Genomic DNA, 60,948 nt, shown 5'->3' with positions numbered 1-60,948 from the left:
ATAAATGCAAAATACAGCTGCATCCACTATAGGCTATGAATTAATCAATCTTAACTTTTATTAAGATCATAAAAATCTTTAGATTGTATTATTCTGTATTTTCATGTAGAATATGATGGAAAGACAACATCATAAACAACAATAAAGTTTATCTGAATGATCTTCACTGGTTGGATAAACATCAAGTGATAATAAAGATAATAGATGATATAAAGTATTTACATATGTAGTTAAAATAAATGAGTGTTATAACAGCAGGTGTTTCCTGTGTGTCAGAGCAAAACTTCTTCAAAAATCTCCACACTTCACTGAATCTACAAGAAGAGAAACTTCAACACTGCCTGATGAACTTTAATGACTTTATTCATCTTAATTCTCAATAATATTCAAGATATTTACACCCAAAACTTTTTCATGATGTTTTCATTGTAACTAAACTTCTTTTGAATAATTCAATAAATTAAAAATCTTTCATGAACTCTTTATAGTTTCTTTTCTGATCATGAGACTTCATTTGAAATTCAGTTCTGTTAACTACAGTTTACTCTTCTCTTATTCATTCATTTAAAAATGCAAGAAACAGATAAGCAATATATTAATGATAGAGATTTCTGTATATTCACACTGAAATGGTTAATTCTTTCTTTTAGGCTTAAGTCATTAATATTTCACAATTTTATCAGTTTCCCCCAAAATCAATAAGATTAAAATAACAGTTTGTTTGATTATCATGAAGTTTATTCAAATTTATTAAGAATCGAAATAAAAATTACAATAAAATCAAAAGCTGAAATGTTTGCAGTAATTAAATCTCATACTTAAACATTTAATTGTTTTTATAATCTTTATTTATTGCAGGAAATATTAATAAATGCTTTTATGAAAACAAACACACAATAATCTTTGCATTTATTAATTGCATTGAGATTTCTTGATCTTTGTGTTTGTGATCTTTCCAGCAGCAGTCACTTTACATGTGAGATCTTTGTCTTTCTCCCACTCTGATCTCTCGATGGTTAAATAACTGCTCAACTTGAATTTCTCATTCGGCTGCTGTTCAGCAGATCCGGTGAAGACGCCATCAGTAACTGAGTTTCCATTCACAAACCAACTCACATCAGCAAATCCCACAGACATGTCATTGATCAAACACACCAGAGTCACTTTACTGGAGCTCACATCTTCAATGGATGGAGGGAAAATCTTCACAACAGGAGGAGAAACACCTGAATCTACACAACACAAATCATGAAGAAAGATGAAGAAATAAATGCAATTTATCACAGAATAAGAAGTGTTTAAGCTGTTTAACATTTTACTGTATATTTCACAACATTAGAGTCTCTAAAGATTAAAGATCAAGTTTAATTGATAAATTTACTACTATAATCTGAAAACAATATTTAATAACTGCGTTTGAAAGCCTCAAAATGTTTGTAATGAAAAAGCGTAAATTTAAGTAAATCCATCTCAATCCAAATTTATTATTGATCTTGTACTTGACTTATTTAAACAGGTAAGTTTGTTTTGTAAAGGTTTATTTCTAAAGAACTGGAACTGTAAATTAATGCAATCATAATTTTTGTTATTAACATTGATGTTTAACAGTTGATTAAGTTGAACAAAACTTTAACTATCATTGAACACTGCGTTGAAAAAAAATGCAGTACGAAGTTAAAACAACTTGGTCAATTCAACCTACTTTTCTAAGTTCTGGCTTAAAATGTTGACATAATTTATAAATTCAAGTTAAAATTTAAGTTAAATTAACATAAAAATATGTATTGATTTGACAAAAATGCTGTCATATTTTACAGTGTCCCTAAATGTAAAGCAGATAAATTTGTGTGCTGTTAAAAAACACCTTTAAGTTACAAAAATACATGAATACTGGATTTATAAAGCATAAATTCAGGTAAAAATGCACATGAAGGCTTTTTAAGTGTTGAATAAGCAGTAAAATGTTACTCCAAAAATGTATTTCACCAAAAACAGATAAAAATTACTTTATTTTATGAAAATGTGTCTACATCTATTTAAATACATATAAACACAGTTTAGTATGTGAGTAGAAAGATGACTTACCGGTCACAATGAGTTTTGTTCCTTGTCCGAATACCACAGTGATAGATTTCAGATCTTCAGTCGTACAAAAACCTCCTCAGTCTCTGATGTGATACAAACAGAAGTGAAACAGTCACTCAACTTCAACTCATCTCTGTCTCCTTTAGTTATTTTATATTATTTTAACATACTTGTGATTTAAACACTTGTTTTATAATCATTGAAACTCAACACAAACTGTTGACATTATTTACATTATTTATAATCCAGAGTCACATCAGTAAACTTCTTCAGTGAGTTTATTATAAATCAACAACGCTATAAAGAAACAGTGATTTGGATTTAAAGTCATGAATTCACTTTTTATATTATTGCGATTTGATTTTTGTTTATGATTTCCTTATTTTTCCAGTCAACCTTCACATATTTCCAATAATAGCCTATTGTTAAATAATCATCTGTAATATTTAATAAAAGTATATAAAACAAAAAAACAGCTTTAAATAATACTGATGCTTTCTAAATAATATTTTATTCAAGTGTTTTGAACAGTAATAATAATGTCATTCAGCTCTCAGAAGTGACTGTGAACAGTGAGGAGGTTTTTGTCATGATGTGAATCACTGTGATACGCCCTCATTAGAGCTGTCCCATGTTGCACAGTAATACACAGCTGAATCTCTCACATCTACATTATTGATGATCAGCTGATAGTCAATCTTTGACTGAGCTTTAGATGTAAAACGGCTGGATGAAAAACTGTCACCATACAGGTCAGGAGAGCTAGCACCATGATGGTATCTCAACACAAACTGAGGAGCTGCATTTGGAAGCTGTTTATACCAAGAAACATGGGCATAATCCACTGCTACATTACAGTCCATAGTCACAGATTTTCCTTTTTCTTCTGTCAGTACTGAGGGTTTTTGTGTTAGAACTTTAGCTGAACTGACACCTGAAATAACAAATGAGAAAATCCTTCATTTCATGTCCATGACATCAATATGTTAAGAGTGAAATGTGTAACTTACATGAGAGAAGAGTGAAGAGATTGATGAATATTATCAGCATCTTGTCTGTGTTTGTGGAGCTGTTTGAGTTTAGTGAAGACATGAAGACAATTTGATTCTCATATAGAGATTTTGAGGAAGAAAAACTCTGAAAGAAGGAAGTTCATTAAAATTCAGCCAATCACCTTCACTTCCTACTAGAGAGCAAAAGAGTTTCATCAGTCTGCCTGCAAAAATCAATCTTCAAATAAATGTTATGTAAAATATCAAATGCTGCTCCTCCCACAAACTCAATCTAGTGTATAATCTCTCACTGATCTCTGAGAACAGACCGATCTGCATCTACAAACATGCTCATCAAACTCTTCCTTCTCTTCACTGCTTGGATTTGTATGAACCTCCTGATGTTGAGATTTTTGCATGTGTTTCAGGTCATTGTAATTAAAGTCTTTAACTGTGTTTGTGTTTTCAGGTGTCGGTGGTGTCATTGTAGTGACGCAAAATCCTGCAGTTCTCACAGTAAATAAAGGACAGACGGCAACACTGGACTGTAATCTGGACACTGTTACTGATAGTGCTGCTCGATGGTATAAACAGACTACTGGAGCTGTGCCACACTTTGTCTTGTTTTTTATCATCCAAACAGTTCTCCTACCTATGGATCTGGTTTCTCTGCTCCTAAATTCACATCAACACATTCATCTAAATCAGATTATACAGGGAGCGCCAGTCATGCAGTGGAGTACTTTGATGTATGTGATGGAGCGTTGTCTTGCATAAAAAAGTCTGGTAACACTTTATTTTACGACCCGCAAAATACCGCGTAATTAAACCGAATTTACAGCGTACCTATTTGTAACAACAGGGTAGGTAACCTGTAGGTATAAGGGAATAATATTTTAAGTTTGGGGTAATAAGGGGGTAATAATATGAAGAATTATAAATTATTTATACTCTAAGTATTTTATAACAACAGGGTACCTATTGTAATATTACGTGGTATGTATGACTTAGTCAAGTCTATGGGGAAATTATGTTTTATTTATTTTTTATTGTGAATTTTTCATATTGACTACTGAATGTTGTATACAGTCAATGTCTACGAGCCACATCGGCAAATAAATATAACAGCATATCACTTTTATTTTAGTAGCCTATATTACTTGCTTTTAATAACAAAAGTCCAGCTGATTTAATGTGGTTATCTTTTTTTTAAGGTAAGTACAATAAAAATAGCAACTTATTCCCTATTTACCAGGAAACTCCTACATTTGCGGACATATTTGAAGTGGTGCTTTGCAATTTATTTACTGTAAACACAAGTATTTTAGCCAAATATAATTTATGCAATGGCAAACCAGAATGAAACAACAGCAGATATCAGCTCCCGCTAAAGCAAAAGACGACTACATGCGTAGGCTACTGCGCAGGTGTAGAGCGCGCACCCGTCTGCAGGAGGTTTGCTGGAACGCGATCCTGAGGTGAAATTTCTTTAAGAGGTTTTAAAAACGTTCTACAGTGTGGAGTACGGCTGCGAGTGATGTCAGCAGGATCCGCATGTTGGATAAGGTGACTGGTTTTGTTAATACATGACTCACGCATTTCAAACAATGTTTTTCAAGAAAGTTGCTAGCTAACGGTAGCAGGTTAGCTAGCACATAAGTAAGCCTAAAATTTATAAATAACTGGCTTAGAAAACTCTGTTTCTGTCAAGGCACAGTGAAGAAACATTTACTGAAGGCTTTTATTTATGTTTTTTATGCAGAACAGCATTTGTGAGACGACATCAACTCATCATCCGAGTGGACAAGAACACCAACAGAGGAAGCCAAGCCGCAAAAACAATGAAAAATTGTCATGACTTTTTATTTTAAATAAAAGTTATGTGATAATTAACATTAAGTGTTGGCTTAATTATAGTGTTTTAAAGATGTTTTGAAATAAGTTGTTTTAAAATAAAAATAACAATATTCTGTATGTTTATGGTATTTACCCTATAACAAGAGGTGAACAAAGCACCACTTTAGTTTACAGCCCGCAAATATGTGAGTTACCTGGTACATACACCCAGTGCCGCTGCTAGCCATTTTTGTGCCCTAAGCATAATTCCTTTTTAATGCCCCCCACCCCGACCCTGAGTTTGTTTTTGCCAGTTTAATTGTTTTATTGCCAAACATATATCATAATAGCAGAAAGTAAAATCTTTACAGCTTTAGCCAACACACATTACACATTTGAAAGTGCAAACTTTTATAAAATAGCAAAATAGAAAAAATTACCAAACTTACATTATCAAAATAATCCAGACATGTTTTTCCCATGCACAATGTCACTTTAAATAAATTACATTAAATAAACATCAATAAGTAAACAAGAACACTCAATATTCTTAAATAAAACAATGATTCAGAGAACTAAGTGTCACAGTAATGTTTGCTTCATATCATATAATGACGTTTTATATTTATATATATTTAACAGTCAGGAATTGTTAGCCTAGCATGTGCACTGACTGCTAACGTTAACTTTTACTGAGAAAGTATTAGCCACCATCACGTCAAAATAAACCACAAAATAAACTACTGCCCAATATCTAAAGAAACGTAGTAAAGAAAGTAACAGCTGCGTCAGTTATTTGTAAAATGCATATGCATAGGTAATGTTTTACAGTAATGTTTCTCAATTTAGCTTGCACTGAGATTATAAATTATAACAACATAGTTTGTCATCACAGCAAGTTCGAGGCGCATTACGATTAGCAGCAGCTGCAGCCCATGCGCATTTCCCTTATTTAGGAATGATTAAACATGATGGACTTACCTGCAAGTGATGCACGGGCATCATCCCGCAGTTTCTTCTTTTTTTATTTTTTCCGATCCTGACTCCTGCTGTGTTTTCGGGGCCATTTCCAAAAGTTGCCTACTTGTCCGTTTCTCAATCCGAAGGCTGCATCCTGCGCGAGGTCGCATATGCAGGCTGCATACGTCATCAAGCCTGGTTTATTTCAGGTAACTGAACATTACATTAGCAAGTCATAAGCATATTACAACAATTTAAGATTAACTAAGAATAATAGTCAACTTTATAATCGTTAATATTACCAAATAAGAACGTTTGATGACGTATGCGCTTAGATATGTGACCTCTGCAGGCTGCAGCCTTCGGATTGAGCAACGGCCTCTGTCAAACTTAGTCAGGCGCCCGCGCGATCAACCGGCACGGACCATCAAAGGCTGGGGGGCATACTTTCTAGACTAGAGCAATTAAATTATCTCGTTCCCCCTTTTTTTTTGTAACATATATACATGGATAAAAAGTGCCTAATAATATTTCTATAGGGTAATGAAATAATTTCAGCATTATATTTTTTTTTTCATTAGGCTATTATTTTTGGTGCCCTCTCAGCACGTGGTGCCCCACGCACAGCGCGTGATGCGCGTTATGGGAGCGGCGGGGCTGCATACAACGAACAATCGGGGAATAAGCCCCACTTTAATTTACAGCCCGCAAATATAAGAGTTACCTTGTAACTCCTGTATACCTATACAGATCAAAGAGGTACAAGTTGCTATTATTTTTATTGTGTGTTATATTTTATTTGCCGACGTGGCTTGTAGACATCAACTGTAGGCTATACAAAACACTTCATCAGGTAAGTAGCAAATATGAAAAAAAAAAACATATTACACATAGACCATATTACCCATAGACGTAAGTCATACATACCACGTAATATTACAATAGGTACCCTGTAGTTATGAAATACTTAGAGAATAATTTTCCATATATTCTTACCCCTTATTACCCCAAACTTAAAATATTGTTCCCTTATAACTACAACTACGTACTGTAGAGGTACTCTGTTGTTACAAATAGGTACGCTGTAAATTCGGTTTAATTACGCGGTAGTTTGCGGGTCGTAAAATAAAGTGTTACCAAAAGTCTTCTTGAAAGATGCAGATTTTTCCTGTACCACTGCTTGAAGAAAGTGTCTTCTACATTCCAGGCAGGCAGGCACAGACAAGTATTATTAAAGATGAGCTTGTTGGACCTTTTTGGGTTAAAAAATGGAAATAAAAAACAACTCTCAGACCTACTGTCAATTTTAGAAGACACTTTCTTCAAGCAGTGGTACAGGAAAAAATCTGCATCTTTCAATAAGACTTTTTTATGCAAGACAACGCTTCATCACATGCATGACTGGCCAGTAAAGGCCTTAGAGATGAAAAACTAATGACATGGCCCCCTTCTTCACCTGACTTAAACCCTATTGAGAACTTTTGAGCCCTTCTTAAGCAGGACATTTACAGTGAAGGTAAACCGTACACCTCTCTGAACAGTGTCTGGGAGGCTGGTTGAGTCTGCACAAAATGTTGATTCAGACCAGATCAAGAAACTGACTGAATCCGTGAATGGAAGGCTTTTGACTGTTATCGAAAAGAAGGGTGGCTATATTGGTCACTGAGTTTATATATTTTTTTATTTTTTATTGTTTTATTATTTTTTGTAAATGTAGAGTTTGTTTATTATTCTCACTTTAACAGGTGAAAAAAAACAAGTGAGATGGTAAAATCTTTGTTTTTCATTTAGTTGCCTAATAATTCTGCACACTAATAGTTGCCTAATAATGATGTACATAGAAATATTCTCTTAAGACAGACAAAATTTCACTTTTACTACTTAAATGTTCAGGTTTGAGGGTTTGTTAACATTTTGAATTGACCAAGAGCACTGTAGTTGTACAACAACAAAAGTAATCCTCAAAAATACAACTTGCCTAATAATTCTGCACTCCCTGTAGTTTAATCATCAATAATGTAGATGTGAGAGATTCAGCTGTGTATTATTGTCAGACATGGGACGGCTCTACTAATGAGGGCGTATCACAGTGATTCACATCATGACAAAATCCTCCTCACTGTTCACAGTCACTTCTGCTTTTAGCATTAGCACAGACAGAGTTTGCTGCATTGGCTAAAAGTATTTTTACAAAACAAATAATATTCGAAAACAAATATATACATTTATGTACATTTTAAAACATTACTTTGTAAACAATTGTTAATCTGGTCATAATATTTTTATTTATCAAAACGTGGTGCTCGGAAAAGTCACTTTTAATCCTGCCGTCCAATCATAATGGAGCAGAGGCAAAACCAATACTACACGACCAACAAGAACATCCTACCTTTACTCCAGAACAACAACATAAAAATTAATGTAGATGGTCAATTATATAACAGCCTGTGTTACCACAATAATATGCATTGATTTAACAAATGATCTGCATAATCAGATACTTATAAGACAGTAGTTGTTTTCATCGACAATACAATGTTTGTATTATAGCAACCAAAACACATCAACGCTTCCAAAGAGCCCTCCATTGATTGTTGTTAAAACGACAGCAAGAGTGTTCAGCTGCCCGAAAACCTTTAGTGAAGTCTGTGATTTTTCCCCAAGATTGTATTATTATAAATGTCAGTAGTTGTAACGGGGGAGCATTCGTCAAACTTTTATGACCCCCTCCCCCACCCGGTGACAGTTGCTGTCTGACAGGTCGTTTTTATGACCCTTTGACAGGGGGTCGGGGCCCATCAATCAAAATCTGTACAAGTTGTCAACTTTAGACAGAGAGTATTTAATGGATTTATTGCCGGTCATTTAGAGTGATTGTTTTTCCTGAGTGTGTTTTATGTCACGCGTATGCTGTCATTAAACATGACGGCTCGTGTTTGTGACATTTGCTGTCTATCACCCCTCCCTTTTCGACCCGTGCGAGTCTCACCACTGCGTGTCACACTGCTGGGTGTTTGTGTGGGGGTCGTGTGATGTAATCTTTGAAAGTTTATGACCGAGCCTTTATTGGGGAGCGACAAGAGATCTCCGTGATCAGTTTGGATGGAGCAGAGCTGTTATACTCAAGTCTATTGGTATGTATGTGTTTCGCTGTGTTCGTTCCAGTATTTTGTCTGCTTTATTTAAAAACTAAAAATTCGATCTCTGGTATTGCAGCGAAATTGTCTAAACTGGTATTAGCTATTCCTGGTAAATCGCGGAGAAGAGTGGCATGACCAAAAAAGTCAGCCCGAGACTAGAACCACTAGCAGCGTAACAAGGAAATCTTGGAACAAAAGAGACGCCGAGTGGATCGTGTTGTGCGGTGTGTATTTATATAATCCTGTTACAATAGATTTAAACAAACTGGTTTGTTTTAATATTTTCTAATATTATGTGTTATCTGTTTTAAAGGTTTGGATATCAGCTGCAAAGCGAACGTTGTGTGTACTATTGCAAAATAGCGGATATCCACGGTACGTTTATATTGCATAAGAAAAAAGTTGTTTTATTTAGATATTTGTCCTAATAACTTGTTTTTATCTGTTTACAGGTTAGGATACAGACCACAACACTTTGGACGTATCTTTAAAAAAGAGAAAAATCAGAGACTTTTTGGATTTGTCTGTGACATTTTAAACATTTTGTGACATATTGGATTTAAAACATTTCGGATATTGGATACCTGTGTCTGATTTGTCCACAGAGCTGGTCGCTTTTTAAAATCACAAGGGTAAGTGTCTAAATACATTTATTTTTTTCATCGTTTATATAATCCGTTTTTATACTCATTTTGGCTTAGAGTTTTTTCATTGTTTTAAATATATTGTTTTACTGTTGTTTTAAACTTGCTTTCTTAATACCTTTTATTTTTCATCGTTTATATAATCCGTTTTTATACGCATTTTGGCTTAGAGTTTTTTCATTTGTTTTAAATATATTGTTTTACTGATATTTTAAACTTGTGTTCTTGTTATATTTTTGGTTTAGTTTTCATCGCTCATATAATCCGTTTTTATACTCATTTTGGTTTAGAGTTTTTCATTGATTTAACTATATTGTTTGTTTTTTGGTTTAGTTTTATTGTGTTTACATTGTTTGATTATTTGTATATTTTGGGGTTTCGCGGTGTTTCCGAATATTGTGTTAGAAATGGCCCAAAAACGTAATTCGGACTCTGGTTGTAGTCATGCGAATAAAATTATAAGGCGCAATGAACCCCCGCTTGGTATATTTGATTACGAATTGGAAATGCAAATACTGATAGAAACTGTCAGAGCCATGAATGGAAATCAACGTAATTCAGCTGAATTCGCAGAATTGATAAGTATGCTCGATCCCCTTTCACAGCCCCCTCCAGAGCCGAGTATGGTCTTAGATCCTGATGTTTTAAATATGCATCAAGTTTTTGAGGTTCCAGAAGCTGGATTTATCAATAATCAAATTGAACCAGAGGCTCCAGTCGTTGATCTAAACGACGGGGCATCCGAGAATTTACATGTTCAACCAACACAGTCTCACACCCATGGCGTCAATATTTGACGACACTTGACCATGCGTCAATATGTTGACGCGGAGGGTATACCTTTCGCGTCACTTTTTGACGAACTGGGGACTTCAATACTATTAGGTACGCGAAATTAAACAGTTGTCAACTGACATTGGGGTTAGGGATAGGTTTGGGTAGGGATGTCATTATGTAAATCTAACCCTAAACCGACGCGAAAATGGTAGAAAATGGTAAGAAAATAGGAAAGAGAATTTCGCGTACCTGATAGTATTGAAGTCCCCAGTTCGTCAAAAAGTGACGCGAAAGGTATACCCTCCGCGTCAACATATTGACGCATGGTCAAGTGTCGTCAAATATTGACGCCATGGGTCGGCCGACCCCCACCACAATTCTGAAATGGCTGATATGGGTCTAACGTCCGAAGACGTTGAGAGGCTTGTGAGAGACGGGGGTGAATTTAATGGTTATACCGTCGTTCCTCGTACAAGATTTAACAGTGTGGAAATACTTAGGAGTTTAAATCTGAGGGCAGTAGCTTCTACAGATATGGCATCGTACGTGCTATTTTTGGATGGTGTTCTGAATGAAATAGTCTCTCTATCTAGAATATTAGGTGGTGATGGGGGTATTATAAATGTTTTATTACGCGGAGAGTCATTAATGTCGGATATAAATGCGATGCTTACGCCCGCCAACGATTATAGCGTCTCCGCGCTGTCAGACCAGCTTGAAAGAGTCATGCAAAGCAACAGGGCCGTGCGCGTTGATGACAATCTGCTGTTAAACGTGTCTATTGTCAGAAGCAAAAACGGCGGTGGTGGTGCTCGCAGAAAATTCCGCGATCTAGCACACAATGAGGTTATAAAAAGAAATAGAATGAATCTTTTTTGCCCTACAAATATGTCCGACAAGCTATGCTTCGCACTTTGTCTGGCACACTTTTTGAACCCCCAAAAAACAGACCCCGAATTAATACCCATAGCTGCTGACATTCAAAAGAAGGCTGGATTTTCAATCCAAGACATGATACGGTTTAATGACGTCGCATTGTTTGAGAGATTGTTAAACATCAAAATTGTAGTTTTCCACAGATCAAGCACGGGTGCTTTGGAAAAGTACATGACAAAAAATAAGCCCCACTACAAGACGGTCTTTCTCTATCTGTCAGATAGTCATTACTTCATGATAAAAAGATTGACAGCGTTTATTGGATGCGATTACGTCTGCGACTATTGCTACGCGGGGTTTTCTAATAAAAGAGATCATAAATGCAGATACGCATGTGACATATGCAATGCACCCGACTGTTACAAACACACGGCGAAGACGATACACTGTGCTGATTGTTTGAGGTATTGCAAATCAGAATATTGTTATGAAATGCATAAAAAACCTCCACTGAGTCACCAGTTTGCCCAGTGCGACGTGACCAAATACTGTCCAACATGTAATCGACGCTATTACATTAGCGGTAACAAACCAAAACCGCACAAATGCAAACCGGAGAAGTGTTTGCATTGTGGCATGGAGATGATACCCGATGCACCTCATCAATGTTTTATTCAGCCCTTAAGGCTCGAGACACCCAGTGAGAAGTACATCTTCTATGATTTTGAGACGCGTTACGAGGGTGGGAAGCATGTTGCAAACTTTGTTTGCGCCATCACTTTTACGGGTGAAGAATTCACCGCAGAGGGCTCCGACTGCGTCGCACAACTCGTGCAAAGATTCAGTGTAGCAAACCTCACTACATTTTAATAACAGCTGATTGAGGCGGCCAAATATGGACCAGATTCCGGTTAGAGAATCAGGAGAGGAGGAAAGTCTTTAGAATGAGACATTTATTGATGGTCCAACATCTGTGTATGCTGCTCATATCAATGTAATGTAATGTAATGGTCTACAAAGAAACAAAGAACATAATTACAAATAATAACCATTCTCAGATTAATATTACCTAACAAAATATAAACCATAACACCAAATAGTATTATCAGTAGACATATATAAACACAAATATATTTAACAGAAATGTTCCTGAGACAATATGCTCAACAATACCATTAAAGGACACGTAATGGGTGCTTATAGTATAAATTAAATAACTAAACATGTTTGTGACCGTAACATGTAGCGCTAGCATTACAATAATGACTTAGCAGAAACATCGCGGCAAAATTGCGGCCGCTAATAACCGATTATACTGATCAATATAAACATTACAATGGACATAATCTAAATATAACATAACATGTAATGTCATACAACTCTCTTCAACTTACTTGTATGATATGTACACATTACAGAACCTTAACAGCAGCATATATAAAGATTGACAGCCGTCTTTACCGGTGTGCAACACTGAAAAACGTTCCCTCTAGGAAACATCTAAAGAACATTAGTTCCCAGTTAGTACATTGACTTTCTGACACAGCCGCCCCCAATTATCTGTCAAGATAATTGAACACTCTAAGAAAGTCTGTTGGTGGAGCTCATGTCATTTTCCTCAAGGTGAGGCAGAGGGATTAATCGCACAACTGGGCGAGTATAAACTTTGTCCTTAACATTGACCCTGGCAATACGGATTCTACCATCAGCTCCAGGTAAGGTCTCTGTAACTGTTCCTACAGGCCAGAGTGAACGTGGAAGCGATGGGTCGACAACAAGTACGACTTGCCCTACTTTCAGTTCTATGCCATCTGTCTTCCACTTGGGACGTCCCTGCATACCTGGGAGGTATTGACGAATAAAGGCAGCCCAGAAACAATCAGCCAGCACCTGGCTATGACGCCATCTCCGTCTTCCAAGCAGGTTGTTAGGGTCATACAAAACCTGAGGTAGAGACGCATCTCGACGACCCATAAGTAGTAAGTTCGGAGTCACAGGGTCTACGTCAGCAATATCCGAGGATACGTAACCGAGTGGCTTGGAGTTCAAGATGCCTTCAACTTCTACCAGTAGGGTCTGAAGTACTGGTTCCGGCACGGACTGCTCTCGGAGGATCACACGTAGTGCTGCTTTAACTGATTTTATCTCGCGCTCCCAGGTACCCCCAAAGTGAGGAGCAATCGGTGGGTTATGGCGAAATCGGATTTTCTGCTCTGCTAGCTGTTCCTGTAGTGTTGCAGACATAGACTCAAAGGACTCCCTTAACTCCCGATCACCTCCAACGAAGTTGGTGCCATTGTCGCACAACAGTTCCATAGGCTTGCCACGGCGGGCTATGAAACGCCGCAGAGAGAGCAGAAAAGCATCACTGTCCATATGCTCCAATAGATCCAGATGCACACACCGTGTCGTTAGACATTTGTAGATAATCCCCCACCTTTTCTCTTGGCGGCGTCCAATTTTGACTGCGAATGGACCAAAGCAGTCTACACCAGTAGAATAAAAAGGTGGCTTGTACAGATTTAACCTGCAGGGGGGTAGATCCGCCAAACGTGGGGTTTGAGGCTTGGCCCGCCACAACTGACAGTCTCGACAAGTATGCTGGTGTTTACGAACTGCTTCTCGGCCTCGAAGTACCCAATACTGTCGGCGCAGTTCTGCTAGAACCCTTTCTGAGCCAGGGTGAAGGAGTCGTTGATCTGTCTCCTTTATCAGCAACTTAGTGATATGATGGCTAGGGTCTAACACAATTGGGTGTATGGCCTCTAAATCAAGTTCGCTAGCACGTCGTAGCCGTCCACCGACTCTAACAAGACCAGTGGCATCATCATATTCAGGGGCAAGTGAGCCTAAGCGACTGTTATGTGGAATAGGATGTCCAGCCTTCAAAGCTCTAACCTCAATAGGAAAGGAGTCTATTTGAGCTTGTGACAGAAGCAGCCTTTCCGCTTTAATATATTCGGAAGCCTCCATAGAAGAGTCAGTGTTGGTGCTAGCCGCCCCATGCAGGGATCTGACTGTGGCCTTAACGAGCTCTTGCCATGTGTGGAATTGGCTTGGATCTGAAGGAAGCGAACTATTAGGTGCTGAAACAGATCCCACAAAGACAGATTTCTTTAGTTCACTGCTGTCAGGTTCACATTCACATTTAGGCATTGATGGCCATTGGTCAGACGGCTGAACAAGGAAGGCTGGACCGGAGCTCCACTGATGTGGGCCTGCTAAGTCGGTAAGTGTAAGACCCCGTGTAATGTGGTCGGCAGGGTTGTTACGCGAATCCACGTACCTCCATTCAGCCATCTCTGTTAGAGTCTGGATCTCTGCGACGCGCGTTCCTACAAACACTTTGTAGTGGCAAGATTCGGATGTCAACCAGTACAACACAGTGGTAGAGTCAGACCAGAAAGTGACCTTATGGATGGGTAGGGTCAACTCTGTTTGGAGCACCTTCGCCAACTGTGCACCGGTAAGGGCAGCACACAGCTCCAAACGAGGCATAGACAGGCATTTTCGAGGTGCCACTCTAGACCTGGCTAAGACGAAGGTAAGAATAACTTGTCCTTGATGGTCTGTGGTGCGTAAGTATGCCACCGAACCGTATGCCCTTTCCGACGCATCACTAAAGACATGAAGCTCTCGGGTGACAGAAGGGTGGTCAGCTGAGACTGGGGTGTATGCTCGAGGGAACTGAAGCTTTGCAAGAGTTGGGAGTTCTCCTACCCAGGTAAGCCACTTCTCTCTCAAAGGTAATGGTTCTATGGGGTCGTCCCAACCGAGGTTGTGCTTCCAGAGGTCTTGGATAATAACCTTGGCCCTTGTAGTGAAAGGGGTAATGAACCCCAAAGGGTCATACTGACTGGCCAAAGTTTTATATATGTTCCTCATGGTAGGCTCAACAGTTTCCACAGAACGTAAATTGTACCCCAAGGTGTCACTTATGCAATTCCACCGCAGACCAAGAGTGAGTTCCTGAAGGTCAGTACTGCTTTGGGCTAACCAACGTTCGTTATTCGCTGACCTGGCTTCTGGAGGTAGGTGTTGGGTTACCGTTGGCACATTGCACGCCCACTGTCTAATCTCAAAGCCCCCTTCAGAAAGGAGTTGGCGCAACCCATCCACTATCTCTTTAGCTTCACTTGTCGATGGTACACTGTGAAGGCAGTTATCGACGTAGAATGAATGCTCCACAATATCCACTAAGTTGGCCATAGCATCTTTATGTGCTTGGACGTGATGTTGAAGGGCATGAATTGCGCAACAGGGGCTGCAGGTGGTGCCGAACGGAAGAACCTGCCACTCATATATATCAGGTTCTGCCTCCCTGCACATGTCTCTCCAAAGGAAACGCAATACGGATTTGTCCCCAGGCAGCAAACGGACTTGGTGGAACATACCTTTGATGTCCCCACTGATAGCAACGGTGTGTTGGCGAAATCTCAGGAGGACACCTAGTAAGGATGGTCCCAACGTTGGTCCTGGTAGCAGCTGTTCATTTAAGGACTGTCCCTGATGTTGGAAGGAGCAGTTGAAGACAATTCTGTCTTTACCATTGTGTTGCACCATGTGGTGCGGAATGAACCAAGACTCTGCACTTTGGTCTGCTTCCTCTGCAGTTATCTTAGACACATACCCGGCTGACTCCAACTTAGTGATCTCATTGCAGTAAACTTTAGCCTTCTCAGGATCCCGTGCCAGTCTGCGTTCAATACGGCGTAAACTAGGAAGAACAGCGGTTTTATCTGCATGGAGTAAGTTTAGGGGGGTTCGTCTCAGCAGTGGTGTAGCATAACGTTGCATACCATCCACTGTCACACTGATGGTAGCATTCTGCAGTAAAGTGTAAGCCTCTTTGTCCTGTTTGGACCTTGTAACCATCTTGGTATTGTATGGAAGAGTGTCAACTTGCCAGAGTCTTTCCACATGCTGGATCAGATCGTCACGATTTGGAACTGTCGTAATGTGAAGACACTGCTGACTTCCACGTGAGGGCTGCATGGGACTCATCGGGCCTTGGAGAGACCATCCTAACGGTGTATGAACAGCAATGGGTCCTCCTATGGGGCCTTTACAAATGGGCTGAACTGGTGTCAGGAGATGCGGCATGTCAGACCCGATAAGAAGCAGCGGTTTCACTTTGTCCATAGGAGGCAGGGGAAGGTCCTTTAGGTGTCGATAAGCCTTCTGGAGAGCAGCCACTGGGTAGTTGTGCTCTGCTAGACACAAACCGGTGGCAGTGAATGCATTATGTATAGCAAATTTCTTCATTGGCTTGGATACTGATGACACCTCAAAAGACACAGATGACCCGTTAAGTTCTGTGTGACACTGGTGAATTGTCTGCAATGGGAGCAATTCTGGAGTACCAGTTAACTTGAGCTGCTCCATTACTGGCTGAAGCACTATCGTTCTCTCAGACCCGTCATCAAGAACTGCGTGGGTTTCCATAGTTCGTCGACCATTGTGAAGAAGGACTTTGACTACTTTCAACATAACCTTGGGTGAACGGTTAGGACGGTCAAAGTATATTCTGGTTGGTGGCAGACTGACCATGAGCACGGCCCTGGAAGTATCATTGACAGAATCATGCAGAACGGTGAGATGTAACTCTTTACAAACACCACATGGACGCTTGAGGTTGCAGACCTCCACTGCATGATTTCGACCACACCTCCAGCAGCGCTTTCCCTCTTTAATCCAAGCGATAACTTGAGCTGCAGTAAGTTTCTTAAACTGTTCACAGGCATTTAGGTAATGGTCCCTACTATCACAATGAGGACAATATGGCATGGGCTTTGACTTTGAGCTAGACTTCTGTGTTGCAGCATCAGGACCCTTCGTACCTCTCTCACTGGTCAAGAGAACAGGTGTAAATCTCTCTTTTGGACGAGCGAAAGTCGTGGATTTAGCATAGGACTTGGGTGTGTCACAATGGAACAGTGCTGCAGCTCGGCTGGAAATTCGCTTCGCTTGGGATTTAATCTCGAGCCAAACAGCCAGATCTGGAAGTGTATAGGTTTTGTCTGTGCCTGTCTGGAGAATACCTTTGCTTAGACAGTATTCAACAAAGCCATCACGATAGGCAGGTGGCAACTTGCTGAGCAGACGATCCACATGAGAGCCACACATAAGCTCATAACCGTTCTGGCCTTCAAGAGTCCTCAGCATACCTACCATCGATTGTACCGATAAGGCAAAGGAATCAAAAGCATTAGCATCGCCCAGTCTTAGTGGTGGACTGTTCATGATAGCACCCAGCTCTGACTGCACAAGTTGTCTTGGCTGTCCATACTTGTCCTGAAGTGCCTGCAACGCAGCAGAGTATGGATGTGAATGATACATGTAGGCTTTAGCCAGCTGCTGAGCACTAGGAAGTTTCAAATGGCTTAATAAGACATGGTATTTGTACTGCTCACTAAGATAGCTGTGACTACTTAACAAATTGTCCAGTCCTAATTTTAACAAGGCGAAGTCACTCTCATTACCACTTTCAAATACTGGTAGCTTAGGTTGTGGAATGCCATAAGCAGAAGCAAACAGTAACTCTGTATCAGGGTATGCAGAATGTGCATAGGGAAGATGCGGCAATGAGGGTGGCTGAGTAAAGCTAGAATTAGGTGGCCTGACTGATGCCTGCTGGCTGGTAAATGGAGGTTGCAGCTGACGGGCATATGTAGTCACTGGAGGGGGAAATGTCTGCGGTATCACATATGGACGTGTAGACATCGGCAGTGCAGCAGTGGTAGACTGCTGTGGCACAGATGGCATGCTCATACTCAAGGAGTGTGCAGTAGTGGACATAACAGTGGCTACTGAGAGAGGTTGAGGTACCACATACGATGATGACATCACAGAGCGTAATGGCGCAGTTATGTTGGGAGTCTGAGATACTGCAGAGACTGACACTGATTGTGGTAAGTGAAGCACTGGAGGAAAGGAAACACTCACGGATTCAGTGGTAGGTAATGTCTGCTCCGGTGGTCTTAGTGACGGCTGCGAGTCATCATCCAGCAGTATCTGATCAGCTGAGGAAGGCTGCATAGCTGAAGTCATTACTGATGACTGAGGAAAGGGCTGCAAAGAGCTATGTGATGGACTCATGACTGGACTACTCTGATTGTATTGAGATGGAGGTAAAGGGCTGGCTGAGGAGCTTGAAGGCACCGGGGTGGCTGAACCAGAGTCTATAGAAAGCATAGAAGATACAAGCTTCGCTACCTCTAATTCAGTCTCTGCTTGTTGCAGTTTTCGTTGTCTCTCTAGGTGTTTGGACAAAGCCTCCTTAGCTGCTAGAGCCTCCTCCTGAACACGCTGAGCTTCCTTAGCTTGTGTCTGCAGCCGCTGATATTCCATGTCAGCGAGTGAGTCCTCCTGTATTTGCTGCTTAAGACTATCAAACTGTCTCTGTTTAATCTTCTCCTCCAAAACGGCGGTCTGGACACTTGAGAGTTCTGGTGGAAGATAAACGCCAGTGGAGGTAATAGAACGCCTACTGGTCCGGGAATGAGAGCTGTTACCGCTATGAGACGTTTTCCTCGAGCTGCTTCTAGGTTGACTGGAACCTGGCAATGAAGCTTTAGGAGGATGGTCTGCTGCTGGTGGGTAATCAACCTCATAATCGGCCAGGTGAGACGGCAAATTAGTCTTACGGCGAGGTCTATGCATTGTCTCTGTGTCACTTACTGTTGGGTCCATACTGGTTTGATGTTGCTCTCAATCCGGCTCGAAGGACCAAATTAATGTAGCAAACCTCACTACATTTTAATAACAGCTGATTGAGGCGGCCAAATATGGACCAGATTCCGGTTAGAGAATCAGGAGAGGAGGAAAGTCTTTAGAATGAGACATTTATTGATGGTCCAACATCTGTGTATGCTGCTCATATCAATGTAATGTAATGTAATGGTCTACAAAGAAACAAAGAACATAATTACAAATAATAACCATTCTCAGATTAATATTACCTAACAAAATATAAACCATAACACCAAATAGTATTATCAGTAGACATATATAAACACAAATATATTTAACAGAAATGTTCCTGAGACAATATGCTCAACAATACCATTAAAGGACACGTAATGGGTGCTTATAGTATAAATTAAATAACTAAACATGTTTGTGACCGTAACATGTAGCGCTAGCATTACAATAATGACTTAGCAGAAACATCGCGGCAAAATTGCGGCCGCTAATAACCGATTATACTGATCAATATAAACATTACAATGGACATAATCTAAATATAACATAACATGTAATGTCATACAACTCTCTTCAACTTACTTGTATGATATGTACACATTACAGAACCTTAACAGCAGCATATATAAAGATTGACAGCCGTCTTTACCGGTGTGCAACACTGAAAAACGTTCCCTCTAGGAAACATCTAAAGAACATTAGTTCCCAGTTAGTACATTGACTTTCTGACATTCAGACACCCTACACTCTAAAAAATTGTGCCGTTAAATAACAGTAATCAACTGGCAGCTTGGTTGCCAGCAAGATAATGTTATTTTACGGTTCTGCCTCTGTTAAAATACAGTTCTACTTCCGTTAATTTACAACTCTCCTATTTTAACAGTATGTTAATGTTATAATGCCCTGAAAGCAACTCATTTCATTTAGGAAACCAATTGCCTGATCCATTCAAGTTTATAAATATACACTAGTCAACATTCGAAGTGGATCAAAACCATTCAAAAAAGTTGACATAAAACCAATCCCTAATACCCATTCTTGTCTCTGGACAACTTTGATAAACTTTTTTGATCCACTTCAAATGTTGACTAGTATATATATTTACATGGTGGTGTTAGTATTGTGAACTTAATTAATTTGAGTCTATTGAACACAAATATTACTTCTAAAATTGAACTGCAAACACTTAAACTTTCACACAAATCTCATGTAGTTCACCATAAGCAAACTACAAAGTTACTGCTTTAAAATAAAACAACAGGCAGCATAACATCAATGATCTACTGCCCATCCTTGACCTAAACAACCACACTACTCTTCAGCACAATGGTAACCCAAAAACTGAGTCAAATCCTAACAAAACAAAACATTAAACACTAAGAGATCTCTCACATTATCATCTTGTGTAAATCCCCTGATCAGTTTTTAAGTTCACATGATTTAAAAAACAAAATACAAGGACTTTTCTCTAATGTCTGTGTGAAATTAACATATTTCTGTATGCAAATTTGACTGTTAGGTTTTCTGTTTTTTAACAGCACATTCTGTTAAATAACAGTAATCAACTGGCAGCTTGGTTGCCAGCAAGATAATGTTTTTTTACGGTCTCCTTCGGACTGTTAAAAAACATTAGCATTCTGTGTTTTTATATCTTACACATTTAACCCTTTAAACCCCATCGCAAAATCCTTGGTGTCAAAAGAACACTGCTTAATGTGTCCACACTACAAAGAGTAAAATAAACAGAGCCAATGTTGAAGTTAATGAGATAATGAAGTGATGATTGAGTTAATGATGAACAGCTGCTGTTAACAAACACAATCACTGAATGAAAGATGAACAAGAACCGAATTAAAAAGAAAACAAGCAGAAACTCAACTTACAGACTTAGAAGAGACTCAGACTTACTCAGATTTTCTAAGATCTCACAAGAAGATCATCAAACAACTCCACAAACAGCATTACCATCTTCACTTATTACAAACCAGTTAGATTTTATTTTATATGTACATTAGCTCTTACTGAGAAATAAATCATACGGTGTGGTTTCCTAAACAGGTATTATCTTAAACCAGGAATAGTTTAATTAGGAAATTTAACAAGTTTTAACAAACATGCCTAACTAAAAACATTACTTGTGCATTTTCAGGCGAAACAAAGGGCACTGATGTATTTTAAAATATGTCAGTGCAAGTTGTTTGGAGTTTGGACAGCTCTAGTCTAATAGTCTAATCCCTAAATAATAGTTACCATTCTCGTGATCAGTGTTTACTTTAGTAGGACTCTTGATCCTTGGGTTTGCCCTTTGGTGTTATATTTGTTCATGCTTATCAATGTGATTTGAAAGACATTGAATATGGCAAAAAAAGTATAAATAAAGTATTATCACTAACTAATGACTGTTATGGTGTAAGTCTCATGAGTCAAAAGTAATTTACTGATGTATACAGAAGCTCATAACTGATTAGATGGGTGGCAACCCCTTATAGTAGTCTTTAAATTTGACAGAAACTGAGTGTTGAGGTAGTCAGAGGAATCTTAAAAACATTGGGATTAAATGAAATTAAAAAACACGAGCAAACTACACACACAGACATCAAGAATCAGGCTATGAATCTCAACAATGGTGACTATCAAATGAAAAGCTTCATGCTGCAATGCATGCTGGGTCTCAGCATAGTACAAAACTCATTAGGCCGATGAACTGTTTTTCCATTTTCTTTTGTCACCCTAGTTGAGAATCGTAGGCTGATTCTTGATGTCTGTGAGTGTCATCTGAAGACTGGTTTAAGTTTGCAAAAATACATTTGTAGGCAACTCTGTCAAGCTATCAGATTACTGTTATACTAATAATTCATGTAATGATTCTGATTCAAATATGTAAATACTTATTCATAAACATTCCTAAGAACTACTAATTTTTATGATTAAGCTTCATAAGGCTGGTAAGACAAACTACTGATCAATAATCAGACATCCAACCTCACAAGAGTCTATCATCTCTTGGTTTTCTTTGCCATAACAAACATGCATCATAAAGACACAGTTATAGCAACCAGACTGTAAACCAAGTCAAGAGCCCAACTAATGAAAACAGTGATCACCATAATGGTGACTTTAAAGAAAATGCTTGTAAAGTCTAGTAAACACCTGTTTGTTCTCAGTAAGAACTGTTGTAAATGTATAACAGAAATAAAGTCAAAGTGGTTTATAAGTGAAGATGGTAATGGTGTTTGTGGAAATGTTTAATTCTCCTCTGGTGATATATGGAGAGATTTAATGTGTTGTGTTATTTTCAGTTGATGTTCATCTAAGTCTTTGTGTCTGTAAGTGTTTCTGCTCATCTCATCTCTTCTCTTTTTTTATTTATCTTTTCTTCAGTGATTCTGTTTATTAGCAGCAGGTGTCCATCATTAATGCTTCAGTAACTGAACTCATTGACTTGATTTCAGGTGGATCATTAGGAAACTAATGTAGGGAATAGTGAATGAGGGTGTATGGTGTGATTTGGGACGCAGTCTTTAACGGTAGACTCTCAGGGCTGTAAATTCACATTATTCTGAAAACTGTTTTTTTACAGAATGCAGAATTTAACAGTATACTTCTGTTTTTGTTAAAAAACAGAATCATACTGTTAAATTTGGCTGTTTTTTAACAGCAATTTTTTACAGTGTAGGTACACCGACTACACATGGATAGCCCACAATGCTTCTGGCTTTGACAATTTTATTCTTTTGGAATATTTCACAAAAGTGGGGCTCGCTCTTAAAATCACGATGCAAGGCTGTCGTCTGATATTTATGTTTGACGAAACCTACAAGCAAAGATTTATCGATAGCTTCTCATTTCTCCCAATGAGTCTAGCCAAGACAGCATCTGCCATGAATCTGGCCTGTGCAGAGAAGGGCTATTTTCCACATCACTTTAACCGGGTGGAGAATGAAAACTACATAGGCCCCTATCCGGACAAAAAAATGTACGGATATGACACAATGTCAGAGAAGGCCAGGGAACAGTTTGACGATTGGTACAAGACCGTAGAGTGTAAAGTATTCGACTTTAAAAAAGAGTTGGCACTTTACGGCAAGAACGATGTTGTTTTGTTGAGAGAGGCATGCATGAAATATCGTGATGAGTTTATACAGTGCACCGCCCTTGACCCTTTCAGATACACAACTCTGGCATCGTGCTGCATGGCCGTGTACAAGACCCATTATCTGGAGAGAGACACCTTAGCGCTGACACACAACGGCGCTTATCTGACTAAGAACAAAGCCCATTCAAACGCCTCCATCGAATGGCTTGAATATGTCAGTCATTCGCGAGGCGTCGATGTCCAGCACGCGCTAAATCGTGGTGAAATGTCGTTCGGATCCTACCATGTGGATGGTGCTTTCCAGAAAGATGGTCAAACTTATATTTTGGAATTTTTAGGATGCTTGTGGCACAGTCATACTTGCAAATATAATGAATATGATATTCATCCTGTGACAAAATTGACGCACGCTGTACACAGAAGACAGCATGAGGCCAAAATGGATGTTTTGGAGAAGTCGTATGGGTTGAATGTTGAGGTTATGTGGGAGTGTGAATGGGACGCTGCTAAGCAGTCTGATCCTAACGTAATAGCGTTTATGTCCACTTACACGCACCCCGAGAGACTGAAACCCCGCGACGCTCTATTTGGCGGACGCACTAACGCGTACAAGCTCTATCATAAAGCCGCCGAAGGTGAGAAAATCAGATATGTCGATTTTACAAGTCTGTATCCCTTCTGTCAGGCCAAGAAGTGCTACCCGATAGGACATCCCCAGATAATTTTAAAGGATTTTGAACCCCTTGAAAATTATTACGGGCTTATCAAAGCATCAGTGCTACCCCCAAGAAAACTGCTGCACCCCGTGCTCCCATACAGAGCCAATAATAAACTGAATTTCCCTCTCTGCGCAACCTGCTGTGAGGAGCAGAATCAGTCTACCCCCTGCGATCACACAGATGAGCAGCGAACGCTTTCAGGGTGTTGGGTAAGTCTCGAGCTGTTAAAGGCTATCGAGAAGGGTTACATTGTGACAAAAGTGGACGAAGTGTGGCATTTTCCCCAATCCTCAGAAACCTTGTTTTGTGAATATGTCAAAACATTTTTACAATACAAGCAAGAGGCCAGTGGGTACCCCGCACATGTAGTGACAGATCAGGATAAAGATGCCTACATTGCTGATTACTTTGAGAAAGAGGGGATACAAATGAATCCTGATAAGATAAGCCTTAACCCCGCGAGACGATCTATCAATAAGCTGCTGCTAAACAGTTTGTGGGGTCGTTTTTCTATGAGAGAAAATATGCCCACCACAGTGTTGCTTTCAGATCCGGAAGAGTTTACGAGATACATTTTTGGCATGGCGTACGAGATTAAACACTTTTCGTTTGTGTCAGACAACGTAGCTCTAGTGCAATGGATCCATCCGAACGGCAAAGGCTCGCGCACGCGTGACATAAACATATTTCTCGGCGCCTTTACCACAGCCCACGCGCGTCTAGAGTTGTATGACCTTATGGACAGGCTGAATGAGCGTGTGCTTTACAGCGATACCGACAGCGTGATTTTCACGTCTAAAGACGGTGAGTGGGACCCTCCGCTGGGGCCGTATCTAGGTAATCTGACTGATGAAATTGGGGATGATGATTTTGCGGTCGAGTTTGTGTCGTGCGGTCCAAAAACATACGCTTACCGTACCGCAAAGGGGCGTTCTGTCCTAAAGGCCAAAGGCATAGTGCAAAATTATACAAACTCCCAAATTATCACATTAGACACACTGGTTGATCTTGTCCGTGATTATGTTAATGAGGGTGATCGTGACAGGCACGTGTTAGCTTCTGCTGACAGCATTGTGAGGAATAAAAGACAACTCACACTCCACAACAAGACAGTTGTGAAGAAGTTTAAACTCGTATACAACAAACGAGTAATAAACAAAGAAAATCTGACGACGTTACCGTATGGATTCTGATAACGTTTTTGGGCATAAAGGTGCCCGGGATGCTAAAGGCCACGACTTTAGGCTACAGCATCCATTCTCTTTAATTGTAGCGGGGCCATCCAACAGTGGGAAATCAATCTTTGTTAAGATGTTGTTGGAAAATGCTGTAAATTTGATTTCTGAAAAGATTGAGAATATTGTAATTATATATGAATGTTGGCAAAAAATGTATGAAGAAATATCAAGAATGTACAAAATTAAATTCATTGAAGGGATTCCACAGACTCTGAATGATGATCATTTGTTTCCTGTTAATAAAACATCTCTGCTAATTCTAGACGATGTCATGCGTGATGCTTCTGGAAACATCGAAGTGGAAAAGGCATTCACTCAGTATGTACACCACAGAAACTTGAGCGTTATTTATATTGTACAGAATTTATTTTGCCAGGGAAAGTCGAGCAGGACTATAGCTTTGAACACAAATTATCTAATTCTTTTTAAAAACCCTCGAGACACAAATCAGGTCATGGTTCTAGCCAGACAGATGTACCCCGGAGAAACAAAATATTTTATGGAGGCTTACAAAGACGCAACCAGTCAACCTTTTGGGTATCTTATGATTGACTATAAAGCCAAAACACCGGAGCTGTATCGTCTCAGAACAGATTTGCTTTCAACGCACCCCGTGGTGTACGTCCGGAAAAGAAAACAAAGGGTTTGAAAATGTCTGATAGGCTTTGTAGAAACCTCCCTCTTTTAAAACTTCTATTAAAATCAGCACCCAAACAGAGACGTGTTATTCTACAATCTGCCACGGATGATTTCGTTGTGGCATTGTGCGAACTAGCTCTTAATTTATTACACGGACATATACCTCTAAAACATGTGCAGTACCAAAAATTGAAAAAGAAGAAACGTGAGATAAAAATCGTTGCGGACAAGAAGATTAGTGTGGGGAGAAAGAGACGTTTGATAAACCAGCAGGGTGGCTTCCTTCTTCCCCTCCTAAGCGTCGCTATCCCTTTTATTACAAGTCTGATTGCCTCTAGATAAAGACAAGAGAATGGAATTTGCGGAGAAAATGTATCTAGTCCCACAGCACCAACTGGATAAACTAAAGACCGAAACCCCTCGTGAATCTATTCAACAGAATGTCGAGAGCGATATGGATGAATCTATACGAAATATTTTGCACAGAAATGATTTGGATGTTTATGAAAAAGCAAAGTTGTACTCGAACGACTTACAGAGATTTTTAACAATCGCAAAACACAGAGACCGTGAAGTCAACACTTTAACATTAAGCCTTCCCCCCTCTGATCACACAGATAAGGAGCAAACTACTTTGGCTGTAAAGGCTAATGATGCAGAGGATGTTGTGAATGATGTGTTAAACAATGCTCCACAAAAAAGTTTAAAAAACATCAGATACATTTTAGATAAAATGTCTAAAGCTAAAGATGTATCTTCATGGACAGGTTCAGGGGAATTTGTGTTTAGGGGAAGACCTATACATGGGTCCCATTTGTTTGATTTAGTGAAAAGTGTTACAGCAGCGCATAAGATCAAAGACGAACACAGACCTGTAGGGTGGTCAGAGTTTTTAGAGGCGATCTCATTGTTAAATTTGCCCTATTCTATACTACCAAACCATGCAGTCAGACAGGCTGTTCAGTCTTTTAAATCACCGGTCACATCACCTGGTGTGCCGGCTCCTTACGGAAAAAGTAAAAAACGAAGATCACGGGCTCGAGCATCTGTTGCTCTATCGGATGAACCTCTGTTTAAATCACCCAATCTAGATTATAACAAATGGTTACGTTTCTAATTTTTTTTTTCCATTGATGTTGTTGTTGTTGAATGTCTGTATTAATAAATAAAAACAATCTTTCTGAAAAATCTGGTTCTGGTTAATAGTGTATTTATTGAATAAAAACATTATACAAACATGTATCCCGTCTGCACACACTGAACACATTTAAACACATTTTTATAACAATCAGACGGTTTTATCTTTTTCACAAAACACGATACCATGTTGTCATTTTTAAGCAGATCATCTGTATACTTTTTTAAAACATTTTCATATTCACGATCCATGCACATATTATACAGGAAAAAAACACAATGCTGACCGCAGGTATCTGTTGAGAAATCCTGGACTTGCTTGGCAGAGTATTGCACCGTTACAGAATTGAGATTTAAAAAGTCATTGATTTGATGGGGAAAACGGTAATGATCCGGTCTGTTACCAAAACTGTCAAAAAAACAACCCACTCCGTATTTGTTTATGTAAATAGATAACCAATGTTCGCCGGGGAGTCCGGACGGGTGTGTATTAATTATGACCATGACTGGCAATGTTGTTAGGGGGTCAACTGGTAAATGGTCACACGGCACCACTCCAAGGAAATGCGTATTGCATGAGATTTTATCCATTAGGCTCGTTAGTTGCAGAGTGTTCATGATTAATAGTAATCAATCATAACCTGTCGGCGATTAGATATTTCCAGAATTGAATCATAAATCGCATATACGATCAGAGTTATCGTATTTTGGAGAGGCTGCCTAAAACGAAGTTCTAATCTGATATTGCCTGATTTGACTAACGATACGTGACGCCCACATTCTTCATCTGGTGTGAGGTTAAACGCGTAGAGCGTATATCCGTGCAGAAAGGCCTCTCTATCGATAGACAGAGCTTGATTTTTCAAATGTTTTCCCGAGGCCAATGCTAGCTGGTAAAATTCCCTTACAGCAGCACCGCTTCCAAAGTCAGGCTGGAGAGGTTTTGAAGGTGTCTGAACACCGTCAGAATAGATCGCCAAGAATTCCAGATCGTAGTTTTTAAATGCAAAGGGGTTTTTATTATAAGCGCCTGTAAAAGCGTCATTATCAACCATAGCCAGAACGATGGATTTGGGTAGGGTTCCTAAAAATAAGTTTTCTTGGTTACATACACGGGAACCAGCAGGTATGGAGAAGTTTTTCAAACACACTCTGTCGATGGGGTATTTGGCTGTAGCTGATAACAGAGCCTGAGCGTGCCCCAGTCTCACAGCTGGTGACACTGAAACTTTTTTAACAAACAGAGATGCTGAAACAATGTTTATTCTGTAGTTTATATTATCGTTTCTCATCAAACAAAACTCATCTTTGGCCCTAGTCATACGTATTTTAATATCCACGCCATTAAGCATTAATTTTTCTTGAAAGAATATATCGCTATGAATGGGTCCTAATAACTCGACGATATTACTGGACTCTGTAAAGGCTGCTCTCTTTGTCAGGCCTCTATTTCCAGCAGCTGGGTCTGTAGCGTCCATATGACCCGGCGAGTCTTTATAATAAAGTCCAGAGGAGAATGTTGTTTCGAGAACGTCTGTTCCATAGTTTAACAAACACTCTATGACGCAGCGATAAGGATGCGTGCTGGAACTCTGCGAAATTAATCTATCCCCGAGCGACACGTCCGTTTGGGCAAACAAACTTCCAATAGGATAATTCACTAACCCCACAGGCGCTCCGGCGGCTATGTCCGTACCGTTAGGATTAGTAATTTTCACCCTTAAAAACAGCAATGTGTTATTTAAATCGATATAATCCTCTCCGGTTCCTGCTATAAAAAATTCCAACGGGGCTGTGTCTGATAGTGCTGATAAAGGTGGTATTTCTACATAAGTATTTTTTTCAATAGATGTCTGAGTCAGAGGTACCGTGAATAAATCCAGTTCGGATTTAATACACTCTTCTGACATGTTGTGTAGCAGTGCCATGATCTAGAAAATAGTTTTAACTCTCTTTGCCGGTGGTTTTTTTACTGATGTCTTGCGCTTACGTTTTGCAACTGATGATTTCTTGACTGTACCCCGTGCTTTCTTTGGTTTCTGGCCACTCCTATTGGTTCCCGGCGGCCTATACACACGTTTGCGAGACATAACCATCAAACCAGAACCGTCCTGTTCGTGGTTGTTGAAAGAGCCTGCCATCGTATTGCTAACGACGTCACTAAATATGTTTTTCGCCGCAGATTTAAGATGCGGTTTGGCTATGTTAAAGCCACGCTTCAACAAGGGCATGGCGAATCTAAACAGACCTCTGAAAAGCCCCCCAAGTCCATTACCGTACATGACCCCTCCCCCCACATATCCTGGTAGTCCATTTCCAGCCTGGTTTGTATAATATGTCACGTAGCGCTCAGGGTTTGCGTTATAATTATAATTGTAATAAGACATTACTGAATATTAAAAAGATGACTGCTTCACGGGTCTAAAATGTAGTTTAACACACACTTTACCGTAAGAAAACGCAACGTCTTTGTTTTGATCGTCCTTTACTTCAATAGCAATTTCTGTGATAACGGACTTGTTTGTAGGTACGTAATGAGGTTTGTCGTATCTAATACTGACGATGTTGTTGTTTTCACCAGTTATATGTACGCATCCTAAGAGCGGCACATATGCGTCACCTACTGATTGATATTCGATAATGTCCGTGTAGATATAGAGCGAATAGAAGCCTCCGTGTATGTCTGCTTGATGCGGGCCTCTTGTCGTAACATCTTTGACAGACTCAGAGTCGGGTGACCGCATGACCATCCCTATAGGCACATTCGGTTTCAGCCCTAAAATAACAGCCAACTTTCCGCTAAACATTAACAAGACACCGGCTGGTGCTTTTAAAAAGACCCTGTTTCTGATGTTATCATAGCCCATGACTCCGTTAGGTTTTAGAGCCTTGTTTATTTCACTAATCACCGATGTGACATTTTCATAATATCCTGCTTTTATAAACAGTCGTTTACTATCGTTGTAAATATTGGACTCTCCTACTTCTGTAATTATATCAAAAAATGCGTCTTCGGTACTAAATGTGTACCATGTTCTAGGATATTCAATTTCAACAATCCCCACCTCCCATTTGCCTCTCAGGTTTATAGGATTTCCTAACATGGTCCTATAATTTGAGATAGTATTGTTGGTGTAGACATCCAAAGATGCATTGCATGGTAATGTAACATAAAATCCGCCGTCACCCATGTCTGCTTTTTATTGGACTGACTTTATTCTGCGTGGGTTTCTCCTTTTTAGGGATTCTGTATATCGACCACCTCTTTTTCTGCGACCCAGCTATTAAATTTATCAGGCCATCCGAGCCATTTCACTAAAACCAATATTTTTTTGCCACGTTTTTTCTTGTCTAAGATTTTTTCTACTTTAAATGCCTTGTTTTCACACACAGATATTTTTTGTAATTCTTGTTCGTAAAAGCGACCATCAATAACATCGTTATCATAATCCTGTAATTTGTAGACCGGCGGATCCCTGGGTATACACTCTGCGATTGTAAAATACTCTTCTGTGTAATTCTGTTCATAACCTTTCGCGAACGGACCCCTTACTTTGGAGATTCTGACAACATCACCAATCTTGTATTTAAAACACACGGGTTTGTCTCGTCTCACTCCTGCAGGTCCATACAGATTTTCAAACACGACGTGTTCAATATCTTTGTTGACATCCACAGGTCTCATCTTGATGCTCCTGTGATAAGTGGTGTTGTATCCCAGCGTGATATCTTGTAACACGTCAATATATCTCCTGGAGTTTGTGGCTGTTAAAAAACGCCACATTAAGTTTTTGAGACTGCGATTAAACCTTTCAACCACAGAAGCTTTTAAATCCGATGCGACGGCAAAATGATGAATATTATATTTTTTAACAACTTCTTGAAAATGCTTGTTAAAAAATTATTTCCCCTGATCCGTCTGTATTTTTTGAGGTACCCGACCTTCACCAAGTATTGATTCAAAAGCCTTAGCGACCTCAACACCGCTTTTGTTCTTTAAGACCCGAGTCCACGCATATTTACTAAACACATCTATGCATGTGAGTAAAAATTTTGTGTCGTCATTTTCCTTGGAATATGCAGACATATCGACCAAATCAGCTTGAAATTGCATGTCTATCCCGTAAACAATCACTTTGTTTCTTTTGAATTTAAGAGGGGCCTGCCTATGTAATGTGTAGGCATCCTGTGAGGAGAGCCAGTCTGAAACCTCGTCGTCATTTAACATCACATCGTAATCTTTTAAAACAGCTTGTTTTAAACGATTTTTACCACCTAAAGACCCGGGGTTGGATGGTGTGTAATATACTTTACTCATGAGCTCTGCCGACATGATGTCTTCTCATCAGACCACAAATAAGTAATGCTTGAGAGTTGGTTAGAAAGTCTTTTTTTATTTTCACACACAGCAACGATAATACAGAAAGTCATTACAGGGTGTCTAAATACCATAAAAAGTGTATACATGAAACAATTTTTTTATCAATCATATATTCAGCAGCTGTTGCGACAACTTCGTACACATTAAACTGTGGATTCTTTAAAACCATAGCAATGCATAAATCAATTACATATGTAGACATTGTGATTACATCGCCTATGTAAAAATTATCATGACTTTTATACATCAAATCTAGAGTTTTTTTAATAAAAACACAAGGATGATCTTCGGCATTAACACACATCTGCACCATGGTATTCCATGTCTTAGCAATATCTCGAACATCAGACATTTGTTGTTTGAGGATGGTCACACGTTTGACTGTATTTTCACAAACATCAGGTTTGAAATCAAAGTCAGTTTCAAGAGATATCACGCTACATAAGAGTTTAACCAGTTGGCGTTTATAATGGTTTTTAAACATATTTTTAATCAGTCCGGTAAAACACAGATTCCCCATCTGAAAATCGATGTCAGTTCAAACTCAGCAGATTTTACTCCAGGAGTCCACACAATCGTAGACGAGTTTCTCACATTTCTCGTCGACTAGCTCATCTGTAATTTCTTTCAGCTTAGCCACAACGTAAGGTTCAGACCTTAGTTCACACAGAATAGCATCCACAGCTCCTTGGATCCGCAGGGGATGAAGTTTCAGACCGTTCTGGTTCAGAGCTTGTACGATGATGTGTTTAAACTCCGGTTTAAACAAGGTTCTGGTGAACTCTTCATAATTAAAGTCAAAGTAATAGGGCGTGGGTTCATAGAGGCATCCGTGTTGTATTTGACTAGGATGGTTGATTTTGCAGCCGTAGCATTCACGTTTCATCTTAGAACCGACGGTGCTTTCCAGAACGGACGCAACAATGGCCTTTATTAGCTTAAAGCCATCGACTCCGATACAGCCGTCCACGCCGTCCTCTGATGCACTGTGCGCGGCTGTAGCAATGTTACAGCTACGCGTTGTGAGGAAGTTCAGATTGTGATACCCCAGCTCTCTGCAGAACTCATCCAGCCAGCTGTTAATAGGCGGTGTGTCCTCAACACTTGGCGGGGGAGCCTCCATGGTATCGGGTGTGTCTTTGACTGTGTGGCAGGGTGTTTCAGAGTCTTGAGACATTATGGATCAGTGTGTTTGCGGGGTCTGTGACGGCTCATTTAATGCTTGTAGTAAGTGGGCGGAGTCGACATCTCGTCGGTCTCAGCCATGCTTCCGCGGGGGTCAAACAATTTAACCCTTACGGAGTTGTATTGGTCTCGCATCTTGCACCATCTAAACATTTTGTCAATGTGAGCAAAAATATCTCCAAGCACACGAACGTCGCGCCATTGGAATATGAATTGCAGATCGTAGTGGTTGTTGTGCTCATCCTCGGGTATAGGCCAAGTACGCTCGGAAATCTTTGATGCGTCTCTACATGTGAAAATGTATACACACTCATCAAGTTTCTTTTTACACTGATTGGCGACTACACGATAGCGCATACCCCGTGTCACACCGTTCCACTCTCCGACGTACAACGGCACGTCACAAAAGCCTTGCACATCTTTCCAGATACGTTTGTAGAACAATGACCAGTCTTTAGCAGGAAGGAAAAGGAATGGATCGCCGTATTCATGTTTCTCACCAGATTCCACACTGTAAACCTTTACAGTGCGCAATTTCTTGTCAAACTCGTAGTACCCCAAACGCTTGTCAGCCATTAGAAATTCATATTTAACAGCGTCTTCCGAATCGTGTAAAAATTCTGTCATACGCACACGATGTCCCACACCCCTCCGGGGGGCAAAAGTTAGATCCTCATCCATTTCCATACCAGAAGCCGGAGGTGTATTAAACGCGTCAGCCATTGTTCAACGGTTAAGTCAGAGTCAAAGTGTTTTCAGTCACTGAAAACCTATAACCTGTTTTAAACAAACCTATCTTATAACACCCCATTTATACAACACACACATCACTGTGTGACACGCAGTGGTGAGACTCGCACGGGTCGAAAAGGGAGGGGTGATAGACAGCAAATGTCACAAACACGAGCCGTCATGTTTAATGACAGCATACGCGTGACATAAAACACACTCAGGAAAAACAATCACTCTAAATGACCGGCAATAAATCCATTAAATACTCTCTGTCTAAAGTTGACAACTTGTACAGATTTTGATTGATGGGCCCCGACCCCCTGTCAAAGGGTCATAAAAACGACCTGTCAGACAGCAACTGTCACCGGGTGGGGGAGGGGGTCATAAAAGTTTGACGAATGCTCCCCCGTTACAACTACTAATGTCATTTTCTTTTCTTTTCTTTTTTGGTTTTTCTTGTATTTTTTAATTAGGTATTGAATTGTGTAACTAAAATTAACTAAACATGTGGATTTTATTTTATTTTTTGCAGTGAATAGTGAGTAAGGCCATTTGAATTATGATGCTTTTGAGAAACACAGTTGAAGGCTAAAATTAAAAATCATTATGCAGTTTTATTTTGCGTCGTGGCACACTGAGAACAATTTTCAGGGTGAAAACTATATGAACCTCTCAGCAACTCGTGATTTTGGGGGTAGATTTGTGGGTTTTTTTATTTTTATTTTTAAACTGTTTTCGCGCGAAAATATTTTGCGAGGATAAAGTTGGGTTTGGGTTAGAATGGCATTGGTTTATACGTTTATTTGTCAGAAATTTAAACTGTAGAGTTGGGTTTGGATGTCATTTTATGTAACAGAAAGTTGTTCTAACCCCAATCCCAAGCGACAATGGTAAGAAAAAAGTAAAAACAATTGAGTAACCAATACGTGAAACAGGCATGAAAAAGAAAGTCAAGCCACAGACACGTGAAAGCGTGGAAACACGTAACTTAAATGCTCAAAACATTTCGGGCTGAATTCAGAATCAGTCACATTCCTATCTAACCATCTGCGCTACTCACCTGACCAACGCTGAGCTCGAACTGCTTCACTGCAGAAGCTGCCTTGAAGGCTCCGGTTGAAGACTTTCATTAGTCATTTTCAGTGTTGGGTGTAACTAGTTACAAAGTAACTAGTTACTGTAATAATATTACTTTTTTCAGTAACTAGTAGTGTAAGGCATTACCCGTCTGAAAATGGTAATATTATTACAGTTTTCCTGAGCTAGTTACTTGAGTTACATTCGCCAGTAGCACCTTCAACACACAAGGCACAAAACACAGAGAACAAAAGGGAAGGGGAGGTGGGCGTGAATGGAACAGTGATTGGTCTAAGTTTGGCACGAGGTATCATTTACCATCACCGATTGGTCGACACCCGGCAGCCAGCAGCACAGAGCGGCAGCGGCACACTCAAAGACAGATCGGGAAAATGAAAGCGTCAACAACGGCAAGCTCTTTTTCAGAGGAAGGTTCCCAGCAACAGAAAGCTAGTTTCGGTGGGTGGAGATTCAGTCATATTTTATTATGTTCAACGGAAGGAAAATAACTTGACGGTGAAGTGCACACTCTTTAATGTTTCTCCGAACGCTGTGCCCCACATCCGTTAGTGGGTAAGGAAGCCAGCATTTTCTTGGCCGTGGCTTGCCCAAATAAACATTCTTGTCCAGAAAAAAAATGTAACTAGTAATATAACTAGTAATATAACTAGTTACTTTCTCCAGGGAGTAATAAAGTAATGTAAGGCATTACTATTTTTGAGAGTAATATGTAATACGTAATATATTACTTTTTTGAGTAACTAGCCCCAACACTGGTCATTTTTGTGAAATTTCTTTCTGCCCCTGAGATCATGTTTAAGTAAAACTCCTATCTGAACTGGTTTGGGAAAAAATCACGCATCCAACACACCTGTGAACTTCAGGCGGATGCATGTGATATTGTAACGCACATGAGGGGGGATCTGTGGTGCGTTCAGGAACTGTGATTGACAGGCAGATTTTACACAGCCCTGCGCTGATTGGACCAGATGAACCGGCCTGCGCTGATTGGACCAGATTGAGGGACCAGATTTGAGTAATTTTAAGGCATCTCAAGGCCCTTTTGGAAACTTGTTGAGGACCCCTGTGGGCCCCGGCCCCCCTGATTGAAAAAAAAACACTGACTTAGTGTCTATATATAGTTTAATAAAATAAAAATAATGTATGTCACTGCATTGATTAAAAGGGGACATATTATGAAAATCTGACTTTTGCCATGTTTAACTGCTATAATTGTGTCCCCAGTGCTTCTATCAACCTAGAAAATGTGATAAAGATCAACCCAGTAACTTAGTTTTGGTAAACCATTCTTTGCAAGCATGTGAAAAAATAGGTCATTGTAATTTGGCTCCTATTGTGATGTCAGAATAAGGTAATACCGCCCCTTTTATCTGCACTATCCAACCACAGCACTGCCATTTAGTTCAGGGAGAAGAGAGAGAAAAGAAGGACTTGACAGCAAAATTGAGTTTCAATTACAACAAACCACCATCATTGTGATCAGTGTTTGCACTTCAGCCGCTCATTTGCATTTTAAATGACACACCCAAAACGACACACTTTTGCTCAGACCTAGATTAAGACTTAGTTTACATCTTAAAAAAAAATCTCATAATATGTCCCCTTTAAGGTGGGCACCTAAATTTACTGCTTGCTCCCTTAAAATTTTCAGTCAAGAGCTACAGTGCTCCTAGTTAAGAAGTAAGTCCGGAGCCCTGACTGAACCTTTAAAATATTTTCCATGTTTTATAAATTATTTAGTTGAAAGAGATGCAGATCAGCAGTTAATAATACAATATATACAGAGAGAATATAAAATATATCATTTAAAGAGGAAGAGGGGCATTTTTGCACATTGTGGTAATCCAGGCATGGAAACATCACATAATTTAGGACTGCTTTATGACTGTCTAGTGTTATAGTCAACACAAAAATCATTTTACAGTACATGAGTGTGAACATATGAGATCTGACAATAATCATCAGCATCTGTTTGGGTTGTTTTTTATTTTGTCAGAATTAATTTTTCTTTGTACTCACTGATGCAGTGTCTGTACCTGAAAAATACTTTAATGATATGTGCACAGGAAAATCCCCAGTGTTAAATTAACTCTACAAGTGTTAAATCAACACTATTTGGTGTTTATATAATCCACACCAAGATCGTTGTTAAAAAAGACTGGTGTTAAAAATATAACTCTGAATCAGTGTTAAAGTTAATGAGATAATGATGTGAGGATTAAGACTTAATGGTAAACACCTGCTGGTCATTCCTTGTCAAATCAATTACATTTTGGAAATGTTCCTGTCTCTACATTTTTATTTTGATGACTCATTTTCTGAAGAAAATAATACTAAAATGATAAAGAAAGACAAATTACTAAATGCAATAGATGAATACTGTTAGGTGTATGCCTCCAAAAGCTGCAATCTTTCACATTTGCCTCTCTATCATCATCTCTGTTTGAAAAATAAAATTATAACTTGCAGATAATAATAACTTGAGTTATTTTCTAAATGGATAAGTTTAACTTCTAAACAGCTGTCAGAACAAAATACAAGTGCTCATCCAGCATCCACACACGTGATTTAGTAGACAAATCTTCTTTCTGACGTGATGTAATCACAGAATGTATCACATTAAATCTTAAGTTTGTGTTTGTTTTGGGTTCATTTGAAGTCACCATTATTGTGATTAACGTTTCCTTTAGGTAGGCATCTGTCACAGGCCGGAGCGGACTCGAGATCTCTAAAGGGTCACGCCCCTCTCTAATTGCCACCTCGAGGAGTTTCCCAAGACCACCCCAATGACCAGACAGACAAGTACACTATAATTAAAATATAACTTTATTTAAATAATTAAAAGCAAGGGGAAAAAGGGGAAAGGGCAGTTTAAAACAAATATCTCCTTCTCGCCTCCAGGGCGGTTTGGACCATGAAACGGGGGCTGGGACTCCTTCCTGGTTTGGTCCTTTGACCCGTGGTGCCCTCCGCTTCTTCCTGGAGGCAGAACAGGGGGAACACTATTAGTGGCTTAATTCTGTACTTGGTTGCTACTTGTCTAATTTCTTCGGTCTCTTGTTCACCCTACAGGTTTCCTCGGTTGGACATCCTGATAAGTGATTCACACTGTTGGCATGGTTCGTTCCTCCTTAAGACGTTGCTATAAGCAAAGGTAGGTAACACATCACAATGGTAAGTTACTCACAAGGCTTGGGCTTTCCATTCGCTTCGGGGCATTCGCTGAGACACAGGTAAGTGGTTCACACTATTGACACGGTTCGTTCCTCCTTAAGACGTTGCTATAAGCAAAGGTAGGTAACACATCACAATGGTAAGTTACTCACAAGACTTTCCATTCACTTCGGGGCGTTCACTGGGGCACAGGTAAGTGGTTCACACTATTGACACGGTTCGTTCCTTCTTAAGACGTTGCTATAAGCAAAGGTAGGTAACACATCACAATGGTAAGTTACTCACAAGACTTGGGCTTTCCATTCACTTCGGGGCGTTCACTGGGGCACAGGTATATGCTCTTCCTCTTTTGACACCGTTCTCTCTCCTTTAAGGCGTTCACTGTAAGTATGTTTCACACCACAGAGATAAGTTACTCACAAGACTTGGACTTTTCGTTGCTTTTACAGGCAGTGGGCTTTCGCAGCAGCGTCCGTACACAGTATACCTCCACCCGTCACCTTAACTTCCTGGGTGTCGTGGGGACTGAGGAGTCGTGTGGCACAGAGCCGAACGCTTCCCTAGCTCCCCCTTCTGTTGTAGTAACCGGGGTCGCGAGCTGGGGTGAACTCTCGACGAGGCTCCGCCCACGTTTCCCCAGTTGAGTTTCTTGCCCGTGTTTCCGGTCGATCCGCGGCTCGCCCACGCTCCTCTCTTCAGTGGGGCCAGGGACCTTCAACACACTTCAAATGTACACCAAGCAGCTCTTCTTTTAAATACTTAATCAACACACATCAGCTGTTACTCACTCTTCGTTGTCAACACAATCCTACAACAATGCACTCGCTGACTCGATAGTAGCCCAGTCACACGTGAAATCGCCCAATGATCTCTTCGTCCGATTGTCTTTTACCTCTTTCTTCCCCAAGGGATCAATGTAGGTCGATAAAGCGGGTCTGCACAGCAGCAACACAGCGCACACAAAGTACACCAAAAAGCACCTCGGTGTGGTGTCCCTTTAATTTTCACAGCCCCATCCTTTTCGCCTCTTTTGGCAGCCGCACTCTTTCCTTACACCATAAGTGATTCACGGATCAACGGCGCCCTTCGGCTCCTCCAGGGACGGAGCGTGTGGTTAGGTTTGCCCAAGGCATAAAGGGACTCACACCCTAAAATCAACTCCTTTCCTTTGTGCTTCTTTGGACCTTTTATGTGGCTTGTCTTCACTCCCTCCTCCAATCATGGGTTGCTCCACTGATTCGCCACACCTGTTGCTCATTCCTCATAATTTTCGTTGTCAGGGAGACCAGGACGTAAAATGGTGTTTTAAAATCGGGTCCGGGCGGAAACCATCTTCAAACGGAACCTTTCTCCGCCACTTTTGGTTCCCGCCCTACCATAGTCACCTGGGCTGCGTTCAGCCCCGACAGAACGTTGCACAACGTTTATTAAACTGAAACGGTGATGCATTGAACACCCTGTTGTGATGACGCAAGAGTTGCAACTACGGTAGCTGAGAGGCCATGCTTTGTGTTCTTTTTTAAATGTTTCTGAAGCCTGATGAAATCGTTATAAATGTGTGTTTATTACTGTAAAATACCCTCGATGTTACAGTCACTGACCTTGCCGTCCAGAATGAAAGACAACATTCCAACTTGAACCCACTGAGGGAGCTGTCTCTTTACTATCGCGTTGTTTTATACATCTTGCCGCTGATTGGGCTGACATTTCTGACACACCCACCAAACAAGAGAAAACGCTTCTAAAACCTGTTGGATTCCATTGCACACCGTTTCAAGGAAACATGTCGTTCAACCCGGAAACCGTAGCAAAACGTTGCGCACCGGTGTGAGATTGAACGTGCCCCAGGTGACACATTTGTCCATTGACCTACACAGATCTAACTCTCCTCTTTTAGCAATAGCAACAGTATTTTAATAAGATCACTTGTTTGTTGTGTAGATGAGTAAAGATTTATTTTTATTGTATTCTACTCTCCAAATCATTTAAACACTTGATCACAAATTAATTATGAAGAAGAAAGTGAAGCATGTAAATAGAAGCGCTATGCAAATAAGACTTTATTGAATAAGACTGCTGTCATGCTTTAGTTTTTTTTTTTTTTTTGCTTAAGAGAGTTAAAATTGAGTATTTGATTCACCGCTCCTTTAACTCTTCAGGGTATGTGAATTTTATGGGAGCTTCTAAGGGTTGGCAGAATGTGAATTTATACACTTATATTCAGTGATTATTTTTTTTGTATAAGATCATGAAACAAAAGACTTATACTTTCACAAAAAAAGAACATAATAACAATTTGAAACTTAATTTCTCTCATCATCCTCTGCTCTAACAGATGTGTTTTATAAACACGCTGCCATAATGAGCAGAAGATAACTAACACTAAACTTCAAGACCCAAGTACCCAACTAAAGGAAACACTTATCGGCACAATGGTCACTAACTTTATTCACCAGATTTTCAGCAGTTCTTTAGAAGTTAAACTTATCATCCATGTAACTCTGCAAGCAAGTTGTAATTTTAGTTTTCTAACAGAGATGATGATAGTGTTCATTGAACTCTAGTCATTTTGTCTATTGCATGCAATATTTTGGCTTTCTTCAACACTTTTGTGTTGTACTTTCTCCAGAAAAAGAGTCAACAAAATAAAAACTTAAAGACAGGAACAATTCCAAAATTGAGTTGATTTGACACGGAATGACCAGCAGGTGTTCATCATTAATGACTCAATCACTTCATTATCTTATTAACTTTAACACTGATTCAGTGTTTTTTTAACACCAATCTTGGTGTGGATTATATAAACACCAAGCAGTGTTAATGTAACACTGGGGATTTTGCTGTGTGCCCAAAAACCTTTAGTGAAGTCTGTGATTTTCCCCCAATATTGTATTATTATAAATGTCCTATACATTGTTTACCGCATACATTTTCTTTTTTGTATACTTGTATTTTTTAATTAGGTGTTGAATTGTGTTGTGTTTTAGAAGTGAAAAAAATGACCTAAAATTATTTAAACCTGTGGACTATTATTATTTTTTTTTTTTTTTTTTTTTTGCAGCTGTGAGTAAGGCCATTTGAATTATGATGCTTTTGAGAAAAACAGTTGAAGGCTAAAAGTAAAAATCATTATGCAGTTTTATTTTGGTTCATGGCACACTGAGAGCAATTTTCAGGGTGAAAACTATATGAACCTCTCAGCAACATATCACCAAATGGAAACATCCAGGTCCGGATAATCATTAGACAGGATTTGGCTAGTGCCGTGGGGTACCAGCCAATGGGGGCACCAGCCAAACGGGGGGCACCAAGGGCTTCAGTCTGCGATCAAATACTGTGACTACTTGAGACAGCATGAGCAGTACTCCTGCATGTGCGATTTGCAAGTTTAGAATTTCTTCTAGTTGTTATTTCATCTTGAAAAACTAGTAAATCAAACTCTTTACAAACATGCAGAGGTGGATTTATATATGGGTGACAAGGGCAGATGACCAGGTTGGCATTTGGATGGGGGCACCCTGCATCCATGACAAACAACGAAATGCACAACCAGGTTTTTACAGCTCATGGGCACAACACATCAATCGTTTTATGTCACCATGCTCTCAGTTAATCTACCAATGGGTCTATGCAGCCTTGTCTGAAGTTAAACACAGATTTAACCACAAGAAGCCCCCCATCTCTCTATTTCTATGCAATAAAATATTGTATGGGTAGAAGCAAAACAATAAGAAATATATAGATTTTTTGGTTGTTTTGTCTCATTTTAAAGATGCAGTAGGCAGCTCTGGAGGATTGGGATGATTTTGAATGTTTACATTTTTCATGCCCCTCCCACACTTCCACCGAGCAACCTCCCTTAAAGCTCATTCTTGTCAGCGCTTGTGCACCAGTAATTTTGTGAACGCATACTTAGCAAGAATACTTAGATTACTTACATAACACTCAGAAATACAATCAATGGTTGATAAAGCACAATTACCTGTCGAGAAGAAATATGGCAAGCTCTGCATCCAGCTTGAAGCCTTTAAAATCTCGTATAGATTCCTCCACCTTTCAAATGACGGTCCGATATTGATCCTAGTTTTATATCGGGCACGGTCGCTTTCTATCTTTGTTTCCTTCTTTTTATTGGTTGTTCTCTTAGCTCTGGTTGTTAACCGAGGAATCGGAAGTTAACCCGCGTGAGGGGGGATCTGTGGTGCGTGCAGGAACTGTGATTGACAGGCAGATTTAACACAGCCCTGCGCTGATTGGACCAGATTGACCGGGAGCGGTGAATTTTTTAATTTTTGCAAACCAAACAACAGGCTCTAGGTTGGAGGTAAGTGCAGATTTTTTTTCTTAAACAGTCTAATTTATGTTGTTCTATCAGAGCATAAGCTCGGTTTCAGTGAATATGATCAGTGTCTGTACCTGAAAAATACTTTAATGGTATGTGGTTAAAATTTTACATATTTCAGTTAAAGGTGCTCTAAGCGAATTGAAGCGTTTTAGACCATAAAACATTTTTTGTTACATACCGGAAACATCTCCTCACTATCTGCTTGCTGCCTGTCCGCTGATCAAACTGTAAAAAAACGCGATCTCTGTAGACAGCCCAGGCTTCACAAACCGCAATATCAACAAATGGCCAAACCTAGCATCAAAAAACAAAACAAAGTATTCCAGCCAATAAACGACAAGAAGGATTTGGGGGTGGGGGTTGGGCGCGTTCATGAAAGCACGGAAGGGAGGGGGAGGGGGAGGAGTTAGCTACGCTTTGTCTGTTTGAAAACAGTTCAAACATCAACAGGAAGTGACGTCGCACATTATTCGCTTAGAGCGCCTTTAAGTTTAAAAAGCATGAAACACACTTCAGATTTGTTTCCTGATGTATTAAAGCAGAAGTGAATGTGAACAGTGAGGAGGTTTTTGTCATGATGTCAATCACTGTGATACGCCCTCTCTAACAGAGCTGTCCCATGTGTAACAGTAATAAACAGCTGAATCTCTCACATCTACATTATTGATGATCAAACTATAATCTGATTTAGATGAAGATGTTGATGTGAATTTAGGAGCAGAGAAACCAGATCCATATTTAGGTCCATCACTCCAGTCAGGATAAAAGCTTAACACATCCGGAGGAACTCCTCCTGAAATCTGTTTATACAATCCAGCATAACTTTTAACAGATCCCAGATTACAGTTGATTGTGACTTTATTTCCTTTATTCACTGTGAGCTCTGAAGGATTCTGGTTCACTACAGTCACTCCACTCACACCTGATAAATAAAAACAACCTTTAACATCAGATTTTAATTGTTCAAAATAAAATATTTCATTCATTCATTCATTCATTCAGATGTGTTTAAAAAAAACGAAATATATGAGATTCAATCTGAAATGAGATAGTATGAACACTTACAGGTGAGAAGAGTGAAGAAAGTGAAGAATATTCTCATCATCTTGTGATTTGTTTTGTGTAAAGATGAGCAGATGATGTTGAATAATGTTGAAATGATCAGACAGAGAAACTTTAAGAGACTCAAGAGATCTGGAGGGAGGAGCTAAAAACACAAAACACTATAAGACCCACACAGATCATCACAATGTACTGTAGACACATGAGATTCAAGATGTGGCGAAGATTTTACTTAAACAACATCCGGATACACTTTATTTTAAGGTGTCACTGTTACATTCATGGGCGTCGGAAGCAAATGAAATGTGGGTGCACTCTAAAAAAAATCTGTAAAAAAACGGACAAAGTACTGTGTAAATCTGAAGGTATTTTCCGTATTTATGTTTTACAGGCGTTTATCTGGTTTTTTGAATAACATGTTGCATTATGGGTGCAACAACTCCTGCTGCAATCTTTTACTTTTGCCTCTCTATTACCATCTCTGTTTGAAACCTAAAATTACAACTTGCTTGCAGAGTTCTTTTCTAACATGGATGATGTTTAACTTCTAAACAAATGCTGCCAGAACAAGATACAAGTGTTCAACTATTCCAGCATCCACACATGTGATTTAGTAGAAAAATCTTCTTTCTGACGTGACGTGTAAGTCAAATGGATATTTACCACAACATTTATCACATTAAATCTACAGTTTGTGTTTGTTTTAGATTCATTTGAAGTCACCACTATGGTGATTAGTGTTCCCTTTAGTTAGGCTTTTGTCCCTTGACCTTTCAGAACTGACTCTATTCTTTTAGCAGTACAACTTGTTTGTTGCTTGAGTAAAAGGAAGTGTCTATGTTATCATCTATGCTTGGTTGTTATTGTCAAATAAGTCTCTCTTACAACGACTTTGTTGCTTAGAACTTATTTATTTAATAGAGCGTTACAGACACTGTCTTAATACCCCAGTCTCAGACTACTGCATTCAAGTCCCGCACCCTCTTACTCTGATAGGTTGTCAGTCAACATATGTAATTATCTAACCGCTATGACACCTCCCCCTTTAAATTTTCCAAAAGAAACACATTATTGTAACTGTAATTCTTTGTTTACGTTCAAGCACTTACCCTTATTCATTTTAACTATTATGAACTTTTTACATTTAACAGTTTCCTTTTTCAAATGAACACTTAACATAGCAGCAATTTAACAGAGGTGTAAAGAGTAGCTGAAAGCCATACTTGAGTAAAAGTACAAATTCCTTACTGTAAAAATTACTCCACTACAAGTTACAAGTCACCAATTTAAATACGACTTGAGTAAAAGTATTAAAGTAACCCAATTTAAAAGTTCAATTCAATTTTATTTATATAGCGCTTTTCACAATTGTTAATTGTTGCAAAGCAGCTTTACATGAGTAGATGTAGAGTAGAACACTGAGAATCAATACATAGTACAAAGTACTCAAGTATTTTTACTCATACTGAATGTTGGCTCAAAGATGCACTAGTCCTCAACACAAAGAGACATTGTAGGTCTGGGCAGTGAAAACTAAGAAAGTTTATTTATGAGGTTTTATTTCCTAATATAGAAAAGAAATCAAACACCTCAAAATTTTGACCTGGCAGAACAAACACAGATTAAACATAGTCATATTCTTTTGACTAAAATTTAATTTAGTTTTAGTCATATTTTTGTCATCTGAATTGATTTAGTTTTAGTCAAATTTTATTCAACTAAATGCCATGAGATTTTAGTCTAGAAATCTACATTCAATTTAATTTACTTTAATTTAAAGTACTTGAATGTGCCATGCTGAAAAATATATAGCCTAACTTTGTGATATAAATATATGGTAACACTTTACAATAAGGTTCATTAGTAAACATTAGTTAGCTACATTAGTTAACATGAACTAATAATGAACTGCACATATACAGCATTTATTCATCCTTGTTAATGTTATTTTCAACAATTACTAATACTTTATTAAAATCTTGTTAACATTAGTTAATGCACTCTGAACTAACATGAACAAACAATTAAAGCTTAAATTTTTATTAACTAACATTAACAAAGATGAAATGTAACAAATTTATTGCTCATGGTTTGTTCAAGTTGGTTAATACTTTAACTAATGTTAACTAATGAACCTTATTGTAAAGTGTTACCAAATATTCTTATATACACAGCAAAATCCCACAACTGTGGAATGATCTGCCGGTCGTGACACGATCAGCTGACACTGTAGCTGTCTTTAAGACTCGGCTAAAAACCCATCTCTTCCACCATTACCTAACTTCAACTTCCTAATTACAGATTTACTATCTTTTTTTAGTTACCCTTCTCTTTATCTCTTTCTCTATCTACCTTCCTCTTTATCTACACAGGAAAATCCCCAGTGTTAAATCAACTCTACCAGTGTTAAATCAACACTATTTGGTGTTTATATAATCCACACCAAGATCGGTGTTAAAAATATAACTCTGAATCAGTGTTAAAGTTAATGAGATAATGAAGTGATGATTAAGACATTCATGGTGAACACCTGCTGGTCATTCAAATCAATTACATTTTGGACATTTTCCTGTCTCTACATTTTTATTTTGATGACTCGTTTTCTGGAGGAAATAATACTAAAATAATGAATAAAGACAAATTATTAAATGCAATAGATGAATACTGTTGGGTGTATGCCTCCAAAAGCTGCAATCTTTCACGTTTGCCTCTCTATCATCATCTCTGTTTAAAAAATTAAAATGATAACATGCAGAGTAATTTTCTAAATGGATAAGTTTAACTTCTAAACAGCTGTCAGAACAAAATACAAGTGCTCAACTATTCCAGCATCCACACGCGTGATTTAGTAGACAAATCTTCTTTCTGATGTGATGTCTCACAAGTCAAATAGACATTTATCACAAAATGTATCACATTAAATCTTAAGTTAGTGTTTGAGTTCATTTGAAGTCACCATTACTGTGATTAGTGTTTCCTTTAGTTAGGCATTTGTCCCTTGACCTTCATTGATTTAACTCTCCTCTTTTAGCAATAGCAACAATGTTTTAGTAAGACCACTTGTTCATTGCTTCATGTAGAGAGAGGCCCTTCCAGACATTCTCAGATTGTTTATTTTTATTATATTCTACTCTACAAATCATTGATACATTTGATCACAAATTAATTATGAAGAAACAAGCATGTGAAAAAGCTCTATGCAAATGACATTGTATTGAATAAGACTGCCGTCATGCTTTAGTGTTTTTTGTTGTTGTTGTTTTTTGCTTAAGAGAGACTTCATGATTTCTGATACAAATCTCAACAATGGTGACAGTTAATGTTAAGAAAGTTGCAAAATTTTTGTCATGTTGCAATGCATGATGGGATTTATGAATTAGTTTTCTACAATCCTGGTACCCAGCATGCATTGCGGCATAACGTTTTGTTGTTGATTGTCACCATGATTGTGTTTTATAGGCCGATTGTTGATGTCTCAGTGTGTCTGACTAACATCACAGATTAGATTTGGGTAAACAATATGAACCTCTTCAGGGTATGTGGACTTTTACAGCACAGTTGGATTTCATGGGAGCTTCACAGGGTTGGCAGAACATAAATTAAAGGGGACATATTATGAGATTTTTTTTAAAGGGGTCATATGATGAAAATGTTAGCATTGCCACTTTGTAGGTGTGAGCAAAAATAGGTCATTGAAATTTGGCTTTCATTATGATGTCATAAGGATATCTTATTAGAATAATACCGCCTCCTTAATCTGAACTCTCCAACCACTGCACTGCCGTTTAGTGCAGAGAGAAAGAAAGAGAAAGGGAGGACTTGACAGCACAATTGAGTTTGAATTACAACAAACCACCATCATTGTGATCAGTGTTTGCACTTCATCCGCTCATTTGCATTTTAAAAACACACCCAAAACGACACATTTTTGCTCAAACCTACAAAGTGGCAATGCTAACATTTTCATCATATGACCCCTTTAAGATGTAAACTAACCCTTAATCTTGGTCTGAGCATAAGTGTGCCGTTTTGGGTGTGTCATTTAAAATGCAAATGAGCGGCTGAAGTGCAAACACTGATCACAATTAGGGGTGTCCTCGACTAAGGATTTACATATTCGAATCAGAATTTTCGAATCTTTCCATAGTCGACCGATAGTCGAATCATCTATGTTTGTATGCATGGGTTGGGAGGGGGCCAGACCAGGTACAAATTGGTAACTTTTATTTTCTTTCACAAACAGCACACATAAACAACTGTCTGATAAAGTGACCAAAACTGTCTTTCAAGTAATAAACGAAGACAAAACTGACGATGCATTTATATATATATTTTTTAAGGTAAAATGTAAGGCAACATTTGTTTAATTATTCCTCATAACATTTTAAAGCCACGATCTACAGAACATCACACAAAAATACATTTTGATAACTAAACCTAAAAAAATAACAAAGGTAATCCTGCCTTGGAAACTCCGGCTACAATTACGTGTTTTTATTTAATTTGGAGATAGCGCGTCAAAGCAGTCATGACCAAAAAAACCCGACAAATGAGAAATGACAAATAATTTTTGATTGTGACTGTAAATGATAAAAACTAATCTTTATTTACAATTCATTAAACGTTAATTTATAACAAGAAAAACACTGAAATTAATGATTTTATAGACACTACGCGTTATTATTTAGCACAGAAATACCTGCTTGCTTGCTTTGACTTTGATCATCTCTGTATTCACTTTAGATACAGAAAGACCGGATGATATTATTTATTTCAGGGATCTCTTTGCTATAATTTGAAAGTGAACACCGAATGACCATAATATTAAATCACAAGAAAGACATTCGTGTCAGGCAGAAATAGGTTCGGTGCAGATACTAGTTTTCGTTTCATCACCGAAATAAAAAAAACGGCTTACCTGTTTTGTAGTTTAACTTTAAGATAGACAATATATGTTTTAAATACATTTTAAAAACTTATACTCGTCGAAAATCATCCGTTTTTTAATGTTTAGTTTGATGAACTCCTAAATATGAGACGCAGAGCACCTAACCGTTCGGCTAAATTACATGCGCAAGCATGGCCAGCACGCAATAGCGCAACATCGATACAACGAAAAGCTATCCAAAATGTACATACTTAAATTAGATCGGAATTTACGTGTATAATAAATACATTTTTTTTTAATAAAATAAGGTCAGAAGTAACAAAGTGCAGAACAAATATGCAAAATGCCTCAAGTGCACGGAAACAAAACACAAGCCAAATAGTAAAATCAGATAACCCAAAGTGATTTATAAATAAAATAAAATATAGAAATTATTAAAAGAACGAAAGACATAGTTTAATTTGCCAGCTTTGTCTTTTAAATGTCGAAACAAAGAGGCAAGGCTTTAATAACATAGAGACCTCTTATGGACGTGAAGTCCGGTCACAGGGGTTGTTGGATTTATTAACGCATTTTAAAAATATTTATTGAAAGCTGCTACTTCACATATTATTTGCAGCATTATCATAATATGCAGTATATTAATATATTGTGAGAAAGCTGTTATATGTGAAATCAGATAATGTGTGCACCCATACGGCCAAAATTAAATGATCCTCATTTCATAACACATCTGCGACGATTCAACTATGAGATTGGTAGTCGAATCAGGCTTCTCCTATCGATGCATCGAATCTTCGACTATTCGGGGTCACCCCTAATCACAATGATGGTGGTTTGTTGCAATTGAAACTCAATTGTGCTGTGAATTATTTTCTCCCTCTCTCTTTCTCTTGGTACTAAATGGTTGTGCTGTGGTTGGATAGTGCAGATAAAGGGGGCGGTATTACCTTATTCTGACATCACAATAGGAGCCAATTTACAATGACCTATTTTTTCACATGCTTGCAGAAAATGGTTTACCAAAACTAAGTTTCTGGGTTGATCTTTTTCACATTTTCTAGGTTGATAGAAGCACTGGGGACACAATTATAGCACTTAAACATGGAAAAAGTCAGATTTTCATAATATGTCCCCTTTAAACACTTATACTCAGTTATTACTTTTTTATGATGTCATTGAATCCCAAGACTTATACTTTCATAATAATTAAGATAGTAACAGTAAAGACTTTTACTAGGAGACATTTCTCTCTTCTTCCTCTCCTTTAACAGATGTGTTTTATATACACACTGCCACAATGAGCAGAAGAAAACTAACACTAATCTTCAAGACCCAAGTACCCAACTAAAGGAAACACTAATCGGCACAATGGTGACTAACTTTATTAACCAGATTTACAGCAGTTCTTTAGAAGTTAAACTTATCATCCATGTAACTCTGCAAGCAAGTTGTAATTTTAGTTTTCAAACAGAGATGATGATAGTGTTCATTAAACTCTAGGCATTTTATCTATTGCATTTAATATTTTGGCTTTCTTCCTCATTTTAGTATTACTTTCTCCAGAAAAAGAGTCAACAAAATAAACATTTTAAGACAGGAACAATTCCAAAATTTTGTTGATTTGACACGGAATGACCAGCAGGTGTTCACCATTAATGACTCAATCACTTCATTATCTTATTAACTTTAACACTGATTTAGTGTTTTTTTAGATTGGTGTGGATTATATAAACACCGAGCAGTGTTAATTTAACACTGGGGATTTTGCTGTGTAAAAAAAAAAAATAATTACTAACATACCCTTGGCTATGTATATTGTGTTGGACTTGATGAGACTATTTCCAGTGCACTTATGTATTGCTGTTCTTATGTTGCCATAATTGCTTCTATTGTTTACCTCCCTTGTAAGTCGCTTTGGACAAAAGCGTCTGCTAAATGACTAAATGTAAATGTAAATCCCCAGTGTTAAATTAACACTGCTTGGTGTTTATATAATCCACACCAAGATTGATGTTAAAAAAACACTAAATCAGTGTTAAAGTTAATAAGATAATTAAGTGATTGAGTCATTAATGGTGAACACCTGCTGGTCATTCCGTGTCAAATCAACTCAATTTTGGAATTGTTCCTGTCTTTAATTTTTTATTTTGTTGACTCTTTTTCTGGAGAAAGTAATACAAAAATGTTGAAGAAAGCCAAAATATTAAATGCAAAAGACAAAATGACTAGAGTTCAATGAAAACTATCATCATCTCTGTTAGAAAACTAAAATTACAACTTGCTTGCAGAGTTACATGGATGATAAATTTGACTTCTAAAGAACTGCTGAAAATCAGTTAGTCATCATTGTGCCGATTAGTGTTTCCTTTAGTTGGGTACTTGGGTCTTGAAGTTTATTGTTAGTTATTTTCTGCTCATTATGGCAGTGTGTTCATAAAACACATCTGTTAAAGCAGAGGATGATGAGAGAAATGTAGTCTATTACTGTTGCTGTGTTAACTATTCCAAAAGTATAAGTCTAGGGATTCAATGATCTCACACAAAAAAATAATCACTGAATATAAGTGTATAATTTTACATTCTGCCAACCCTGTGAAGCTCCCATGAAATCCAACAGTCCTGTAAAATCCACATACCCTGAAGAGTTAAATATTGTTTAACCACATTTAAACTGTGGTGTTAGACAGACACCATGAGACATCAACAATCAACCTATAAAACACAATCATGGTGACAATCAACAACAAAGCTTCATGCCGCAATGCATGCTAGGTACCAGGATTGTAGAAAACTCATTCATAACTCCCATCATGCATTGCAACATGACACAATTTTAACATCTTTTTTACCATTAACTGTCACCATCGTTGAGATTTGTATCAGAAATCATGATGTCTCTCTTAAGCAAAAATAAAAATAAAAAATACTAATTCATTACGGCAGGGTTACTCAATACAGTCTTATTTGCATAGCACTTCAATTTACATGCTTCACTTTCTTCATAATTAATTTGTGACCAAGTGTTTAAATGATTTTGAGAGTAGAATACAATAAAATTAAACAATCTCTACTCATCTATACAACAAACAAGTTATCAAATTAAAACATTGTTGTTATTGCTAAAAGAGGAGAGTTAGATCTGTGATGGTCAACGGACAAATGCCTAACTAAAGGAAACGTTAATCACAATAATGGTGACTTCAAATGAACCCAAAACAAACACAAACTTAAGATTTAATGTGATACATTCTGTGATTACATCACGTCAGAAAGAAGATTTGTCTACTAAATCATGTGTGTGGATGCTGGAATAGTTGAGCACTTGTATTTTGTTCTGACAGCTGTTTAGAAGGTAAACTTATCCATTTAGAAAATAACTCTGCAAGTTATTATTTTATTTTTCAAACAGAGATGATGATAGAGAGGCAAATGTGAAAGATTGCAGCTTTTAGAGGCATACACCTAACAGTATTCATCTATTGCATTTAGTAATTTGTCTTTCTTTATCATTTTAGTATTATTTTCTCCAGAAAACGAGTCATCAAAATAAAAATGTAGAGACAGGAACATTTCCAAAATTTAATTGATTTTACATGGAATGACCAGCAGGTGTTCACCATTAAATCTTAATCATCACTTCATTATCTCATTAACTTTAACACTGATTCAGAGTTATATTTTTTACACCAGTCTTTTTTAACTTTGATCTTGGTGTGGATTATATAAACACCAAATAGTGTTGATTTAACACTGGTAGAGTTAATTTAAAGAGGACATATTATGAAAATCTGACTTTTTCCATGTTTAACTGCTATAATTGTGTCCCCAGTGCTTCTATCAACCTAGAAAATGTGAAAAAGATCAACCCAGTAACTTAGTTTTGGTAAACCATTCTCTGCAAGCATGTGAAAAAATAGGTAATTGTAATTTGGCTCCTATTGTGATGTCAGAATAAGGTAATACCGCCCCCTTTATCTGCACTATCCAATCACAGCACTGCCATTTAGTTCAGAGAGAAAGAGAGAGAAAAGAAGGACTTGACAGCACAATTGAGTTTCAATTACAAGAAACCACCATCATTGTGATCAGTGTTTGCACTTCAGCCGTTCATTTGCATTTTAAATGACACACCCAAAATGGCACACTTTTGAGATGGTCCTCACTGCGGAACACAACATCCAGGGGGCGGGGTTGGATCTAGATCCAACTCCTCCCACTTTATATACTTTGTTCCGCCAAATGAACCAGTATATTTGCGTTGTTGCAATTAGTTGCAACCTGTGGTCACCAACGTTTGCTCTTATCAATTTAAGTGTACGTTTGATTAATAATATAGTTGAGAAATATTCATAATTTAGAAAGTATCACAGTTAGGTGTAAGGGGAGGTAAGGACACGTTCCCGACAGTTTGATATCACTGAAGGGATTTATTTGTACATTATCCCACTTATTACACAGCTATTCCTATACGAGTAAATATATTAACTTATTTATTTGATATCTTTTATTAGCAAATTTTAAAAAAAGTAAACCTGTTTCCTAATGGCTGTAAGCAAAGACGTTAAAACAAGTTCAAAGTCCATACAAGATAAACATTCAATTTATTAATTTCTAAATAACATGCCATAGCCTATATATCTTAATAATTATGCATATTAATACTGTATCCATTAATAGGTCTTAAACTGCATGTGGTAAGATTACTCGTTGTAGGCTTACCCGAAATGTTTTACTCCAAAACATTATAGCAAAAAACTTACATTTCACCCTAAAGGCACTACTTTTATTGTAGTCATAAGTGAAGTTAGTTTTTATGTCAAAATAATAACTTAATTTAGTTACGACTAAATGCGGAAATGGTAACGCAGCAACACGTGTATGACGTGTCTTGTGGTAAAACTGGCGACCAATGGGATCTCTGGATCGGGATCCAGCTCCGCCCCTGGATCTAAATCCAACCCCGCCCCCTGGATGTCGTGTTCTGCAGTGAGGCGCTACTGACACTTTTGCTCAGACCTAGATTAAGACTTAGTTTACATCTTAAAAAAAATCTCATAATATGTCCCCTTTAACACTGGTAGAGTTAATTTAACACTGGGGATTTTCCTGTGTAGGCCTATCCTAAAAAATATATAATTTTAATATTTAAAAAATTCCAGTAAACTAAAATTACACTACCAGAAATATGACAATGCATATTAAAAACGAGAAGTTGTTCGTTTGAAAGATTAATTGTAAACACATGTAGTACGTAACACCACTATCTTACATTAAGTGCACTACATTTCTTCAGTCATGCATCCCTCTTTACACACAAAATCCCCAGTGTTAAATTAACTCTACCAGTGTTAAATCAACACTATTTGATGTTTATATAATCCACACCAAGATCGGTGTTAAAAAAGACTGGTGTTAAAAATATAACTCTGAATCAGTGTTATAGTTAATGAGATAATGAAGTGATGATTAAGACTTAATGGTAAACACCTGCTGGTCATTCAAATCAATTACATTTTGGACATTTTCCTGTCTCTAAATTTTCATTTTGATGACTCGTTTTCTGGAGAAAATACTAAAATAATAAAGAAAGACAAATTATTAAATGCAATAGATGAATACTGTTGAGTGTATGCCTCCAAAAGCTGCAATCTTTCACGTTGCCTCTCTATCAGCATCTCTGTTTGAAAAATAAAATGATAACTTGCAGAGTTATTTTCTAAATGGATAAGTTTAACTTCTAAACAGCTGTCAGAACAAAATACAAGTGCTCAACTATTCCAGCATCCACACGCGTGATTTAGTAGACAAATCTTCTTTCTGATGTGATGTCTCACAAGTCAAATAGACATTTAGCACAAAATGTATCACATTAAATCTTAAGTTTGTGTTTGTTATGAGTTCATTTGAAGTCACCATTATTGTGATTAGTGTTTCATTTAGTTAGGCATTTGTCCTTTGACTTTCTCTGATCTAACTCTCCTCTTTTAGCAATAGCAACAATGTTTTAGTAAGACTACTTGAACATTGCTTCATGTAGAGGGAAAACCTTCCAGATCTTCTCAGTTTATTTTTATTATATTCCACTCTACAAATCATTGAAACATTTGATCACAAATTAATTATGAAGAAACAGGCATATAAAAAGCTTGACGCAAATGACATTGTATTAAATAAGGCTGCCGTAATGCTTTAGTGTGTTGTTGTTGTTGTTGTTTTTTGCTTAATGGAGCATTTCACCCGTAGAAACATTCATCTTTATTGAAAGTGCATCATAATTGTAGTCGAAATGTAACATATATTTAGAATTTGGTGCCTATTTGACCGTGAAAAGGGGTGTTTGTAGTCTCACCCCCTCAACAAAGATATTGGACTTCCTTTTTTCAATGATGCAATATGATGATTTTTACATAATTGAAAGAAGGAAGTGCAACACTGAAATCTGTATTTATCCTGTCTGAGCGGCAACTGAGAAAATGATGCATGACCATTCAAAAACATGACTGGGGTTCTAACTATACAAAGCTTAATGCAAATGGGTGAAGTGTCCCTTTAAGAGAGACTTCATGATTTCGGATACAAATCTCAACAATGGTGACAGTTAATGGTAAGAAAGTTGCTTAATTTTTGTCATGTTGCAATGCATGATGGGATGTATGATTTTGGTACCCAGCATGCATTGTGGCATGAAGCTTTGTTGTTGATTGTCACCATGATTGTGTTTTATAGGCTGATTGTTCATGTCTCAATGTGTCTGGCTTACACCACAGATTAGATTTGGGTAAACATTATTTAACTCTTCAGGATATGTGGACTTTTACAGCGCTGTTGGATTTCATGGAAGCCTCACAGGGTTTGCGCACATAAATTAAACACTAATATTCAGTGATTACTTTATTATGATGTCATTGAATCCCTAGACTTAAACTTTCATAATAATTAACATAGCAACATAATAGACTACATTTCTCTCATCTTCCTCAGCTTTAACAGATGTGTTTTATAACACACTGCCACACTTAGCAGAAGATAACTAACACTAAACTTCAAGACCCAAGTACCCAACTAAAGGAAACACTAATCGGACCAATGGTGACTAACTTTATTAACCAGATTTCTTTAGAAGTTAAACCTATCATCCATGTAACTCTGCAAGCAAGTTGTAATTTTAGTTTTCAAACAGAAATGATGATAGTGTTCATTTAACTATATATGGTGATTTCATCTATTGCATTTAATAATTTTGCTTTCTTCAACATTTTTGTATTACTTTCTCCAGAAAAAGAGTCAACAAAATAAAATATTTAAGACAGGAACAGTTCCAAAATTGAGTTGATTTGACATGGAATGACCAGCAGGTGTTCACCATTAATGACTCACTTCATTATCTTATTAACTTTAACACTGATTTAGTGTTTTTTTAACACCAATCTTGGTGTGGATTATATAAACACTGAGCAGTGTTAATTTAACACTGGGGATTTTGCTGTGCAGTAAATACATTACAGCATACATGATTAAATGTGAGGACAGTGAAATTGTACACTTATTATCAATCTTATAATGTACTTAAGTTACTCGGGCAATCAGTACAGGACCTCGCTGGTTTATTTTGGCTTATATAGTAAGTTATATCAAGTTATGTAACTTACCAGCTCAGGTTAGCTGATAAAGTAGCATCAGAGTATATAAACATTTGTGCTTGCCTTTGAGTTGCGGGATGACCCTCCTGCAATCGTGCTTCACTTTTGTTTTGATTGTAGCATCACATGTTTAACAAAGGGTCCCTTGACTGAAGCAAATGTGATATGCATCCATATGTTTGCTCTTTATCTCTTCTCTCAGACCAGACGCGAACTTTTCTATACAGTATATGACATACGCGGCAGCACGCAGATGTCCCGCTATGGTGGTTCAACGCAAGTCATTCAGCGTTTGACATCAAAGTACCGCGAGACCAGACTTCTCCATATGCATTTGATTCGCTCTCGCAGTACTTTGATTTCATACGATTGCTCTGCACAGCGCCAAATGAAGTCCCTCAGTTGTGTGTGTGCGTGTAACCTTGTGACCACAGATTCTATCCATCATCACCCTCTGACACTTTCGTCTCGTTTTTATTTGACGAATAAACAATGTAGCGAGTAACGTTAAGTATCATTTCAAATGTAGTGGAGTAAAGAGTACAAATACCCAATCAAAAATGTAATTGAGTAAAAGTTGCTTATATTTTTGATACTCAGTACAAGTACAAAGTAGCCCAAAAAATACTTAAGTACAGTAACGAAGTACATTTACTCAAGTACTTTACACCTCTGCCATTTAAGATGCATAACTCACATCCACTACACATTAAACATGCATAGATTTTCTATTTACTTAACTATAAATTTAGTTTAACCGTAGGTTTTATTACTCTGCCTGACCTGGTCACAGTCACTTCTTGTGTTTCACACGGTGTCTGCGACACTGGCTGATCCGCATTACTGATGTACAGTTTTTCAACATTCAGCGGGCTCTTCGCCGTCGTTTCACAGTCATTATCAGCATTTAGACATTCCGCAGGCACTTTCTGTAGGTGTCTGCGATTCCGCCTCATCTCACCTTCCCCCTTAGGAGCCTCCACCACGAATGAGCGCAGTGTGCTCTCTTGCGTTCTGACCTGCACTGGACCTTTCCACGACTTTTCTCCGTCCAGTTTCATCAGCACTGCATCACCCGGCTGCAAATCAGGTAAGTCACGCACCCCGTGTCTCCAATTAAAGTAAAAGGCCTGTTGTCTTTTAGACAAAGCATCTCTTTCTCTCACCAACAGTCTATTTGGCCATTTTGGCTGTAGGTTTTTCTTTAACATAGGCAGGGTCGTACGAATTTTCCTGCCCATCAACAATTCGGCGGGGCTTACCCCTGTAGATGAATGTGGTGTTGCGCTGTAACACATCAAAGCAAGGTGCGGGTCGTCCTGTCTGAGGATGCGTTTGGCAACTTGGACCGCGCGCTCAGCATGCCCGTTTGCTTGAGGGTTGTGCGGGCTCGAAGTAACATGTTCAAAGTCATATTTTTCTTTAAATAAAGTCCATGCCTCACTAGTAAACTGCAGACCGTTATCACTCATGATCTGCTTCGGAATTCCAAATCTCGCAAATGTAGCTTGCAGTCTGTTAATTACCTGCGCCGTCGTTATCTTTGGCAGATGAAGGATCTCTATGAAACGTGAGTAATAATCCGAAACAATCAAATACATCTGGCCCTTGTTCTCGCAAATGTCAATAGCCACGCGCTGCCACGGTCTCTCCGGTAGCGGGGTTGACTTAAGTGGCTCTTTTCTTGGTAAATGGACTGCATTTATATAGCGCTTTTAACAGACCTATGGCCATTCATTCACTCACACATTCATACACCGACGACGGTGTCAGCCATGCAAGGCGCCAGCCAGCTCGTCGGGAGCAGCTGGGGTTAAGTGTCTTGCTCAAGGACACCTCGACACTTGGTCCAGTGGAGCCGGGGATTGAACCACCAACCTTCCGGTTTGTAGACAACCTACATGAACCACTAGGCCACTGCCACCCCATGTTTTCTTTGCGTTTTCCTGTTTTCACGACAGAACATACACAAGTACATTTTGTTATTTATGTCCGATGATATACCAGGCCACCATACGGATGAAGCTGCGCATTCCCTGCATTAAGTCAACCCTAGATGGCCTTCGTGGATGCGCTTAAGGATGTCCTGTCTCAGTTCCCTTGGAATACAAATGCGTCTGCCCAGAATTATCAGTCCTTCACTTATTGACAGCGCATCTTTCACTGAAAAATAGTCTCTAATACCTTCCGGTACTTTTCTTATGTGCTCTGGCCATCCCTGCTTTATGAACTTACTCACAAGTTGTAACTGTTCATCTTTTTCCGTCGCTTCTGCGATCTGGCTCAACTTTGACTGTGACACGGGCAAGCTGGCTATAACCGCGTCAACGTAACAGGTTATTGTGTCCGCTGTAGGTCTACTGCTGGTTGCATCCTCGCCTATTGGACTTCTCGACAGTGTATCGGCTACCACCAATGTTTTCCCAGGTGCGTATTCTGCGGTCACTGTGAAGCGCATCAATCTCATTAAAAGTCTTTGACAGCGTATTGGTACCGTGTCCAAGTCTTTTTTATTAATCAATGGTACGAGGGGTTTGTGTTCCGTAATAAGGCGAAACCTGTCCAAGCCTATGAGATACTTCTCGAATCTCTCGCACGCCCAGACTCCGGCCAAGCATTCTTTCTCAATCTGCGCATACCTGGTTTCCGCCTCATTTAACCTCCTCGAGCAATATGCCACCGGTTTCCAGCTATCCCCGTGCTGCTGTAGTAGGACTCCTCCCAGCCCGTAGCTACTCGCATCTGCTGACACCGCCGTGGGTTTCCCTGAATCGTAGTACGCAAGAACAGGTGCAGTGATTAGGGTTTCTTTGAGTTTTTGAAATGCGCTTTCTTAAGGCTGGTCCCATGTCCATGCGACAGTCCTTTTCAACAAATCAAACAGCAGCCCGCCCACTGTCGCCAAGTCTGGAATGTAGCGTCCCATGTAATTTATCATTCCCAAGACCCGTTTCAGTTCACTCACATTTCGTGGGGCTTGCAGCTCTGATATAGCTCTTACTTTCCCCGGGTCAGGCCTGACTCCTCTCTCGTCTATGACGTGCCCCAGAAAATAAAGCTCCTTCTGTCTGAAGATACACTTATCTTTATTGAGCTTGAGCCCTGCGCGCTCGACTCTCTCCAGAACGCGCCTTAGACGCTCGTCATGCTGTTCTTGGGTTTTGCTGTGAATGATCAAATCGTCCATGTAGGCCGCGACTCCTTCTAGGCCACCTAGGAGTTCGTTCATTTTGCGTTGAAATATTTCTGGCGCTATGCTAATGCCGAAGGGCAAGCGCTTGAAACAATATCTTGCAAACGACGTTATGAATGTAGTGAGAAGGCTGCTCTCATCGTGGAGGGGAATTTGCCAAAAGAGAAATGAAGAGAATATTTTGGACCCGGCGAGTTTGGCGAGAATTTCATCAGTCGTGGGTAGGATGAACCGCTCCCTTTTTACATTTTCGTTTAGCTTTTTCAAATCTACACAGATGCGCACACAGCAAAATCCCCAGTGTTAAATTAACACTGCTCGGTGTTTATATAATCCACACCAAGATTGGTGTTAAAAAAACACTAAATCAGTGTTAAAGTTAATAAGATAATGAAGCGATTGAGTCATTAATGATGAACACCTGCTGGTCATTCCGTGTCAAATCAACTCAATTTTGGAATTGTTCTTGTCTTAAAATTTTTATTTTGTTGACTCTTTTTCTGGAGAAAGTAATACTAAAATGAGGAAGAAAGCCAAATTATTAAATGCAATAGATGAACTCACCAAATGAACACTATCATCATCTCTGTTTGAAAACTAAAATTACAACTTGCTTGCAGAGTTACATGTATGAAAGGTTTAATTTCTAAAGAACTGCTGTAAATCTGGTTGATAAAGTAAGTCACCATTGCTCCGATTAGTGTTTCCTTTAGGTACTTGGGTCTTGAAGATTAGTGTTAGTTTTCTTCTGCTAATTGTGGCAGTGTGTTTATAAAACACATCTGTTAAAGCAGATGAAGATGAGAGAAATGAAGTCTATAACTGTTACTATGTTAATTAGTATGAAAGTATAAGTCTTGGGATTCAATGATATCATAAAAAAGTAAGAACTGAATATAAGTGTTTAATTTATGTTCTGCCAACCATGTGAGGCTCCCATGAAATCCAACAGTGCTGTAAAATCCACATACCCTGAAGAGTTAAATATTGTTTACCCAAATCTAATCTGTGGTGCTAATCATACACACCGAGACATCAACAATCAGCCTATAAAACACAATCATGGTGACAATCAACAACAAAACGTCATGCCGCAATGCATGCTGGGTACCAGGATTGTAGAAAACTCATTCATAACTCCCATCATGCATTGCAACATGACAAAAATTTAGCAACTTTCTTACCATTAACTGTCACCATTGTTGAGATTTGTATTAGAAATCATGAAGTCTCTCTTAAGCAAAAAATAAAAAACAAAACACTAAAGCATTACGGCAGTCTCATTCAATACAATGTCATTTGCGTAGGGCTTTTTTATATGCCTGTTTCTTTATAATTAATTTGTGATTAAATGTTTCAATGATTTGTAGAGTAGAATATAATAAAAATAAACTGAGAAGGTCTGGAAGGTTTTCCCTCTACATGAAGCAACGAACAAGTGGGGCTTCCGGCCTTAGTCAAACGGGTTAACACGTATGGTCGGGTTGTGATTTTTTTGGCGTTTTCTCCTGGTCCTGTAAATGGTTTACAATATAGACCCGTTTGCCACTGAACCTGCATTAACGACGACAGTGGGGCTTTAGGCCTTAGTCAAACGGGTCGTCAGGTTTCATTTTCTCTTAAAGATCGGAAGGTGACCCTTATTTACCATATATACCCTCGCATTGGGCCCCCAATTTGCTAAATCCTCAACTGTGGATAACATAATTATGCCGCAATATTTAGTCTGTCTGGAACTAAGCTGAGTTAAACCACATCACTGTGTGACACTTCAATACATATGAACGGCCGCTACGCTAATACGATTTTGTTTTTCTCTCCCTGTCTCGTCCTCGACCCGAGGACGAGACAAACAGACCCAGTCCCGGTAGATGTGAAAGTCGGCACACCTCTGATCTACTGGCTGTCCTTCAACGTTATGCCCAGCTGATACCTGACCAACGATCACCGGCAGAACCGCTTAATCTCCGCTAAATCTCCATTTCCGTTCTCCCAAGGGTTTTTGTGATACATTTTGTGATAAATGTCTATTTGACTTGTGAGACATCACATCAGAAAGAAGATTTGTCTACTAAATCACGCATGTGGATGCTGGAATAGTTGAGCACTTGTATTTTGTTCTGACAGCTGTTTAGAAGTTAAACTTATCCATTTAGAAAATAACACTGCAAGTTATCATGTTATTTTTCAAACAGAGATGCTTATAGAGAGGCAAACGTGAAAGATTGCAGCTTTTGGAGGCATACACCCAACAGTATTCATCTATTGCATTTAATAATTTGTCTTTCTTTATTATTTTAGTATTTTCTCCAGAAAATTTAAATTTAGAGACAGGAAAATGTCCAAAATGTAATTGATTTGAATGATCAGCAGGTGTTCACCATTAATGTCTTAATCATCACTT

At 38.6% G+C, this 60,948-nt stretch overlaps 2 protein-coding genes across 3 annotated transcripts; both read right to left on the bottom strand.

The window, feature by feature from the left end:
- Positions 1-345: 345 nt before the first annotated feature.
- Positions 346-42,927, bottom strand: LOC135744790 (immunoglobulin lambda-1 light chain-like). 2 transcript variants are annotated; one of them, XM_073814075.1, is made up of 4 exons: positions 42,824-42,927; positions 42,355-42,680; positions 2,086-2,119; positions 346-1,232 (listed from the first exon to the last, which is right to left on the bottom strand). In XM_073814075.1, the coding sequence occupies exons 1-4, from the start codon at positions 42,861-42,863 to the stop codon at positions 913-915; spliced, it is 720 nt and encodes a 239-aa protein (XP_073670176.1). In that variant the 5' UTR covers positions 42,864-42,927; the 3' UTR covers positions 346-912. The 2 variants fall into 2 exon arrangements, with proteins under 2 accessions (XP_073670176.1, XP_073670175.1); XM_073814074.1 differs by lacking the exons at positions 42,355-42,680; positions 42,824-42,927 and adding exons at positions 2,697-3,019; positions 3,096-3,177.
- On the bottom strand, positions 12,162-15,306 carry LOC135744789 (uncharacterized). The gene is made up of 2 exons (XM_065263128.1): positions 12,705-15,306; positions 12,162-12,322 (listed from the first exon to the last, which is right to left on the bottom strand). Exon 1 carries the CDS (start codon positions 15,193-15,195, stop codon positions 12,892-12,894), a length of 2,304 nt encoding a protein of 767 aa, XP_065119200.1. The 5' UTR covers positions 15,196-15,306; the 3' UTR covers positions 12,162-12,322; positions 12,705-12,891.
- Positions 42,928-60,948: the final 18,021 nt, after the last annotated feature.

Source organism: Paramisgurnus dabryanus, chromosome 3, assembly GCF_030506205.2.
Source record: "Paramisgurnus dabryanus chromosome 3, PD_genome_1.1, whole genome shotgun sequence".
Classification (NCBI taxonomy): domain Eukaryota; kingdom Metazoa; phylum Chordata; class Actinopteri; order Cypriniformes; family Cobitidae; genus Paramisgurnus; species Paramisgurnus dabryanus.
Note: the sequence above shows the minus strand (reverse complement) of the source record. Positions and strands in the feature narration are given on the sequence as shown.

Coding starts and splice junctions, on each gene's coding strand:
- LOC135744790 (XM_073814074.1), bottom strand. CDS start 3,177: ATGTCTTCACTAAACTCAAACAGCTCCACAAACACAGACAAGATGCTG. Junction 3,020..3,095: donor TCTCTTCACTCTTCTCTCAT/GTAAGTTACACA, acceptor TTGTTATTTCAG/GTGTCAGTTCAGCTAAAGTT. Junction 2,120..2,696: donor GGGACAGCTCTAATGAGGGC/GTATCACAGTGA, acceptor TCTATCACTGTG/GTATTCGGACAAGGAACAAA.
- LOC135744789 (XM_065263128.1), bottom strand. CDS start 15,195: ATGAGGAACATATATAAAACTTTGGCCAGTCAGTATGACCCTTTGGGG.